This window comes from Sciurus carolinensis, chromosome 10, assembly GCF_902686445.1.
Source record: "Sciurus carolinensis chromosome 10, mSciCar1.2, whole genome shotgun sequence".
NCBI lineage: Eukaryota > Metazoa > Chordata > Mammalia > Rodentia > Sciuridae > Sciurus > Sciurus carolinensis.
The window spans coordinates 33,425,116-33,497,204 of NC_062222.1; the positions used below are offsets into that span (position 1 = coordinate 33,425,116).

Consider the following 72,089-nt stretch of genomic DNA (forward strand, 5'->3'; position numbering starts at 1 on the left):
TGACACAACCCCAACTCACTGTCAGATTTTAGGAAATTCTCAACAGTGGGAGTCTGTTTTTCAATATGAATCTGAAGCAATAATAAACTACAAGATCTTTCAAGTCTCTTCTGATCACAGAGTGAAAAAATTCTAAGTTGGATTTAGGCCCTATATTTGTGGAAACAAGTTTGTGTATGTGTTTATCTACAGGCATACCCCAGAGATATTGTGGTTTCAGTTCCAGACCATCAAGGCAAATATTGCAAGTAAGTGAGTCTCATGAACTTTTTTAGCTTCCCAGTGCAAATTAAATTTATGTTTACCCTCTACTGCAGCCATTTAAGTGCTCAATAGTATTATGTTTTAAAAAGTACATATCTAGCTTAATTAAAAATACTTTATTATTAAAAATGCTAATGATCCTCTGAACCTTCAGTGAGTAGAAATCTTCTTGCTAGTGGAGGGTCTTACCTCAATGCCAGGGGCTGCTGACTGATCAGGGTGGTGGTGCCGATGGTTGACGTGGCTGTGGGAATTTCTTAAGATGGCAGTGATGTTTTCCTCATTAACTGACTTTTCTTTTTATGAAAGATTTCTCTGTAGCATTTCTCCATGTGATAGCATTTTACCAGTTTTGAACTTCTTTCAAAATTGGAGTCATTCTTCTCAAAACTTGCCATTGCTTTATCAAACAGGTTTATATAATATTCTAAATTCTTTGTTGTCATTTCACCAATGTTCAAGGCATCGTCACCAGGAGTAGATTCCATCTCAAGAAACCACTTTCTTTGTTCACACAAAACCAGCGACTCCTCATCATTGTCTTGTTACATCCACCATATATGTAGTTACTTTCTCAACTAAAGTCTTGAACCCCTCAAAGTCATCCATGAAGGTTGGAATCAACTTCTTCTAATCTCCTATTGATGTTGATATTTCCACCTCCTGCCATGAATTGCAAATGTTCTTAATGGCATCTAGAATGGTGAATCCTTTCCAGAAGGTTTTCAATTTACTTTGTTCAAATACATTAGAGAAACTGTGATTTATAGTAGCTAAGCCTTATGAAATGTATTTCTTAAATAATAAAACTTGAAAGTTTAAATGACTCCTTATCCATGGGCTGCAGAATGGATGCTGTGTTAGTAGGCATGAAAACAATAATCTCATTACATATGTCCATCAGAGCTCTTGGGTAACCAGGTGCATTGTAAATGAATAGTAACATTTTGTAAAGATTTTTTTTTTCCTGAGCTATAGGTCCCAACTGTGAGCTTAAAATATTCAGTCAACTGTGTTTAAACAGACATGCTATTATCCAGACTCACTTTTCCATTTTAGAGCACAGGCAGAGCAAATGCAATACACTTTCTAACTGACTCAGGATTTTGGAATAATAAATGAGTTTTGGATTCAACTTGAAGTTAGCAGTTGCAAGAGTGCCAGCCTGTCATCTCTGAAGCTCTGAAACCAGGCATTGACTTCTCCTCTCTAGCTATGAAAGTCCTAGGTGGCATCTTCTTCCAACATAAGGATTCAACGTCACTGATTTTCTTAGCTAGGTCTTCTGGATAATTTGGTGCAGCTTCTGCATCAGCACTTCTGCTTCATCTTGCAAATTTTTTTTAAGTTTATGGAGATGACTTTTTAACCTCAGGAACTAACCTCTGCTAACTTCCAATGTTTCTTACGCAATTTTTCAACTCTCTAATAGACTTGAAGAGTTAGAGTTTTGCTCTGAATTGGACTTTGTCTTGTGGGAATATTGTGGCTGGTGTTGTAACTGGTTTGATCTTCTACCTAGACCATTAAAATTTTCTCCATATCAGCAACAAGACTATTTCACATTATCATTCTTTTGTTCACGATAGCACATTTTAATTAAAAAAAATTTGCTAATGCATACTAATTATACATTTGAACGGGATTCAGTTTGGTATTTCCTGCATGCAGAAAGCATGAACTGATCAAATTCTTATCCACCATCCCCTCTCCTTCACACTCTTTCCAATTCCTAGTATTCGCTAGTGTATTTTCAAGTTAATTTTGTTTTAGCTGCCACATATGAAAGAGAACATGCAGTACTTGTCTTTCTGTATCTGGGTTATTTCACTTAACATAATGTCTTCCAGGTCCATCTAATTTCCTGAAATGACATGATTTCATTCTTCCCTATGGCTGAATAATACTCCATTATGTACACAAACTGTATTTTCTTTATCCGTCTGTTGATGGGCACTAGGCTGAATCCCTATCTCAGCTATTGTAAATAGTATTGCAATAAATATGGACACACAGATATCTCTTTGGTATGCTGATTTCATTTCTTTTAGATACATATCTGGGAGTGGTATTGCTGGATCATATGTCAGTTCTATTTTCAGTTTTATGAGGAACCTCTATACTATTATCCCCAGTGGCTGCACTAATTTATATTACCACCAACTGTGTATAAGAATTATTTTTTTCTCTATATCCTTGGCAGCATTTTCTTTTTCTTATAAAGACCATTCTAACTGAGATGAGGTGAAATATCATTGTAGTTATTTTTTTTAATTTTGACTCATTGTACACAAATGGTATACATCTATCATTTCTCTGGTTGTACACAAAGTAGAGTCACACCATTTGTGTAATCAAACATGTACATAGGGTAATGACGTTTGTCTCTTTCTATTATTTTTCCTTTCCCCACGCCCTCCCCACCCTCATTTTCCTTTATACAATCCATCCTTCCTCCATTCTTGCCTTCCTCCCACCCCCTGTTATGTATCATCATCCGCTTATCAGAGAAATCATTCAGCCTTTGTTTTTTTGGGATTGGTTTATTTCACTTAGCATGGTATTCTCCCGTTTCATTCATTTACCTGCAAATGCCATAATTTTATTCTTCTTTATGGCTGAATAATATTCCATTGTGTGTGTGTAGTTTTGATTTGCATTTCTCTGTTGACTTAAAGATGTGGAGAACTTTTTTCATAAAATTCAACAGAGTAGATCAAAACTCTAAATGTAAAACTTGAAATTCTGAAACTACTATAAGAAAATGGGAAATATTTCAAGACAATAATTTTTCCTCCATGCAATGGTTTACTGGATATGACCCCAAAAGCACAAGAAACAGAAGCAAAACTTGACAAATGGGGTGGCATCCAACTGAAAATCTTCTACATAGCCAAGAACACGGCAGAATATGTAAACATCCTACAGAATGGGAGGAAATATTTTGCAACTATTCACCTGAAGGAGGAATCCAGAACATACAAAGAATTAATGAAACTTCATAATAAGAAAATCAGTAATTCAATTAAAAATTGGACAAAAGATCTGAAGAAATACTTCTCGAGGGAAGAAATGCAAATGGAGTAGCCCATCTAATTTTCTTCAACTGTTTTTCCTTTGCATTCACCTTTCTACCCTGGCACAATAGGACTCGCTTTCAGCCTACTGATCTTTCAACCAGCCTTCCCCAGTAAGCTTAATTATTTCTAGTATTTTTTTTTTTTAATTTAAAATGAGAGGCATGTAACTCATCTTTTTGCTTGAACACTTGGAGGCAATTACAGGGTTATGAAGTGCCTTAATTTCAATATCGTTGTGACTCAGGGAATAGGAAGATCCAAAGAGAGAAGCACTGCCAGACAGTGGAGCAGTCAAAATACACACATTTATCAATTAAACTCCCTGTGTTCGGTGGTTGCAGTTGATTGTACCCCAAGACATTTATAACACTAACATCAAAGATCACTGATCACAGACCCTCATAACAGATACAAAAATAATAATAATAAAAAAAATTTGAAGTCTCCTGGGCACACTGGTGCACGCCTGTAATCCCAGTGGCTCAGGAAGCTGAGGCAGGAGGATCCAAAGTTCAAAGACAGTCTCAGCAACTTAGCAAAGCCCTAAGCAACTTAGTGAGACCCTGTCTCTAAATTAAAAAAAAAAAAAAATTAAAAATGTTTTAAGAGGGCTGGGAATGTGGATCCGAGGTAAAGTGACCCTGGATTCAATCCCCAATACCAAAAAATAAAGGTTGAAATACTATAATTACCAAAATGTGACACAGAAACAAAAGAGCATATACTTGGAAAAATGGTAGACTTGCTTGGTGCAGGGTTGCCACAGACCTTCAATTTGTAGAAATATACAATATCTGCAAAGCACAATAAAGTCAAAAGCACAATAGAGATGTGCTATGTAAATTCGTCTGTGTGGCAAAGGGAACTTATTTTTTTCAAGATCTTTCTGAACTACTAAGTTAATCCTTTCCTTTAAGGGAGAAGGTTTAGCTTCTTTAAATGCCTTAAATGAAATAATACTTTGACTTCCCATCTGCTTATCTGACACTGTAGTCTATGATTATGCAATATCAAAAAGCAAATCCCAGGTTCATCTTTGAACCGTCCTGAATTTTTTTTTTTTTCTAGTTGTGAACTGCATAACCATTATCAACCCCTGGATGGTCTCAGTTAAATGTCACTTAATTTCAAAGATGCCTTCCTTAAACTCAGACTGAGCTAGAACTCAGTACTTCCCCTTTGTGAACTTGAAGTTCATGTCCGTGTCCTTTGTTGTACTGGAACCTACATGAAGTTAGGACTCTGTCTCAGTCACTGCTATATTCCCAGGGCTATCTAGAACAATGCTTTCCAGTAAATTTTGTACCGTGCTTGAATGTTCTATAATCTGTATATGTGGCTATTGGCAGTTGAAATGTCCAATGCAAGTGGACTACTGGATTTTTTTTTCTTATCTAATTTTTTCTAATTTAAATAATAACCACATGTTTCTAGTGGCTACTTACATATTGGACAGTAGAGAACTAAAGCAATGTTTCTTAAAAATCTAAATAAAGATGTCAACATGTCAATGCACTTACAGGCAATGAAATTTGACAAATGTAGACCTAGAATATAATCCTCAAGCCTGACTTCCCATTAATGTCACCTGAAGGAAGTCTTAAAAAGAAATGATTCTGGAACCACACCTCAGAGATTCTATTTTAGTTGGTCTGGTATGGGACTAGTATTTTAAAAAGAAGAAGCAGCAACACACACACAAACACACACACACGCACACACCGCATCCCTCCCTGGTCATTGCAATATGATGCCGCCAAGCTTAAGAAGACTAGAAAGTTGTATTTTCATCTGTCACTCTGTACACATCAGATAAATATACAAATCAAAGGTTTGAATGTATTTAGAAAGGATTAGTGATTACAAATGAAGTTTGTGTCACAGGAAGATGCCAGGGACCTCAATAGTTTAGATGAATTTTTTGATGTTCAATGGGGAAAAAAGTTAGCTTGGGGTACTATTTTACAATCTTGTGAAATTCCACAGTCTTTTGTTTTATTCATAAACAACACAAATAACGCTGGGAGCTTGGGGTGACATGCCCAGCCTTCTCCGAACAATCACGTCTTTATACACAAAACTTTTCTGGTTTGCTGGTTGATTGACAAAGGGCTGGACGATTCCTCAATTGTCACCTGACAGCTCCAGTCCAGCAGCGGAAAAAAGTTGGTCCCAACCTGCAGCCCGGTGACAGGCTCCGTTGGCAGGTGCTGGAAGTCTCGCCGGTCCAGCCGGGGGCGGGGAGGGAACCGACTCGGCAGGAAGTACCTCGGGCGAGTAGGCTGGGCGTGGGGAATGGGCCGGCAGTCCCAGCGCAGCCCGAACGCGGTGAGTAGAGACTCCAGGAGGACCGGGTGGCTTTGCGGGGAGCGGGAACCACTTTTCCAAAACGTGCTGATGTTTAAAAGAAAACTCCAGGCTCAGAATAAATACGTGCAAGCACTGTTAACCAAGAGACCAGCAGAGGTTTGCGGGAGATTCGAGGAAATTACCATGATACTAAAAATGAAATCTTCGAAGTAGAACAAGCAGTACAGATCAGAACCCACCAAGTACTAATTTAACAAAGATGGAAGGGGCTGATTAGAAGTTTAAATTAATGTGAAAAATATAGAGGAAAAATAATTACTAATAAGTGAAAGTAGTAAAATTAAAATACATGTATAGTTTAATAAATATAAGTGGACAGTTAAAAGTAAACTGTATAAAATGATGTTTGGTTTTGCTAAAAGCAGTTCAAAGGAAAGAAAGAATTTTGTTAGTTTTTATCATGGGAAAATGATAAATGTTTGAAGGAAGATATGTTTAATGTGATTTAAAGATTTACACAATGAATACATGGATGGAAACATCACCTTAACCCATTAATATGTACAATTGTTATATTTTTGTGCCAGTTAGAAAATAAAATAACAAAAATTTGAAAGAGGAAAAAAGCAAAAATAAAATTACAAAGAGAAATTCCATCCCAGCATCAAAATAAATATAATTTGAGATTAACATTAAAAGCAATTGGGAGCAATATGCTAGAAAAAGTGATGGTGCTTTTCTTTTCCACAAAACCTTCGTTGATTAGAAAGAGATAGACTCTGAAAGACAATAAGTTATTACCAATGCACATGGAAATTAGATCACATGCTTTTTGAAACATACCAGAGCTATATGCAATAAACTTCATATATCTGTAAGTTCTAACTGATGAATGGTCACACAACAGTCAAAATGCAGTTCATGTACCTTGATTAGCACTTCAAATTATTCTTTCAATCCAGGGTGAAATCTGAGAGGTGTAAGACTGTCTGTCAATAAAATAATTGGTCACTTTTTGAAGTTTAGTCATTCTCTTTTTATCAATGTACTTACAAAGATTTTGTTTTGCTTTGCTTCTTTTTGATTAAAATGGAAAAGAGTTCTTATCTAACACCTAATTCTGTCTTTCTAGTCCCATGATAGCTTTCCCAGATACATCTCTCTGACCCTTTTTAGCTCCCATATCATATCTTAGCAGCTCTATGTATTTGATCCTTGAGCAGTAGTGCATGTAAGTCACTTCAAGGGCTTAAACTTTTTTGGAGCCTGCCAGTAAAATTATTACATAGATTGTTAAATATTTATCATTTTTTTTAAAACAAAATAACAAGGAAAGGTGATTTCCGGTGTGCTTTTTTATTCAAAACATATCAATAAGTTGTTATCACTGTAACATTAAATTTGGAGGAAAAAAGAAAAATGGATTATCTTGAATTCTATTCTACAAGGATATTCCAAAGGGTCAATGTACAAAAACAAATATAAAATGGTATTGTGGAAAGACTGATAAAAATATTGTGTGTGTGTGTGTGTGTGTGTGTGTGTGTGTGTGTTTCATGTGGTTCATGCAACTAAGTAAGGTGAATATTTAGTGGTCTTTTCCAAATGTTTTCTTGTAAAAAATGTCTGACTCTTGGTTATTTGCAGTTTGGCCTCTTTTCTTCATTGAAGAGCCAAAACTTGTTAATAAATGTAGCACAACTGTCCCCTAGAACTTTCTTCAATGATGGAAGAATTCTATAACTTGCGCTGTCCAGTAGAGTAGCTAATGGTTACCTGTGGCTATTAAGCACTTGAAATGTAGTTGATGTGGCAGAGGAACTGAATTTTCTCTATTTTACTTGATTTAATTAATTTTAATGAAAATTTAGCTATCTGTATGTGCCTCGTGGTTCTTGGATTGCACAACACAGACAACTAACTAGCTGACTCACACACTTCTGTTGGCCCACAGTATTGCACAACACACCGTTGCTGATCTTTGACCTTACAAGATTCTTGAAGCATATCTTCTATCTATTCATTTTTTAAAAGATCATAATCATACAAAGATTCATGAACTATATTTATTTTGAGTGCCGGGTTAGAACCCATGACCTCTGACATGCTCAGCATAGACTACCTCTGAACTATACACCCACCCAGATTCATGAACTATTTAGACTAATACTTAAAATGGGCATACTAATGATAAAAAGAAAACTACTTTTCCCCCTAGGGAACTCTGAGTAGCAGAGTTGTAGCAACAATACAACCTCATGTGCCCTGAAGCTGATATCTGAAAGAAAACAGGAGCTTTTGCTTAGAAAGCACTTAGGAGTTTGGGGAGTCCCTGCATGATTGTCCACAACAACCAGTTGAAGTAAACCAAGTCCTAGCCTCCAAATCTTTTCCTTATACTAATCTATTACAGAGGAAAAATTTTTTATAATGTAATAAAAATTGACAGCAGATCTTGGAAGAAGTCAAATTGCAAGAAAAAGTTGGATTTTTAAACTTGTAAGTTAGGGATAAAACATATTCGTTGTAAGAATAAAAAAAATGAATGAATGATCATAGTATGTGAACATTATATAACTGTATAATGTCCTAATCATCTTCAAGAAGTTATTTTAGTGTCCATACTTTTGATTGATGATATTGTATATTAATTACAATTTGTTCAGAGATTCACCCCTTCTCGTTTCATTTTTTATTTCTTTTATTTCAGAAACTCTTGAAAAGCATATTGAGCCAAAAGTGAACCAGCCCTCTCTGGCACAACTGGAACCATGATCAATAATGGAACAAACCTAGCCATTGGCTACCTCTCCTCTTCTGTAGCGATACTTTTGTTTGGCTCAAATTTTGTGCCACTTAAAAAATATGATACTGGTGATGGTAATTATTTTCTCCACATTATTAACCTAAAATTATTTTTAACACTTTCTGGTCATTTTAAAAAATTATACCTATAAAAATAATGAAAAGAGCTTAACATACATCATTTGACAGTACCCATGCCTGTTTATCTGAGAGTTAGTATAGGATCACCCTTGAGATTATGTTTTATGGTAAAACTGGGCTAGGTACTGCCAGGAAAGCTTTTCAGACAATATCTGCTATGTTTACAAAAGAAGTAAGTTACAGTAAATTCTAATAACATTTGCTTTGAAAGCACAAATTTCCAACATGATTGATGTGTTAAAGAACAACGTTGAGTATAACAAACATTTTGTGCTAGTTTATATGCAGTTTTGTCTCTGAGAAAACTCAGAGGTAAACAAAGAAAACTGCACCAATGTGAATAAAAGATGTGTAGTAAGAGACAAAGTACATGCACATGCATATGTGCACACACACACACACACACCTTTCAAACATCTACAAGCTTCCTCAGTTCCCCCCATGTGTTACACATCACACCCACACACATCTGGGGGCACAACCCTTTATTCACCAACTTCACAGTAATTTTGTCTTCTGATGCTGCTCCTCTAGTTAACCTCTAGTCTTTTCAAATTAGAGTGCTATATTTATTGTAACATTCGTGTATTTAACCAGTTAGAACCAACTGTCATTTTTGTTAGATCACTACTCTTTTTTAATACATTGCTGATGAAGTTTTCCAAAGTTCTTTCCCCAAACCCCATTTTGTGATTCGTATTGCATGGTTTTTGCATAACTTTGAATAGTTTGCAGTGATTTTTAATAATGCACATTTCATCTTAACACTGATGTGTTATTTTAGAGAAGGAAACGTCAGAGTTATTTTTATCTAATGCCCTCCATATGGAAGCCAGAAGGAATTGAGGATATTGGGATGAAGACCTATTAGGAAGACACTTTCTGTTAGCATTTATCTCCCTAATTTCCTGTCTTCATACTGCTTTGAAAATAGGATTACAAATCTTTTTCCTCCAGAGTCTTTCTTCTCTTTTTCTTTGGACTTGAAACAGGAATAGAAACTACTTAAAAAAAAAAAAAAAAAAAAAAAAGATGGGGTAGCAGGAAGGGCAGGAAGGGTAGAGGACCTGGATTTTAGGTATTTGCAATTAACTTTGTGTTCCTAGGCAAGTCTTTTTTTTTTTTTTTTAATAAGTTAATTTAGTTATTTAGTTAGTTATTTTGGGTGCTGGAGATTGAACGCAGGGCCTCACACATGGAGCACACTTTCAGCCCTGGGTAAATCTCAGCTCTTTCATTATTAGTTTCTCACTTGTAAAGTGAGGAATTTGTACAATGAAGTTCCTTGTCATCTGAATGATATTACTTTGTTGTCTCAGAAATCAGAAGCCAGTTTTTTCCCTCTCATTCACTGTGAGAGCAAATAGAAATAGGCAAAAATCATCCCGACACGTTATCACTGCCTCCTCACTATTTCTTTCAATGTCAACTATTTTTCTCTGTCTTTTTTAATCCCTAAATCCTTGATGGTGCAGCAGTGTCAGAGATGTACAGATACATCTCTTATCACCAGGTGATCTTTCGATCACTAGCAAATAGCAGCTCACAGTGTGACAAAGAAGAATAGTCCTGATCTAGAAGGCTTATTCTCCAGATCTGTAATTTCTGGTTTATCATAGGCATTAGACTGTAGATGAGGCCAGTTTGTGGCCATAAGTGGCTTTATTTTTATCCCAGAGTTGGCACAAATCATTCCTGAAGTTTTAAGTCACTGTATGCTATTCTGAAGTCTTAATGCCATGTTTTGGGTGGATGGCACTTAGTGTCACACCTGAATGGAAATAAAGACTTGGTCTTACTAACATTCTATGATTGAGAATTCCTGATTTGTCTGATAGTTTAAAAAAGAAGAATATTAAGCAGTATTGTTCTGTGTATAGGCTTAGAATCATATAATCTGAGTTTAAATTTCAGATCTACAGACTAGCAGCTATTTGGACAAATTGCTTAATCTGGGATTTTCTCTTTGAGTTAGCGTAAATTATGATGCAGAATAGTTGTAAAAATCAAATCTGCAAAGTGCCTGTTGCATAGACATTTAATAAACCGTGGCCTTGCCTACAGGAGTGTCTCATCTTATGTTCCTAAGCAAAAATGGACTCAAATCATTTTGGAGCATTAACACTAAGTTCTTTTGTTTCTAGGAATGTTTCTTCAGTGGGTTCTTTGTGCTGCCATTTGGTTGGTTGCCTTGGTGGTCAACCTAATATTACATTGCCCTAAGTTCTGGCCTTTTGCAATGCTTGGGGGTTGCATCTGGGCAACAGGTAATGTATGATATAACCTATTGTATAATCATTTAATAATGATTGAAACAAGCCTCAAACTCATCAAAGAAATAGCACAAACAGCAATTCTGTATAATACTTACTCGTAGATAATATAAATTAACTATTTAGTTTCTTCCTTTCAGATATTCCATACATATTTGTGATCATTTCCTGATTTCTTCCTTTTGAAGACTTTTAAGTTCCTGATAGAAAATTATTGTTTAAAATATTTCAATCTTTTTAAGCATAACTCACCTATTACGTGCTCTAGCCTTTCTCTAGCCATTTATCACAAAATGTTTATTAAATAGTAATTTCTACTAAGGTCATTTTTAGGACTTATTTTTAAAAGTAGACAAATACAGAAAGATGATAATTTTAAGAGTATCAGTTAATAGAGAAATGAAACAAAAATCTTATTTGCCTTATCAGTACCTGAAATTATGTGACTAGAATTTATATCTTAGCTTCTGGGCCAAACAGGAATGGTTCCCTTCTCAAAATAAATTCATCCCAGTGAGCTCGTCCATTTTAACAAAAAGAATTGCAAAATCATAGATCTTTAGAGAAAGTTTTGTTAAACACAAATTTTAAAATGCTAAAACTAACTGAATACTCACTAAATTGGAATCTTCCAGGGATTCAATGATTTAAGTTCATAAGTTGAAGACCAAAAGCATTAACCTTTAAATTTCCACTGGAATTTATATTATTATACTTTACTTATACCTCTGTATGATTGTTTATCATGTTGAATGGGGAGAGAGGAACGGAGCAAGCATCCATTCAACCTGTAGATCTTTACAACTTCAGTAGTGTTTATATTCACTCAGCAGGTTCCACTGGAAGTCAGTGAGGAAGAGCTAAATTTGGGGAAATGTTACAGATTGGGATAGTATAGGTCATAGCAACTGATAGGATATGGAGCAGAGAGAAAAGGGAGAAATTGATGATGGAGGACTTTATTGTAGGTGATAAGAAAGATGTTATTATTGACACATGAGGAAAAGGGAAAGAACATATTGGAAGAGGAAATATTGGGGTTAGCTTGGGACCTTCTGAGTTTGAAGATTCTGATCTTCCCTCAGTAGAGCACAGCTGGTTGCAAACTTCTTATCAGCATAACACTTCACACTCAAGCAGGTCTAGGCTGGGGCTATTATACTGGGAGCATGTGTCTCTGGTTGATGACTGACATCATGAAATTAGGTGCAGTACCCAATGAAGAATATAGCAAGAGGAGCATGTTCACAGTGAAATCTTTAGGAGGCACTTAGTTCAGAAGGCATGATGAGAAAGAACAGATGGAGAAAGAACTAGAGGGATACAGGAGATGAAGGCATCTTGGATGTCCAAAGAGGAAACCTTCTAGAAGGAGCCTGGACTTCAGGCTGAGGCCTTGCTAATGATGGGTTAAGAACTAGAAAAAGCAATCGTGGATTTGACCTTTATTGACTCTTAAGAGCACAAGGTAATAAATGAGGAAATTTAGAAGAAAAGTCAAGAGGTAAATGTGGAAACCGGGAAGACAAGTCCATAAAGGTAGAAGAGTAGATTCTGGGGCTATATTGGAGTCAAAGACTTCTCTGGTGGTTGGCTCCAGATTGATTCTAAGAGAACTGTCACTACAGTTTTATCAGTTACATCCTCTGCAAATAGCCCTGGAATAGAAAACCATGTAAAGAATGAGGAACATCTGTACAGTTAGGCAAGAAGCTAGTTCAACATCTTCTTGGGATTTTTCCCTAAGTCTAGTTCTTTTAGCAATCATAATGGTAAGTTTAATGCTAAAAAGTAGTTATCTTATTTTAAAATGAGGAATTATGCTTTACTAAATTTATACAAATCCCATGCACTTCAGATGAAGTTGAAATAAGTACGAATTTAATTTATAAATGTATTTTTTCTGTATTGGAAATAACACATTTCTTCCGTGTATTCTACAGGGAACGTTGCTGTTGTCCCAATTATAAAAACCATTGGTTTAGGCCTTGGAATCCTAATCTGGGGATCATTTAATGCTTTAACTGGCTGGGTAAGCTCAAGGTAACACAAAGTCAAACTTTTTCAACTAAGATTCCCTGAACCCATATCCAGTGTAAGACAAATGCTAAGGATTGGGCTTGCTGAAGAGAATACCATACAATTCTTATTCTCACAGAAATGAATGTCACATTTAATTATTTGTTCTAAGTTCTTAATAAATGGTCTAGATACTTGGTCAAGATAGAGCAAAAAAGTCAAAACAAAAATATTGAAAGAATTAAATCTGGAAAAAAAGGAGGAGAGAGGAGAAACTGATGTTTATTTTCCCTTCATATTCCCTGACAATTTACTGGACACGTACTATGTATCATCCTCATTTTATTTTCATAGTTACGTAAGGTTAAGTGCTGTAAGATAGCTAATACTCAAAGAGGTTGAGTCGTGCAGGTCACAGACTTGTTAGCCAGGATTCAAACCCAGCCTTCTAATTCTAGAGCACATTTTCTTCCCTTACAGCAGGGTTAGCAATCTGTGGCCCAGTCTCCCCATATACCCATCCATTTAAATATTATCTGTGGTAGCTTTTTTTTTTTTTTTTTTAACTAGAACTAGGGATTGGACACAGGAAGTCTTCAACACTGAACCTCATCCCCAGCCCTTTTAATTTTTTTTTTATTTTGAGACAGAGTTGCACTAAGTTGCTTAGGGCCTCTCCAAGTTTCTGAGGTTGGCTTTGAACTTGTGATCCTCCTGCTTAGCCTCCCAAGCCACTGGGATTACAGGCATGTGTGCCACCGCTTTTGGCTCTGTGGCTGCTTTTACACTGCAGTGGCAAAGCTGAGTCGTTGCAAGAGAACATCAAGCCTGCAAAGCCTGAAACTCTCTCTGGCCCTTTAAGAAAAAGTTTTGAACCCTAGCTTAAGAATAGTGCTGTCCAATGGAGTAGTCACAATCCACAGACTACGTATATTGAACTTTAAGTTAGTTAAACATTGATACAAGTAGCCATTAAATTTCTTGGTTGTACTAGCCACATTTCAAATGGTCAGTAGCCACGTCTGGCTGGATAGGGAGGCTTCCTATCATACAGTGTGCATGGGCCAAACAGTGTCATTGGTCAACATAATGTGAACACTCAAGACAAATTTTTGGAAATGAGTAGAATGAAGAATGTTGCTCTCACCATACATTAGGGGGCTCTCCTCGCAGTCCAAAGCATTATTACCACCTCAAACCAGGAAAACAAACTAATTTACTAACTTCCACTAGGAGTATTCTTCCTTGTTCTTTTGCATTACCACCCGATTTTTACATGTACTACTTTCTGCTTCTTCTTGCCTCCCCATCCCTTGCCCCTTTGTGGTTCTCAGTGATTCTTCACAGTGATCAGCATAGTGTCAAGGCATAAAGGAAAAAAAAAGAAGAAGAAGAAGAAGAAGAAGAATTTAAAGTGATTGAAAAGAATAGTTCTTAACCAAGTTATTTAAAAAAATATGTTTCAAATACTACACAAGGGCTTGCTTAGTGGTAGAGCACTTGCCTAGCATGCACAAGGCCCTTGGTTCAATACCCAGCATCCAAAAAAAATGCTAAATATTATGTAAAATTGCAGCCAATTAATTAGTATTCAATTATCCACTCAAACTATTTTTTTCTCCCTCTTAAGTCTTAATAGAAAAGAGACACAGGTAATAGTAGTACTTTTAGGTGTGGTAATTCATTTAATGCTTATAACAAACCTATAAGTACAATAGTTTCCCCACTTTTAACATGGAAAATTGTCCAAAGTTAGAGTTAGTGATAAGTGGAGAATGATATATAATGGGGGTGGGGGGTGGGGAGTGAGAGAAGAATGGGGGAACTTCATATAGAAGGAAATGAGGGGGGGTATGAAAAATGGTGGAATGAGGCAGACATCATTACCCTATGTACATATGTGATTACACAAATGGTATGAATCTACATCGTGTACAACCATAGAAATGAAATGATGTACCCCATTTGTGTACAATGAATCAAAAAGCAGTCAGTAAAAAATTTTAAAAATAAATAATTTTTTAAAAATTGCAGCTGTATTGAACATGTTAAAAAAAAAAAAAAAAAGAATAAGAGCTAGAGTTTGAACCCAGGAATCTGGCCCCACATCTATGCTCTTAAACCATATGGTACGACATTTCAGCATTATCTAATTTGATGTGACTCTGAATTTCCAGGTTTGGCTGGTTTGGAATGGATGCAGAAGAAGTACCAAAACCACTGCTAAATTACATTGGAGCTGGGCTCTCAATAGTAAGGTACATAGCCATTTCTAATGTTTTAACTATTCTTCCAAACGTTTAAACCGCTTTTTAAGGATCCTGATGTGTTTATATTTTTTTAAACCTGCATTTCATAAAATCTGCAGGATTTTTTTCCCTCATATTCTTAATTTACAATGACAAACCAGTTTTAGAGGGCAACATACTTCTGCATTCTGGAACACCATCAGTAGCTTTCAAGAATGGAAACACTGGGAAAGTCATATAAGTTGTTTGAAGCCCAGTTCCACTATCTATAATTTGTTGAAAATCATAATATGTAGCTTATAAACTAGAATCAAGGTATATTAAAGTATTCTGCTAACTCAAACATGCTATACCAATAAATGCTGGCTTCCTGGTACCCTGAAATAGTCATTGATTCTCTCTTCTGTTTATTATATAGTCCTAATTCATCCAAGGGGAATGTGTTCCAAAAGTCCCAGTGGATGTCTAAAACTGCAGATAGTACCAAACCCTATAATTTAATGCCTTCTCCATCTTAACTATGCATTTATCGCACACTGTGACAATTTTTCCGCAATTTGAGGTGTGACAAAAATGCTGTCATAAATTTCTCTTTCCTTCTTCACAATTTCTTACCATAGATCTTAGCAATACCAGCTCACAATTATTTTTCTTTCCTTTCAAAGTTGAGAATTTTTGCCTTTTTACTTAAAGGAAACAACTTACGAACAGCTTCTCTTCAGCATATCTGATTTGTCCACGCCACTACTAAGTTAAAAAAAAGGGGGGGGGGGCTACTTGATTAAAGTACTGCAATACCATGATAGTCAATTTGATAACCAAGACAACTACTAAGTGACTAATTGGTGGGTAGCATATACAGCATGGATACATTGACAAAGAGATGGTTTATGCCCCATGGTTTTTGACATGATGGGACAGCAGGTGATTTTATCTTGCTGCTCAGAACAATGCACAATTTAAAGCTTGTGAATTGTTTGTTCCTGGAAGTTTCCATTTAATATTTTCAGACCAGTAAGTGAAACTTTGGAAAGCAAAACCTCTTATAAAGAGGACTACAATACTCACTCTGCTACCCGTGTCTACTTCTGACTTCTCACTTATTCTTCTTAACCTAGTTAGTTACTCACTCTCTCTCTCCTGTGAAAACACATGCTCTTTTGGCTACCTGTTTCTGGATATAGCTGTGCCTAGTTGTACGCACTATATGAATCAGGATAAAAATGAATTTGAATGTCTACCTGGTGGTGTTTGTTCAATAAAATTCTAACAGGAATTAGGTCACCTTAAATTCAGTCCCAGTCCTCTCCAGGCTCCGTTTATATTCCCTGTCAGTCTTCACAAAATGAATAGCACAGCCTAGAAAGATTTTACTACTTTTTTAGTCTTCAGGGAAAGAATAGTATATTTCCCTTCCACCAGCAATGATGGCTTTTCCCCAGCCACATTCAGGAACAATCTCTTTGTCATTGAAATGTTGCCTTGGAGAGTAGTCTGAGGGCAACTGGAGGAGAAATAATGTAGATTATTATAAAATAGTAGATTCTGGACACTTTTTGGTTAGAGGCAATTTTATGTATTTTATACAACTCATACAGTATTCTGGATTTGAATAGCTCTCTCAAAAGCAATTTCTTTACACCCCTAAATTGTAATATAGCATGCTTTAGTTTTAACTGAATGGTAATTTAAACCTAGTTTACCCAATTCACTAAACATTGTTTTCTCAATGTTTCTTCCATTAGAAAGAGTGCATTTTCTAAAGTTACAAATTAATTATTTATGTTCTACCACTTCTTCCTGTGTGACCTTGGAAAAATCATTTCATTTCTCTAAGCCTTGGTTTCTTCATCAATAAAGAGGGAATAATAATAAAACCAATTTCATGAGACATTTTGAGGACTCAATGAAACAAAAGAGGATAAATGCTTCGAATATATTAGGTACATAGTTAATGCTCTTTTATGTTAGCCAGTTTTCATTTTAATCACTGTTTTTGTGAATGATTCTGTTAGCTTTCTGTTACTTTAACAAATAATACTTGAGATGATCGACTTGGAAAGAGAACGTTGATTTTGGCTCATGGATTTGGAGGGTTCAGTCCATGTTCAAGTCGCCCTGTTGCTTTTGGGTTTGTGGTCAGGCAAAGTAACGAGGTGGAAAGCAAAGTTGCTCCCTCAGGGTGGAGAGAGAAAAGGAACCAGTTCCCAAAGTCTCCTTCCAGAGAAGTCTCCAATGAGCTAACTTCCTCCAACGAGGCTCCACCTGTTAACACTTCCACCACCTCCCCTACCACAGGCCCCTAGACCAAACCTTTAACACATGGGCTTCTGGAAAACATTTAAAATCCTAATGACAGCCTGGCACAATGGTGCACACCTATAATCACAGCAACTCAGGAGGCTGAGTCAGGAAAACACAAGTTCAAGACCCTTCTCAGCAACTTAGCAAGACCCTATCTCAAAATTTTAAGAGAGAAAAACAAAAAGTTCAGTGGTAAAGCACCCCAGGTTTAATCCCCTGTACTGCAGGAAAAAAAAAAAAAAGCCTAACTGTAGCATTGATATGATCAACTAATTTTTTTAAATCTGTTGTTTTGTTACTTTAATTATTTTAAATCAGTTTGTTCTGAAGAGCATTCATTGAATAAACTCAGAGCTTCATGATTAGTGTAAAGAAACTTGGAATATGGTTGCACTGGTTTAGGTTGTTGCTTTTCTATTTAAAATTAAAACAATTATTTGGATCCTCTGTGCAGTCCAATCTTTAAAGGATAGGATAAATAATTTCTGGCTTTACATTTTCTCTCTGTGACAACCTATATAACCAAATACCACACTAGTTATTTTATTTATTTATTTATTTTGGTACAAGGGATTAAACCCAGGGTCATTTAACCACTGAGCCACTTCCCCAGTCCTTTTTTTTATTTTATTGAGATGGAGTCTCGCTGAGTTGCTTAGAACCTTGCTAAGTTGCTGAGGCTGGTTTTGAACTCACAATCCTCCTGCCTCAGCCTCTGGTGCCACTGGGATTACAGGCGTGTGCCACTGCATCCAGCCACACTAAGTATTTTAAATAGCAGAGGACTTAATAGAAGGCATTGCTGACCCCATGGAGCAAAAGAGGGAAGGAAACATCATCTATAACCCTGGAGAACACAACCCAGCTGGTATTGCAGGATCCATTGCCTCTGCTCTGAGCTAGCACTGCTGGAAACCACTGAAGCAGCCACCAAAGAGAAATGGCCTCTCACATCTTTTGATTCTAGGCACATGCCTCCCATCAGCATGTTGAACTGTGAGATCTTGAAGGCAAGATCCATGATTTCTATGTACAGCAACGCTCTCACCATCATCAACTTTTCCAAACCACGTTTGAAATGTAAGAGATGGTTAATAAATGCTTGTTAAATACAGTTGTTGATGTAAAAACACACACACGTACATATATGAGTTTACTCCAAGGGTAATATATTAGATTGCAATCTAGGGAATCCACAGAATGGAGAAATGCACCCCTGAGTAAAACACTGTCTTCATCTTTTTAAGTTCCACATGTTTGTGACAGCATTCACAGGCTCATGGGATTTTTGTTTGATGCACTGCGCCAATTTCTTCATGTCTGCAACCCAAATGTTCATGTGATTGATTTGATAAGGTGTTCATACACATAGAGTAAATCTCAACACTTTCTCTTAATTAACTGTCACCCTCTTGACCTTATTGAGCTGGAATTATCTTTTAGCTCATCTCTTCTTGTGCCTAGGATTAGTCACAAAGGCTCAAAGTCATTGGTCATCTTGATTTCTTTATCATGCTCATTTCCCATCCATTTGGTAGTTAAGGCTCTCTCTTTACTAACATGTTTTGAGATATTACCATGAGCCAAAAAATATGCTCATAATTGTGTAAAATTTTCATCACAGCTCTGTGAAGAAAGCACATCCATTTTTTTTTTTTTTTTTTGATGAAAAATGTTGAGGCACAGAGAGGTTGAGTAATTTGTTGGAGAGTCATCCATTGTTTAGGTAAAAACTTAAGGACTTATCTATAGTCTTCAAGTATTTCTAACATGTCATTTTATACTATTCATTAGAAAAACAGGTCTATAAAAAGTAGAGGATTTCATTGTATAATTTTCAGAGGAAAATTCATTTGCAATGTCTAATATTAGTCTTGCAAATTCATTGTTCATGTTCACATATACACAATACACACATATACTTAACTCATTTACATATAACATATAGTCGGGATTTAAGCATTCAGTTTGACTGAGTGCTAAGTACTTTGAGGACCCTGAAGGAGATATAAGATGTGGTTCCTACCTTCTATTGAATGCAAAAATCTTTAGGAAAAAAGTTTACATGGAATTGTGGTAAATGGTTTTGATTTTAAGGTAACTACTGTCTGTATTGTGGGAATTCAAGGAAAAGGAAGATTCAGTGTGCCCTGGCCTGCTGGGGAGGGAGTCCTCTTCTAGAATTTGCACCCCAGCTCTTCCTCAGTTTGGATAGAAAGAGGAGAGTGTATAATATGACTAACTGGAAAGATTTTAAAGGCAAGAGCAAGTGTTTGTGAAAGATTGGGGTGAGGGAGATAGCATGGAGCCAGGAGTGGTCAGAGGTCAAAGTTCATATGGGGCATTACATTGAGATAGGTAGGATGGAGCATAATACAGAGAACAATAGAAATCAAAAAGGAAAGTTAAGTTTCATTTGGAAGGGGATATGGAATCATTCAGGCATTATAAGTAAAAGATTGAACTAAGGAATTACTAAATTTTGATACAAAAGTTAGCATGTAATGTTCACTATTCTGTACCCAGTTGCCTATCCTATTTCAACCTCACATCTGTTTTGAAAGGTTCCTTCTTTATTTGAATTTTTGAACCATGCCAGTTTATCTTAGAAACATTTATAGGAATATCCAAAGCATATCGAAGTTGTTTTTTTAATTTAATATTTTAGTACATTTTAACATATTTGCATAATTCAAAAGTCAATACTAAATAAGGCATTTACTATAAAGATATTGGATGTGGGTAGAGAGTACATTATGATAGGGTGTGAAGGTGGAAAACATCATTAAGTTTAGCTGTGTGTTTATCTCTTAAAATACATCCTAGAAATAGTTCTATATTAGACCATGGATAACCTCCCATTTTTTTTTACAGCTGCATAGTACTCCATTGTTTGATCATGTAGGTTACCTCACCTGAGCGTGGGTGTATCTGTGTTAGAAGGCCTGGAGCAGAATTGGTAAGGCAGGAGTGTGGCAGCTATGGCATCAGATTCTCCTCTATAGGACTTGTATGAGTTTTGCACTCACATCACAGGTGTAAAAGCACCTGTTCCTTATAGTTTGTCAACTGAGCATGCTGTTGCACTTTTGGGGTATGTTAATAGAGGAGAAGAATTATTTCAATATTGTTTTAATATATTTCTTATAAATACATTTCTAAAGTTAGCAGGAATAAAAATAAAAGGTGGGTCATTGACTAAAACTAGCAAATCAGGAGAAAGATCTGATTTGGGCAAGTGCTGATGAGTTTAGCTATTAATCTATTGTAATCCAAAAAAAATGAGAGACAGTAAAGAGAAAGGCAGCTCTCTGTTTCTTTAGAAACAGCAGGACCACTGCAGAGGCAATTTGGAAGTAATGTTCATATCGTAGGCACTTGAGGATTTAAGGTGTTTTTGCTAGAGGCAGCTCCCTGAGGATACATTATGATAAATATTGCAAAATGTGTTTTATTTACAGTGCCTTCATATTCTTGTTCATCAAAAGTGAAATACCCAGTGGCACATGTTCCATGGATACCACCCCACTAATGACAGAGCCGGTGAGTGTCAGAAGAGACATCTGTTTGAAACATAAAATTAAGATGGAAGGAAAACAATAAATCTGAAACACATGTCAGGAGGTGGAGTTTTCTTGTCACTCACGTTTGTGTAGAATTGCTGATCTTACTTGCTGTGACTAGGTCTGTGTAGCAGTCAATTGGTATCTGCACAGTAAAACTCCTCAGTCTATACAGAGGTTTATTTATTTTTATGTACAGTAGATGCCTACTAGGAGATGTATAAATGCATCTCCATATTTTAGAACAATTTATGAACCTGTACAATAAGAAAGCCCTAAAATCTGAAAAAGAATGTAAATATAACTGTAAAAGCATAGGATAGATTTAATGCAATTCCTATTAAAATTCCAATGATGTTCTTCATAGAAATAGAAAAAGCAGTCATGAAATTCATTTGGAAAAATAAGAGACCCAGAATAGCCAAAGCAATGCTTAGCAAGAAAAGTGACATAGGAGATCCCACAACCAGATCTTAAATTATACTACAGGGCTATAGTAACAAAAACATCATGGTGTTGGCCCCAAAACAGACTTGAAGACCAGTTGTACAGAATAGATGATGCAGAGACAAACCTACATAAATACAATTATCTCATACTAAACAAAGGCACCATAAACATACATTGGAAAAAAGAGAACCTCTTCAACAAATGGTGCTGGGAAAACTGGAAATCCGTATGTAGCAGAATGAAATTGAACACCTATCTCTCACCCTGCACAAAACTCAATCCAAGGACCTAGGAATTAGACCAGAGACCCTCAGCCTACTAGAAGAAAAAGTAGGCCCACATCTCTATCATGTTGGCTTAGGAACCAAATTCCTCAACAAGACTCCTAAAGTGCAAGAAGTAAAATCAATAATCAGTAAATGGGATAAATTCAAACTAAAAAGCTTCTTCTCAGCAAAGGAAACAAACAAGAACATGAAGAGGGAGCCTATGTTAATTAATGTAGCATTAATCTCCAGGATATATACAGAACTCAAAAAAACACCAAACAAACAAATGACCAAATTAATAAGTGGGCAAAGGAACTGAACAGACACTTCACAGAAGAAACAATACAATCAATCAACAAATATATGAAAAAATATTCAACATCTCTAGCAATTAGAGACATGCAAATTAAAACTACATTGAGATTTCATCTCAGTCCAGTCAGAATGGCAGTAATCAAGAATATCGGTAACAATAAATGTTAGCAAGGATATCAGGAAAAGGGTACACTCATACATTGCTGGTGAGATTACTAATTGGTGCAACCACTATGGAAAGTATGGAAATTCCTCAGAAAACTTGAAATGGAACCACCATTGACCCAGTTATTGTGTTCCTCAGTATATTCCCAAAAGACTTAAAAATAGCATACTACAATGATGTGGCTAAATTAATATTTAGAGCAGCTCAATTCATAGTAGCCAAGCTATGGAACTAACCTACGTACCCTGCAACTGATGAATGAATAAAGAAAATGTGATAAATATACACAATAGAATATTACTCAGCCATAAATAAGAATGAAATTATGGCATTTTCCAATAAATGGATGGAACTGGAGACTCTCATGCTAAGTAAAATAAGCCAATCCCCAAACATTGAAGGCCAATGTTCTCTCTGATATGTAGATGCTAACACACAATGGGATGGGGGAGTGGGAGGAAAGAACATAAGTTCAATAGAATAAACAAAGGGAAATGAAGAGAAGGGAAGGGGTGGGAATAGGAAAGACAATAGAATGAATTGGGCATAACTTTCCCATGTTTATTCATGAATACATGACCAGTGTAACTCCACATCAAGTACAACCACAAGAATGGGAATTTATACCCCATGTGTGTATAATATGTCAAAAATACACTCTACTGTCATGTATATCTAAAAAGAATAAAGAAAAAAGAAAAAGAAAAGCAATAGAGTAGTGTGGAGGTCTTGAAGTAGGAGTAGAGCAGAGGAAACCAATGAATGGGTCAACCACATCATGTAAAAGTAGAGTTACCCTTGATTATTCTTCCCATTTCTCTTTTCTTCTGTTATCCTGTTCTACATAAAGGCAAAGACAAAATATATAAGTAACCACTCTTCTGAACTTGAAAAATCTAAATTAATCTGGAATAGCAAACCTGAATCAAACAGGGACACTGTTTTTAAAAGACCTGATGCCTACAAGTGTCACTGGCTACATATAAAAAGGTTATTTCAGGGCCAAGCCCTGTTGCCGTGAACCTGGAAACTAATCCCCGTGTCTCAAGGATTTCCTGCCATTGGCCCAAAGCTGCCCTCTGAGTTCAGAGCCCCCATACTCCACTGATATATTGCTTTCCTGCAAGGTGCTGACTCTATTCCATACTTCAAAATCAATCTGTTCTTCTTCTTTCCTTAATCCCCTGTTAAACTTTTATCATCTAAGATGGCTGGTGTGACACTACCACTGAATAATAATTTGCTTAAGCATAAGAGAGAAGAGGTTCATTAATTCGTAGGCATCTCTAATCAGGGATGGGTTTCAGGGAGAGTGGAGGACTTGGTATGGGAGGTGTCTGGAGTTCGTTGCCCAGTTTAAGGATCCTGATAACAAACCAACCACCCTTTGAACAACCATCCTTCAAGAGAGGAATGAAGTAATACAGTAACAGAAATACAAGTTGGTAGAGATACATAGTAGGCTAAGTAGGTTTTCCTAGGTACGGTGGAAGGATACAAACAAGCTAAGTCGGAAGATACCTGCTGAGCAGGGTGGGTCAGTATGCAGCCATGCATCATAAGAAAGCGAAACTCATTAACACATGACAAAGAATTCAAATCTAGTTTCTTATCTCTTACAAAAGTGTAGACATAGCATCAAGGTCACTTCAGCTGAGGACAAAAGATCACACTCATGGTAGAAATAGTATGAATGTACTCATAATTTTTCCTGTCTTAGAATATTAGACTAATTTTGAAATATGACTTGAAATATTTTATTAATTGTTTCTAAAAATTGATATAAACAAACTGACTGAATTTAGGCATTTCCATATTAGGAGTCTAAGTTCTTCTTGGCTCCTATTTTTTTACAGATTGTTAAAATATACAAATGAGCCACAAGAGTTAGCGACCTTTGTTAGTTAGTTTCGATAGCTATAACAAAATAGCCACATGTTATTCTGTGAAAAATGTAAATGGAGAACTTGCCAACTACCAAACCATTCTGAAGGAAAGAGGGAGCAAAATCAGAAAGAACTGATCAAGCTATCAAAATGTGTGGGTAACATGTTCATATTTTAAGGTATATTTGAGAGAGGAAAGGAAACCACTGGAAATCTTTTTGTCACCAGAGTGATTATGACTTGAATGTTCTTTTTGTTTTGGTTTCTGCCAATGTTTCCAATAGGCGATCAACACAACTCAAGATCCCTGTCCTGATTATTCCTGGGTGGATAAACTCCCTACAGTATACCACCGCATAGTGTAAGGAGAGGTTCTTTCTTTGTTATTCTGTCTCATATTTGGTTAATGCAGGGTAGCCAGAGTAAAGTGATATTCATCTGAGTTCAAGAAGGAAATAACACAAGCTGAGACTTCTAGCTCCTTGGAGCAAGGTTTTTCTGTCCCCTGCTGGGTTTTAGATACAGAGGTCCATGAACTTGGCTACTTCAGTGAGTACTGCCATTGCAGTGTCTCTAATCAATAAGCAGGTGACAAAAGGTCACCTCATTTTGCAGGACTTTGCACCTGAAGTTAAAGTGGTAGAGTATGATGACCAACATGTTCTCAGTAATCATGATCAAGTTAGGGCAATACACTTCTCTAGCACTACTGTGCCCAGGATGCCCACCCCACACTCACATGTTAGACAGGTTTAAAATACTAACATATTGTTATCAAATATAATGGAATATTTTGTGTCTATGTGAGTCCTACCTCCACTGTCTTGATCATGAGGACTCAGAGAGTTAGGTTCAACATAAACCTGTTTATTTTATGGTGGTGGGATTTTTAAGTTCTGTGTTTATTTGACTTTTTATTTTTGGACTGACAAAAACATATGAAAATATATAACAATATTCAGCTTGCATTTGACAATTCATGGCTGCTTTGAAATTTGTGTGGTGACACCTCTTTTTGTACTCAAATGATATAGCCCAGTTTGGTGGTTCATGCCTGTAATCCCTGCAGCTTGGGAGACTGAGGCAGGAGGATCACAAGTTCACTGAGGCAGGAGGATCACAAGTTCAGAGCCAGCCTCAGCAACTTGGTGAGGCCCTAAGCAACTTAGCAAGACCCTGTTTCTAAATAAAATATAAATAGGACTGGAGATGTGGTTCAGTGGTTAAGTTCCCTGGAGTCTATCCCTACTACCAAAATAAATAAATAAAAAAAATCTCTCTCTCTCTCTGTGTGTGTGTGTGTGTGTGTGTGTGTGTGTGTGTGAGAGAGAGAGAGAGAGAGAGAGAGAGAGAGAGAGAGAGAGAGAGAGGAGGGTCAGGGGATCAAACTCAGGGACCTTGTTTTTGCTAGGCAAGCTTCTACCACTGAGCTATATCTCCACATTGAGCTGTATTCCCAGCCTAAATCTTTTCTTTTGATAGTATATACAATATCTTCATAGTGGGAAATAGGCAGAGAAATAAATATTTGGACAAATAAAATGAATGAAAGAATGAACAAATAAGCAAGCTGTAGAAGAAATAAATATGTTGCTATTTTTCCACAAAATGAAATCTTTCAAATAAAAGGATTTTTTTCAAATATTTCCAAACTCATTTTCTTTCTTTTTTTTTTCATGAATCATCTCCTACAATTTAAGGGGATATTTGTTAAGAAAAAAAGATTTTTAGTTACCTTATAATTAGGCCAGCCTGGTTTATGTCTTCTTTGTTTTGGGGACACTCCGTGAAACCAGTTCTCACATGACTCAGGGATTTCAATGTGAGAAAAAAAATCTTTAATGATTTTTTTGGTTTTTTTTTTTTCCTATTCCTTAATGAAATTGATTACATTGATTCCTTAATTGAGGAGTATTAAAATTGAATAAGACCTTGATTTTAGACTTAGGAGAAAATAATTTTTACCTAAATTTCCTTAGGAGGAAATAATTTTTACTGTTTGTATTAAGTTAAGGGGATTATTACAACATATTAATGACCTCTCCCCCAAAATCACTGGCAATGCCTTTTTTGTGGAAACAGGGCCCAAGTCTGAGGAATCAGCATGCTTAATATGAAACATTTTCTTCTTATAAAAAGGGAATGTTTTACCTGAAATATCTGGATTATTGGATTAAGTGGGCATTTCCCCTTGACCATGCCATATTCAAAGAATGTATAAACAAGTCTGTGGGTCTCAAGAGTTGTTTTCAACAAAAATGAACTTAGTACTTCATCTGTCATATTTCTATGCTGGATATTATAGTGTGTTTCAAAAAGAGGCATAAGGCATAGTGTCTGTCTACAAACGCCTCATAATTTAATTGAAGAGTCAAGTTTATTTATGTAGACTGTACAATACAACAGAAGCAATGCTCTCATAGTGTGGAATGACAGTTTATAGCAATAATCCACTCTGACTTCTGCCATTCATGTACTTCCAAAATTAGACAGCAGTCTGTGCCTCCACTCCTGGTTGCTCATGCCACTTAACACTGCAGGGTATTCCTTTGACTTCTGCCAATCACAGAGCTTAAGATAGATGGGTGATTTCTGCTGAAGTGCGTGTGATCTGCATTTTGAATCATGCTTTACTTATAATTCCATTTGTATGTTTGACAGCAATATTGCTTTGGGCGGAGATTCATGGTGAATTATCTTTGTTTCTGAAGGGGCTGCAGTCTTGCAGTGATATCTGGAATACTCTATGGGTCTACATTTGTGCCAATCATTTATATTAAGGACCACAGCAAAAGAAATGACAGCATATATGCAGGGGCGAGCCAGTATGGTGAGAGTAAAATGTTATTTTACTTTATAAGCAAGCTCATTAATACTACTTGTCTTAAGAATATAAAAAGCATTTCAATATAATAGATGTTAGTATATAGATTTGATCTTACTTTTTCATTTGTGAATGGTGATTTTAAAAAGTACTAAAGACTAAAAGTAATAAAGGACTGTGAGTATTTTCATGTGATCTTTCACATACAAATAGAATCAGCTGTAGTCAGGGTTCATTTCAACTCCTGGGATTTTAGCACATTGTTTTTGGCTTTCCAGTAAGATTTGGAGATATTTTCCATTCGCTGGGAAAATATGTATTCTTTTGCTTTTTTTAGAAAAGGCTAAAGTGTGGTACATAATACTTTTAAATCAAGTAAAGGTCAAAGTACAGTCTATTGAGTCAGAAGATATTGTTTTTCAAGCACAGGGTGGTGCGTTGAAAAGCTCAACATAATGCTTCCTGATAATATCTCACTATTTAATGGTAAAACTAATTTCCCAGGGGTAAACTCAACACTGCATGCAATAGCTCAGGCTCAGAAGGAGAGGAAAGAGGATACTATGCGGTTCTGTAATCATGCCGAAATATGCCTTACACCTATGAAATGATAAGGGAATTAAAACACAAATGAAATAAAATTCTAGATTATACGGTGCAGAAAATTAACATGACCTGTGTTCAGATAGGGGAAAAGTTTGGAGAGCACAAGTCAGGAAGGAAAGATTGATGAAGCAGCAGAGAATTGAACTTGACTAGAACAGAGCACTTTAGGAAGATGCCTCAGTTTTCTTCCTTTTTATATTTAGCCTCATATACAGTGCTCAGCCATTTATTGACTTCTGTCTTTCTTTTGCTAAGGTATTATACAAATACTTTTTCATATTTTACCCTTTTCATTTTTAGAGGATAAAAACTAATCAAAACAGGATAACAGAGGAGAAACTAGAAGAAAAGGGAAAAAAGCAAGAGAGAGGGAATAAATGGAACCAGGAATGAGTCTAAAAATTTTCTACTACACTTACCCTTTGCAATAAATGAGCCATAAATGTGACTCTCAGATTTCTTATAGCCGTAAGGGAAATTAGATCAGTCCCAGGATTCAGTGAACACAAGATAAAAAGAACGGATTGTTCAGGAGTAAAAGTTGTTCTTGGTACTGGGACATAATAAACAATGCCTTGACAATCTCTTTACATAAATAGAACAGTGGGTCCTTAGAGATCTTCCTTACAACAGTTTTGCATGTAGTCTGATGGGAACGCACTTTATTGCACTTGATTAAAAATAATTCTAGGGGGCATTATTTTTATTTTATTTATTTAACAAACACATATGTATCATCCATTGTAAGGCCTTTGCAAATACTCTGTTAGCCCTCAGAGCAATTGATACCATTGTTATCCTCATTTTACAACAATAAAAATTAAGTCAGAGAGGCATTAAGTAATTTTGCCCAAGTCTCACTTTAAATGTAGAAGGAGGATTTGCACCAAGTGGTCAGTGCTTTTCATTGCTATTTTATGTTGTCTTTTGTGGAAGTCTATATACGGATGTATTATTCTTGTATGACCCAGCAGTATAATTTAAGATTAAGAAAAATTAGACAAACTCTTGTCCTTCAAGCATTCGTCCACAAACACAGCCCACTCATCTATGTCAAAATTTTAGGTGACAGAAACATTGAATCCAAAGTGACTTTGTCAGCCAAAAACATGTAGTGCACCCATCTGTGTGGCCAGAGTGCCATCTGTTTAACCTGTCAGTGGAATTAGGGTTTCTCAGAGATAAGCACCATCAGGTGTTATCACTCCTTCCCTTTGTGTGGCTCCACTTATAGTAAGCAAAAAATAAAACTCTCTTTGGAACAACTTCTAGCTTATCTTTCTGTGTAACTGTCATTCACCACAGAGATGCTGGTCTCTGGATTGATCAATAGACCATATCAACTTTGCCCCTCCCAGATGTTTTTAACCACACCCCCACTGCCATCTAGGTGAAGATTTGCTACAGTTGACAATCACTAGTAAAATGAGGTCCAAATACTTGTTCTTAAAAGGGAAGTCTTAACATCATGGTTACATAATGTTCGTTGTTTCTGATTTAACTTTCCAAGATAATCATAAGAAAAAAACTTGCTATTTAGATTTGATTATAGTAACTAATTTGCTACTTAATATTTCTAAGTTTTGAATATGTTCATTAAAGTTCCATACAAACACACGTAAAACCCTGAGGGTGATTAAATATAGTTAATACTTGTAAGGTCAATTTGGGGAGTTTGTTTTATTTTCAGGCTAACTATACCTGGAGTGATTAAAATGATGTGTAAGAGTTTTATGATCTGTATTTTCAGATTTAGACTATGTTTTTGCACACTTCAGTGGCATCTTTCTTACGAGTACAGTCTACTTTCTGGCCTACTGTGTAGCCATGAAAAATAGTCCCAAACTATATCCTGAGGCAGTCTTGCCAGGTAAGAATATCAACTATGGAAAATCTTATTACTCTGTGAAAATATCATCCTTTGTTCAATTTAGCTTGAATAATTGTTACACAGTTCAAACCAATGTGTATTTAAAATACACATACTTTTGTTCTTAACCTGTTGTGCACTGATTGTTAAAATAATAATAATTTCTCACTTAACAGAGTTTGCTATAATTCTGTTGGGGATATATTTTTAATAAAATATTTTTTAATAAAATTAAAGGTTTATTTAGAAGGCCCAATTGATTTTTGCTAAAGTGTACTACCCTCTAGAAAATGGTAGAATATTTAATAACTACCCAAAGTATTGTGAAAATTGCAGCTAGTATTTTCACTTAACTGCTATGATATTTTTCCCCTTAGTTCTAGCTTTATTCTGAATTTCACCTCTTCTTTATGTTTATGGTTCAGAGTAAATGGTTTTTTCAGGAAATGTTAAGATCCAATACTTCCCTAGGCCTCTCTCTACTACCCAATCTCTACCTGAACTACTACTTTGGGTACTTTATTTAATGTCAATAAAGGGAAAGGATTGATCATTATACCCACAGCAGTCAAGAGCAGAGAAATAATTTGGTTTCTAAATTGACCCATAAAACATGGCTCAAAAACCCATATTGACCAACAGTGTTGATAGGAATGCATTTATCTGTGCACTTTGATGCTCCTGTTGTGTCGGAAGAGTGAATTTTTCAGGAGCAGAGTATGACTTGCAAATAAGTGTTGTCTGTGTGTGTTTCAGGGTTCCTTTCGGGAGTGCTTTGGGCCATAGCTACCTGCTGCTGGTTCATTGCTAATCACTCTCTAAGTGCTGTGGTCAGTTTTCCAATAATCACTGCCGTAAGTACACAAACTGTTCAAATTTCTGTTTTTCAAATCAAATCTAATTTTTCTGAGCACTCTTAGTGAATCATTAAAGCCTGTCATAGAGTTTGATCTCTTTTGGAATAAAATGTCCAGATTCAGGTAGATAGATTTCCTCTCTCTAATCTCTCTAATCTTCATGTCCTTGATTGTTAAGGAACATTTATAATCTCATTTTAACAGGTTTGCTAATGCTTAATCTTTAATATCCTTGCAGTTTTTGTTTGATCACTTTACCTGTCATCTTAGATAAATCATAATTTGCTATTTATAATATCAATCTCTTTGTATAATAGGTTTATAACTAATGGTTTTATGTATATCATTCCACTTAAATCTTCTGATAACCTTGAAACTGAAAGCACTTCAGACACTACTTGGTGCTTCACTATTATTAGGGACAAATTTCAGAAAATACTAAGATAAGGTATTATCTCTGGATGATGACATTCATCATGGCATACTTAAAACAATTTGCTTCATCTGATTTCCTAGGTGCCATTAATGTAAAACATAATTAGATCATAGAAAAAAAATGTTTTCTTAGACATAGGATAAGTTTTGATAGGATGATCCCCATCTTGAAGATGAGAAAACTGAGGCAATAACTAAGAGCATTACCTAAGTCATATGGCTACTGGAAATCTGAACACATCTAAGTACAGAGTTTCCGGTACACAGTGCCACTTTCTGCCAGGAGTATGGAATCCAATCCAGAGTTTGCTTCAGGTCCATTATGGCAGTAGGACTGATAGATCACAGGAATGCCTTAAAGTTGGCTGTTATGTCCTCTAGACATCTTAGATTGCTCAACAGTTATGCGACTGCCTTCCTGCTTCCGTCATCACAAACAATTTGCATAAAAATGTAGTAGTAGCACACTTGGGAAAACCTAGGAAACTGAATATTTTTTAAACATATTGAAACAGGATGTAGACCGAGGAAACTAGATCTCCATTCTATTTTGCTGCTAGGTTCCTGCTTGTTCTACCTTTCCCACTCTGTTCAAGGATAGCCTTATTTGCTTGTAGCAAAGGCTCAGTTCCTACCCTTAGGGAGTCTATATTCTTTGGTTTTCTTGTTTGTTTGATTTTAGTTTTTGTTTTGGTTTCATTTGTTTGTTTTGATAAAGCTGGATTTTTTAAAAACTTTTGAAAAATAGTATTTCAAATACACCCAACACACAACTTCAACAATAATGGATACAGTCAGTATTACTTAGTCAAGAATATACTTTTAAAATCCCAACATCTCAGGTATAGGTATTTCCACTTTTCTGTATCCATGCTTCCAGGAGTGACTAGATTGTAAGTTCCTTGACAGTGGCACCTTTTTTGTTTTTAAGCAATTAATATTCAATTAAGAAGCAAAAAGGAAGGAAGGGAGGGAGGGAAAACACCTAGCATGGATGAAGACCTGTTATCTGTGCCCTAAGTCTTGTGTGATAAAAGCCACATCAATTTATTCACAGGGTTCAACTTCTTAAAATAGAATCAAGTCCACCTTGTTGTCAAAGGCTGATTGAGCCTTATTTACTTGCAGAATTGACATGTAATTTGTATTAATTTACAAAAGGAAAAGATATACTGCCAACTTTCAAAATAGTCATATGTTCAATTAAGATGCTCTTAGGTAGAAAATACAACTGACTGCTGTTTTCCAGAAGCAAGAGTCTGTACTGACTTTGATCTGTGCTTGTACGCTTTTAACAAAGCACGTTACTCCTTACAGGAACTCTCAGGCCATGTCTGAACTTATATTTAGAAAATTATCAGACAGAAAGCTTCGAAGGACAGTGACACATGTGGTATTGTCTTCCACTGTGTTCTCTGAAGGGAAATGAATTTAGGGAAAAAAGAGGATACAAATTATTGAGTGACTGGCATAGCAGTAATATTACATCTCTTCTACTGTTTCCTCCATCCTGTCTCAAGACAGTGTGAAGGTGCCTGAAAGACCCATATGCTTCTCATTTGCTTTGGATTTTAAGGCTCAGGATTTTGCATCACTGACAAAAGGCAGTTCCTTTGACCTATTTCTCTAGCCCTTTTGATGTTGACTTTGCAGATACTGATAAACACAGAGTAAAATATTTCACTCCTATGCCAGAATGGAATCAAACTTTGTTGACACAGTCATTTAGACAGGTGGAGGAATGACGACGGAGAACTTTTTGGAATCGTTTATTTTGAAACTATTCCAGAGCTTCTGCTGGGTTCCAAGAGGACCATAAGCATGCTGATGCAACACATCTTCTCCACAAAGACCATGGTTAACCCAAATGCCTCTTCTTTTTCCTTTTCCTTGTTGACTGAAAGCAAATTAAACCAAACCTGAATAGCTTCAAGTTTTCATTTTGCAGAATCATTCTTTTTCTTCATCTCATTTCTTCTCATTCCCTTTTTCCTATATTATTTCACTTTTGTCTTTGTCTCCTGGTCAATGTTCCCTTCTTCTTTTGCATTCTCTTTTCATTACATTTTTAAAAAAATCTTTCCTTGTAACTATATACAGCACTTATTTGTGTTTAATATTAGGCATTCGTGAGACTTTAAAGGAGTAACTTTTTTTTTTTTTTTAATTTGAGTACAAACTACTTTCATATGCACATTGCTTGCCAGGTCCAAAGAACATGTTAAATTTTTTTGAGTTATGAGAATTTTATGGCAAAGAAAGAAGTCTGTTGGTGCACTTTATCTTGTTATCCCATTTCTAGTATCTATTTTTCAATAGAAAAAATAAGAATAAGCTGTTTCCATGTTAAAATAACTTATATCACATTAAGAGGAAGTATGCTATGATAAAAAATATAGCATCATCAAAATAATTTTTTAAAACACGATGAAGAAAAAGATTTCTTTTTTTTTTTTTTTTACTTCATGTTACTTGATGTTTAGTTTAATATAAAGTTAGGATTGAGATTATAGATAGTTTTCCATGAAAATATTTTCATATTATCTCTAACTTATTATATTACATAGAGTACATGTGTAACAAAAATATCCAATTTAATTAAAGTTCTTATTTTTATTTAAGGGTCCAGGATTTATAGCCGCATTGTGGGGTGTTTTCATTTTTAAGGAAATACAGGTATGTATAAGAAAGGACTTATTTAGATACTATGATTACGACCAGGTAAGAAGGGTATGTAATATTATGTTTGGGTTATCTTCTGAAAACTGTATGTGACGCCAAGGCCTAAGGTAGACAACCTACAGAATGACAGACCATTTGACAGACCATTTGTTTAAAATATTCTAATATCTAAACAGTAAAGAAAATACTAGGTGTATGATAATTATTATGCATAATTATGATAATAATCATACGCATAATTATGATAATAATTATCATACACCTTTCTACTTCCACTCCGAGTAGAAAAATTCTTTAGTTGGCTTTCATTTCCCTGAAGGAAATTAGAGTTAAATAACCTAATAAAATATGAGAGAGAGAAATTTGTTTAGTGTAAAATAATGTAGATAAACAAGATGAAAGTTTTCTTATACCAAAGGTTAAAATGTCCCTTGAGGAAAATGGAATTTGGTCATGCCTCTTTAAGTTGTTCTCCAGGCCTCTCCAAAAAGGCCTCCGTGTTCAAATCAGCCACTTTTTAGGAAAGCAGCTTGGTAACAGGTGGCTGCTAGTCTCATTTCAAATGTGATAGTCAGAACTATCACATTTATCAAATATTTCTAGTAAATGTGTGTGTGATTCATCACAAAATAATTTAGAACTTTTCTCAGCTACCTTTATTAGTGGAAAGAATCTTCAGTTGAGGATTATATGTTAATAAATTTGTATAATCATTTTTAACTAAAGACAATATAAAACCAAAGACTCTCTGCCAAGGCATCATAAACCATATTTTCTGTTTAATATATAGTATCCTGTTACTAAGATTTGATCTTGCTAATCTCTGGGAACCATAAAATAAATGAATTCTTAGTCCATCTTTTAAATGATTTTTCAATTTTATATTTAAAACACTTTGATCATTCTAAAATGAAATGTTTTAAAGTCACATTGTGTATGGCCTCTTGTATAAATAAAAATTGTTTGCGTTTGAGTCAATGGGGTTTTTTTATTATTGATTTTGTTTTGTTTTAATAACTGTAATGCTAACTGGAGTGGGATGGAATCTCATTTCAACTTTGATTCACATTTCCCTGATGGCTGAAGTTATTGAGTGTTTTTTCATATATTTATTGGTCATTTGTATTTCTTCTTTTAAAAAGTATCCAGATCATGTATCCATTTTTATTATATTACTTGTTTTTTATCTTGTTTTTGAGTTCTTTATATATCCTGAGTATTAATCCTCTGTCAGATTAACAGCTTTCATGTATTTTGCCCCCATTCTGTAGGTTGTTTCTTCTCTCTGTCAATTGTTTCCTTTGCTGTACAGAAGCTTTTTAATTTGATGTAATCCCATTTGTCAATTCTTGCTTTTGTTTCCTATGCCTTTAGCATCTTATTCAGGAATTCATTGCCTATAACAATACTAAAAACATCTTCAAAACTATGCCTCAGACTAAATAGAGAAGTAATTTTTAAGACCATTGTACCATGACTAGTGTTCACGTTAGGAATGCAAGGAGAATTCAAAATATGCAAATCAATTAATGTTTTTTGCTACAATACCAGATAGGCGGAGAAAAAGATATGACAATATGTACTATATTAACTTCCTAATAACCGAGAGAGAGACAGAAGCTTTAGTTAGTATAGAATGTCTATCAAAAAGCCACAACATGGCTGGGAATGTAACTCAGTGGTATAGCACTTACTTGCATTCACAAGGCCTGGGGTTTGATACTCAGCACCACAAACAACAGAAAATACATGTCTAACGCATGAATCAAGAGTTCTTTATAAGTCGGAAGTCAAAGATTTCTCCACTACCAGTATTATTCAGCATTTGCTAGCCAATTTGTTAAGACAAGAATTGGAAATAAAAGAGTAGATACAGGAAAGGAAAGGAAAATTTTATCTCTGACAGATTATATGAACTTTTTTAAAAATTAATGAGCTAAAATCTAAAGATCCAATGAGATCACTTGGTAAGGTTTATGATAGAAAAAAATCAATAGTTTTCTAATATACTACCACTTACCAATTAAAAAGAAGAAAATCAATGTCATTAGTAACTATTTAAAAAACACAAAATCTAAGAAAAATAGCAAGAAATGTGCCAGATTTATAAAGGATTTTACTTTACTGCAGAAATTTACAATAGGACATAGATAATCAAAGCAGATGGGAGACTTGCCATATTCCTGATGGGAAAATTCACTGCTATAATTAGGTAGTTCTCTTCAATTCTATTCAGTGTGATCTTATAAAGTCCCAATAGAGCCCTACCTTGCATTTCCAGAGCAGGTTTTAAAGTTTGGCCTAGTATGTATATAAAAATAGGCAAAAAATAAAGATTTTAAAAATGACAGTGCACAGTCCGTATTTTGAAAAACATGCAATTTAGATTAGTAAGGACAATTTTCTTATAAAATAAGGATTTTTAAATATAGAAATGACTATCTGCTTTTTTCTGTCTATAAAAAAAATGACTAAGATAAAATTACAGGTATTAAAGGGGAGAGAGAACCAAGCTGAAAGCAAAGAGAACATTATTGATATTTCTTGGGTTAAAAAAAAATCTTATAAGACTCCCTAAAAGTAGTATTTTTTAAGGAATGTCCAATGGTACTTATCATTAATGCAGATGTCTAATTACCTCTTGACAGATATTTAAAGTTTTAAATACTCTACATGCAATTTAAGAAAAACTCATCAACTAAACACTAGACCCAAAATCCTTCAAGTATTTTTTTAAAGTATTTTTGTTAGAAACAAGACAAAACTGTTTAAACTGTAAAAGAAACCAAAACCAAAACCTTTATCTTCATGGTTTTTAGATCCTGCCAGCTGTGTATCTTGAAGCAGTCCTTAGGAAATATTTGAAATTCCACCTACACCTGCCAGGACTTTAGGCTGAGGTCAGAGCACCTTCTATGTGAAAGAGTTTTAATGATTTGCTTTAGCTTAAGGCCATCAGTTGGACATTTCTGCACTTCTGATGCCCTTTTGTATTTGATTTCTGTTATTCTTGGGAAGTTTATTTCAGAAAATTACATTATTAGGAAAGATATAGATCACATTTTTTGCCAAAACATTTCAGTTAATATGATTACAGTAGTACCAATGCAAAGAATTATTTCCACAATTTATACATCAGTAGCTACTCTCAGATAAAGAAAGAGACAATCTAGTATGTAACAACTGCTTTAGAAATTAAAGTTAAAAACTTTTTCTTGGTTCTTAGTGTACACTTTCCAGTAATTCATATTCACTTCAATAAAGGAAAACTTGGTATTGCCCAAATATAATTGGTCTTTTTCTGTAGGAGACTAGGCAGTTTGGGTAGATTCTGATTCTTAATCTTTAAGTGGATTTTTTTTTCTTCCTGAGAATATTATTCTTCTGACTCTGTAGATAATAAAATAGAGTTTAGCAAAATGTTCACATAATTAGGTTGTAGAGTGCTTAAGATTGAAGCTCCATTTTTAAGTTAAATAATTGTATCAATTTCTAATTCACAAAGTACGTTTGCAAATCACCTGAATATATTAATTCTTTGAACAAATGTTTATTGAGTGCCTATTCTGCTCTTGTATTAGTATCTAGGAGAAGTCAAACTCTTGGAAGCTAAGAAAAAGATATTGGGAAACATCTTGCCTCAGTGCAATATTTGTGTGTGTGTGGTTCCTTGGTTTGGTTTTGGTTTTTGTTACTGAGACTTGAACCCAGGGGCAATTTATCACTGAGCTACATCCCAAACCCTTTAATTTTGTATGTTGAGATAGGGTCTCACTAAGATGTTGAGACTGGCCTCAAACCTGCAATCCTCCTGCCTCAGTCTCCTGAGGGATTACAAATGCAAGTCACTGTGCCTGGCCAGTGTATATGTGTGTTTAAGTTAGCAGCTCTGTACTTAGCAAGGCTTTAGTGTGTTGTCTCTCTCTTGTATAAGTTGTGATTAAACTGACTTCAGGGAGTGATGACACTCATGGAGAATCCGATGGTTCAACCAGCTTGCAAAGATCTCTCTCTGACCATGAAACAGAGGGAAATTAAATCTTTCTGACCCAATTCTTTATTAAGTTGAAAAAAGAGGTACATATAATTTTGGTTTTCTGGGTTATATATCACTCAATATTAGGTTTAATAAGAGCTAGTAATAGTAAAGAACAGCTTCCTTGGCAGTCCACATCCTATCCGTCCTGGATATCATTTCTGCTTTGTCTGTGTCTGTACACAAATTTGCCTCTGATCTCCCCATTTTGTCAGTAAACCGAAGACCTCTAAGGAAGCATAAGAGAAGGAGGCAGAATGAGACTAAACAAAAGCCACCCTCTGCAGTGAGAGTTTCCCAGTGCAGCCAGAATTCCAAGTGATGTGCACATAGTGTCAGCCTGGCCTATCCCACCCTGACACTATTTCCTGGATATCCCAGTTAGAGCTGCCATTTCTGGGTCTCCCTTGAAGCAGATCTGACTGACGAAGAGTAAAGACAGAAAATCTCCGTACCCCTTGGGATCTTTGCAAGGGCACACAGTCTCCCTAGGCCTTTGTGTGGTATGGCCTGGCTGTTGACAGGAACTCAAGTAGTGCATGCTCCTCACTGATTCCTTGGATGAGCACTGGGGGGCATTCTTAGAAGTCCAGCTTAGGCCTGAGGATCAACCCCGACAGACCCCAGGTACTGCTTTTATGAACCTACTCCCTGCAACAAGGCAGTCAACAGAGCATTCCATTCACCCAGGCTTCCCTGAAGTTTTGCCCCAAAGTTGGGTACCTTGAGGCTATTAGCCTGGCAGACCCCAGTGGCCAGAGTTATCACAAGAGGGAGGTCATCAGCCCAGTTTTCTGCAAACTCCAAGCAGGCAGGATGCACACAGCTGCTTAGAGTTGCCTCTTCTCCCTTTTCTGTTTTCCTTCCAGAATCCTTGTGTGTCCTCCACATGATATTATTAAATGATTGTTATTTTTTTTTTCTTTAAAGAGGAGCTAATAATAGCATTATGTGATTTCACTTTTAGAAGATTTGAAAATAATCTAAGACCACGTGTCTAAGATGAGAGGTTATTATCCCCATCTTATTTTGGGGATGTTCAAACCTGGCCTTAGAGTACTGGGGTTCATCTCTACAGAATGATATAGACCAACTAGCAATCATTCAGAGGGGAATGGCCAGGACAGTGAGGAAGCTTGAAGTCATTCCATGTGAAAAATGCTCAAAGGAGCAAAAATATTGACCAGGAAAGAGATGCCTCTGGGGATATAAAACAGTTATTTTTCAAGGTTTGAGGGTTTATCTTGTGAGAGAGATATTAAAATCGATCCTTCTGTACCCCAAGAGATAGATCTTGCAGGAAATAAAACATTTCTGCTTATCACGGGAAGATATTTCTTTATGAATCCAAAAATGGACTCTGGGATGAGCTGCACTGGGATGTGGTGCTCCAAGTTTCCCATCTTTAACACCCATGGCCCTGTGCATGGTGGGGAAAGTCAGCCTTCATCAGAATTCACACCTCTCTGCGTGTCTTCCTCCTGCTTTCATTCCATTTCCATCTCTCCATCTACTCTTCATTTTTCCCTGGAGGACTGAAGGAATCTCCTTACTGGTTCCCTTGCATCCATTCTGGCCCCCTCTCATCTGTTTCCCATATTTCAGAAAGTATAAGCTTTACAAGCTTGATCTTTCCAGCACACAGTTGTCCATTCCTTTAATGTCTTCTCATTGCATAATAAGCCCAAAGCATAAGAAGTTCAGAATGCTCAAGCAGACTCAGAGCCCTCCACTTATCAGCTCCACTTACTTCTCCTTGCTTCAGTCACACTCTCCTTTCTTTCAGTCTGTGGGAGATATCCTGCTTTCTCTTAAACAACAGCACATAAAATCCTTCTACCTGGAGTCTTTACTTGCAACCCTATTTTCCTGCATAATCCATTGATACTTGTAATTGTAAGTCAAACTTCCTACCTTCCAAACCAACGTTTCTAAGAGTCCTATAACATACTCCCAAACAACCACAATGGTTTCCTTTATGAATACCCCTCTTGTGTTATAAGCATTCTTTTGAGTAATTGCTTGATTAATCCCTGTCACTCTTTGGATGTGATTAACTGCACCTGGGCATGCATAGTTGGTAGGTGAATTAATAAGACTTTTGCAAATTTTCAAAAGAATTTGGATTATTATTACGAGAGGGCAGGAAAAAAAACATACTAAGTGTGTAGAGTAGATAGTAAGATACTTAACAATCTTGAAAGAATCTGGCATTTGTGTGTGCATTTGATTGTTTTCTTCATTGCTGTTACTCTTTTTTCTTGTTCAGGGTCTGCGAAACTATCTCTTAATGATACTTGCATTTTGCATCATCTTGAGTGGAACTTTATGCACGGCTTTTTCTAAAACCTAAACATAACAAGACCAGCAGATGGCAGCAGTGGTTAGGCGAACTTCCCTACTGGACAAGAGTGATTATGCGGAGAACAGAGCTTCACTTTCCTACAAATGAATCTCAACCACTCTTGATTTTTTCCCCCTCACAAATGTGAAAATGAAGGAAAACTGGGTTTCAGTCTAGTATAAAAATGAAAAATTCTTCTGATGAACTGTTAATGAAGGTAGGACTTTACTCAGTGATTGAAATGTGTATATTCAAGTAGCCTTACATCTAAGAGTGCTGATTTTTTATTGTTCTGTTTCTTTTAACACAAGTATGCCTAGTGTTGCATAATCTAGAAAACAGCATGGAGTTCATATACAAAGAAGTTATCATTCAAATTTCTAACTTACTAATGAAGAGAAACAGAAAAAAAATGCCTTGTGGGGAAGTGGGAGGGAGAAGACTCACCTTATGGAATTAAATTGCAAGGATATTTGGATCTTTTGCTAGCAAAGGTAAATGTCAGGGTAACTATTATTATTTTTAACCAAAACTTATTTTTAGTTCAAATTAATACTGTTCACCTCTACATCATCTGCCCATCTCAGCTTAAAATACCTTGATTATCTCCAAATAAAATCCATCTTCAGAGTTTAAGTTTTCCACCATGAAGGACATGTACAAAATTTAATGCATACATACACAAGTATACACACAGGTGCACTCTTAACTGCACACCTATTGGATATGTGCACAGTTCTGAATTTGGGGGAGATTCTAGAGCTGGTAAAGTAAGGTTCTAACTTATGAGGGAATTTAAAGGGACCAACACTCATTTAAATGTATAATTTTTTTCCTAAAATATATTAATCTGAAATCATTTAAATGGAGGTTTTACTGTTTTATTCCTATTTAAACTAGTGGTTTCCAGTAGACAAAAGAAAATGACATGGCAATGGTCTTATTTACTTAGGAAAATGGAAATAGAACTGCTAATACAATGTTCATCAACATGATTTTTCAAACCCTTAACACAATAGAACTCCTGTTCGGATGTAAATGTCACCTCCTCCCACCTGCTCTCACACTACTTTTTTGTGCTAAAGAAACAGAATAACTTTCTGTATGAGTGCATAAACTCTGAAGACAACCTGTACCAGTTTAAGTCCCATCTCTGATTCATTTCAGTCATTTGATTTTGGACAAGTTCCCGAGTTCATGTTACCACATTCCTTATTTGCAAAGTGGGTTTAAGGCTAGTCCTGTCTATTGTACAGTTACAATCTGTAATGTGTTTGTGAGTTCCTGGTATTTGGCAAGCACTATAAAATTGTTAGCTATTATTATTAAATGTTGTTTGAAGGGAAAATGTCTACAGATTAGAAAATACCTTGTAAAAGCTACTACCCTTTTTACCCCTCATCGAATTACCTTTTGTTCTTCCATGTGAAAAAAGACACTAGAGTCCCTGTATAATTATTGAATTGCTAATACGAATAAATATTTGATTGTTAACTTCTTAAACCCATTTTAATTTTAACCTGAAATGTCATTAAATTATACTGATAATTTTTAAATAAATTGACAGAATACAAAGCTATTTTTCATCTTTAAATATATTTTAGAACTTTATGTTGGATGGTTTTAATTTTTTTTAGTTAAGATTGTGAATTTGTATGCTAAATTTTAAGCATGAAATAATTGCAGAAGAAAATGGGGAAAAAAGAAAGCAACTTATTATCAACTACAGTACATTCTGTTGCCAGACAATACCTGTATTGTTATTAAGAATTGTATAGGAGGGCTGGAGTTGTGACTCAGTGGTAGAGTGCTTGTCTAGCACGCATGAGGCACTGGGTTCAGTTCTCGGCACCACAAGTAAATAAATAAAAAATAAAGGTCCATTGACAACTAAATAAAATAAAATAATTTTAAAAAAAGAGTTGTATAGGGAAAAAAAACCCTTTTAAAAATGATTGCCAAATGACTTACCCTTTAGAATTGATCTAAATGGACAATTGCAAAATCCCCACTGTTTGTTCACCTAAGGAAGTAAATAACTCTCTTGAGGTTTTGAGGTTTTATTTTGCATTGCCTAATATAGCCAGATTCTTGTGTTGCACTTTTTCTAGCGTGGTTTTCTTACTTTATCTCAAATGGCAGCCTTATATGTATGATACACCCCCTGCCATGTTGTGTATACAGACGGTACTACAATAAGTGGAAGTAGCAGCCCAATAAGGTTTTCAGTAGCAATTTCTAACTCTAGAAACAAAATCCTAATAAGTTTTAGGATTAATGGTACAGCACTTCCCTGAGCTACCAACCTTCTTTTATTCCTACGGTACTGATACATTTGTACCTAGAGTTACTAACTACTAAGCCTATCTATGTCAATATTGAAAAACAGGTTGAGTAAAGAAGTCAAGTTGCAGAACTTGAATAGCATGATGCCATTTAGGTAAATTCTCAGTAATCAAAATAATATATACTTTATATAAGTACATACTAATGCAAAAAATAAAATATACATATATTACTCTTATTGTGCCTAATTAATATATTAAAATTTGTCACTGGTATATATGTGCAGGAAAAAAACATACTGTATGTAGTATTGGGTACTGTCCATGGTTTCAGGCATCCACTAGAAATCTTAGAACATATCCTTTTTTGAAAAGGGGGAACATTGTATTTTAAAATTAGAAAATATTCTATCTTCTATTCTTAGAGAAAAAAAGAAAAGAAAAGAATGAATATCCATTGAATTTTATGATTTTTTAGGGTGGTCAAAGAAAATGCTTTAAACTAATCTATTTAAGTGGATTTCTTTTGGCAAAAAATAGTAAGAACTAGGCTTTCTCCCTTTTATTGACTCAGAGCACTTAACTTGTCAATGCTAAATCACATCCAGAAGGTTGGTGACTAGATCTGTTTTCACAGAGTTTCAGATACATTATTTGTTACTCCAGTTATAAGATCTCTAACACAGTTCATATTGACAAGATTTCATGAAAGCAAACAAAAATTCCAATTTCTAAATGGAGATTTTCCAACAAGACCTAAAGAAATGAATCACTAGAAAGGAAGGTGAGACTGTTCCCAGGTGGAGAAGATGGGCAGGACAGTCTAACTGATTGCAACAGCCACATGGGTGTTCAAGACCCTCAGGTCCTCCTAAGACTCAGACCATGTTTTTGTCTTTCTCTTACCAGCAAGGTACTTGTAAACACTCAGTCCTATTTACATAACTAAAGAATGTATAAATCTTTCTTTCTCTCATAAAATGTTGATTTTATGAAACTGATTTCAAATATTTTTTCCAGCAAAGAAGTCTTTATCATCTCCCTATTCTCCAAAAATATGTGCACATCATATCAATTCCATATGCACATGAGAGTTAAAATTACTTGAGAATTCCTTGAGAGAAGTTGTTTTATTCATCTTTATATCTCAAGAACCTAGCACAGTGCATGACACAAGAGAAAAACGTTTTGTTGTTTATATTTTTCCATTGAGGAACATCTAAAAGTTCATATAAAAGTTATTATATGCTATAGTTTGTTTTTGGTTTAATTGTGTCCTGTCTAAAGGTTCATGTACTGGAAAGTTGGTCCCCAGGGAGGAGCCGATGAGGGGTGAGGGAAACTTTAAGAAATGGGGCCTAATGGGAGGTTCTTGGTTCATGGAGGATGTGAAGTAGTTTTGGAGGGCTCCTTTGATAGTTCTCATGAGAGGCCTATTAGAAAAGTATAAGACTGCCTCTGCCCTCTTCTCTGTTTACAACTCAAGATCTGACTGCCTGCTTGAACACATTGCCTTCTGCCACCTGCCATCAGGTGACACAGCCAAAGGGTATCCCTCATCCAGAGCCTGTGCTATGCTGTTTAGACTTGAATCCCCAAACTGTGAACTATCTGAATCTCTTTTCTTCATAAATAGCCTATGTCAGGTATTTTGGTATAGCATCAAAAAACTAATACACTGTGCAAAACTTACTTGACAATGTTTTTTGTTGTTGTTGCTGTTATTCTTTTCCAGTGCTGGGGATGGAACCCAGGGCCTCAGACATGCTACGCATGCATTCTGTCACTGAGTTCCCACCAGTGATTTTTGTGAATCAGATGCTTAGTAATAGACTGAATCATACTCTAGATATTTATTGAATTTAGGAGGTGTTTTGTTTGTTTGTTTTTGTTTCTGAAGCTATGCAGAAGACTAGGCATGATGTACCTCAACAAAGCACTTATGAAACTTAATCAGAAAATCCTAAAGAAATCATATTAGCATAGTGAAGAACTATAAAGAGAAATTACAGAATGCCATGAGGCACTCTGTGAGGGGAACTGGTCTATAAAATAAGGCTTTAGTCAAATTAGTTACTTATAGTGCAACCAAAGAAGCATAGAAAAGTTTTCTATTTCAAGAGAAACAAAGCACAGATTATATCTTGCAACTTTGCTAAACTCAGCTATTAGTTCTAATAGTTTTTTTAAATATATTTATAGTAAGCAATTATGATGTACTTCACTTCTTAGTTTCCAAATCCTGAGGTCTTTCATTTTTCTTGCTTTATTCCCCTGGTAATGCACTTCACTGCTATTTAAATAAAAATGATAAAAGGGGACACCATTTTTTCATTCCTGATATTAGGAGAAAAGCATATACTTCTTCACCATTAAATAAAATGTTAGCTATAGATTGATTTCATAGGTACTCTATCAGATGAAGGATATTGTCTTCTGTTTATAGTTTACTGAGAGTTTTTAATGAAGAATGAGTGTTATATGTTGTGAATTTTCATCATTCATTGAGATGCTATGTTAGTCGGTTTTCCATTACTATAAACAAATACCTGATATAATTAACTTACAAGAGAAAAAGGTACTTTGGCTCACAATGTAGAGGTTCCAGCCCATGATTAGGTGGACCAATTGCTTTTGACCTCTGTTTGGGGATACAAGATGGCAATTGCAGGGTACTTATGGCAGAGGTAAACTGTTCATCTCATGATGCGGAAGCAAAAAGGAGGATGGGGCCAGAGTCTCACTATCCTCTTCAAGGACATATCCCACCAATAACCTAAAGACCTCCCACTAATTCCTGCTTCTTAAAGTTCTACCACCTCCCAATAGCATCAAGCTAAGGACCAAACCTTTACTATATGGGCCTTTATAGGACATTCCAGATCCAAACTGTAACAGATACTCATATCTTAATATCATCAATTATATTGATTGATTTTCAAATGTTAAATCAACCTTGTATTTCTATTGAAAATATCACTTGGCTAGGCTCAGTAGCAGGTACCTATAATCCCAATAACTCAAAGTCTGAGGCAGGAGAATCACAAGTTCCAGGCCAGACTCAGCAATTTAGCATGGCCCTAAGCAACTTAGCAAGACCCCATTTCAAAATAAAAAATAAAAAGGGCTAGAGATGTGACTCAGTGGTTAAGTGCCCTTGGGTTAAATCCCTACTACAAAAAAAAATTATTTTTGAATATAATATGTTAAAATCCTTACTATCCTTAGTACATATCATTGAATTTAATTTGCTACATTTACTTAAAACTTGTCACCTGTGTATTCACAAGGATTATTTGTCTATAATATCAGAGTAGTACTGGCTTCAAAGAATTTAAGAACTGATATAATTTCTTCCTTACGTGTTTGGTAGAATTCACCTGTGAGGACACACAGGCCTCAATTTCCTTAATAAACATAGGGTGGTTAAAGTTATCTATTTCTTCTTTAGTGAGCTTTCCTAGTTTCTACCTTTCAAGAAATTTATTTCATGTACATCGTAAAAATTATTGGCATAATGTTCATAATATTTTACTGTTATCCTTTTCCTGTCTAGTGATGTCCACTTTCTCATTCCTGATATTGGTAATTTGTTTCTCTTTTTACTGAATATGTTAGTTAGAAGTCTGTGATATATTTAATGAATTAGGTTCCTTGAGTTTTATCTATTGTATTTTTCTCTTCTATTTCATTGATTTGTGCTCTTCTCTTTTAATTCTTCTGCTTCCTTTAATACCTTAATTCTTCTGCTTCCTTTAATACTTGCTCTATTTTTCTCCCTCTACCCCATCTACCAGAACTCCAAGTACACATAGACTGGGCCATTCCAAGCTTTTCACAACTCTGATTCTGTTTATGTTTTCATTTAGTCATTTTCTCTCTGCTTCATCTTGAACAGTATCTATTGCTCTGTCTTTAGTGTACAACATGTCATTAATCCCATTCGTGTTTTTTATTTTAGACACTGTCTACTCACTCCTAGAAATTTACTTAGGTCTTTTTTATATCTTCAGTGTTTCTTCCTAATGTTTATGCTTTCTGCTCTTTTCTTGAAAATATGGAGTATATTTACAATGCTTCTTTAATGTCATTTATTCACTTTACCATTTATGCCATTTCTGGGTCAGTTTCTACAAGCTGATTTTTCTCCTCATAATGGGTGTATTTTCCTGCTTTTTTGTATACCAAATAACTATTGTTTGTGCAAGATATTTTGAATTTTGTTGTTGGAATGCTAATTTTTTTTCGTATGTGTATTTTTGAGCTTTGTTCTTGGACCCAATATAGTTAACATAAAAATAGTTTGATCCTTTCAGGGTTTGCTCTTGAACTTTATCATGTGCAATCTGGGTAGCAATCAGTAAAGGGCTAATTGGTACCACTATGGTTTACCCTGCTATATACCCAGGAACTCAGATGCCTTATGTAATATGAGTGATTTTGTTTAGTTCAGTGTTTGGTTTTTTTGTTTTGTTTTGTTTGGGGGGCTTTTTTTTTTTGCTTTGCTTTCGTTTTACTTTTGCTATAGTAAGTCTGAATTCTTCTAAGCTCGAGGTCATTGAGGGGACCATTTCCACCTGTTCCTTTCCCAGGGAGTTGTTTATACCGTTTCCAGCATTTCCCTCCCAAACATGGCTGATAATTAGTCAGCTGAAGATTCGAGAAGCCCCCTGCAAATCTCTGGAGCTCTCTCTCTCCACCCTCCTTGCTCTTCTTCTCTCTCCCCACCCTCACTCTAGAACTGCTAGGGGACAGATAGATGAGGAAGGTGGGACCACAAAGTTAAGAGAATAATTCTATAAAATAGGCTGACCGTACTGACCCTCCACATGCTTTCTTTGCCAAAAAGCAATCTGCCTGCAGCCACACCTGGCCTAGGCAGGTACAAAGGTCAGGCAGTCAGTAGGTAATGAATGATGGGAGTCTAGAGAGGAGGAGGACAGGTTATCAAAGAGAAAACAATGGGTTGTTAACCTCCATGATTGTGTCCCCGGGCACTCTGGGTTACTAACAATTAACTCCTTGTCCCTGCCCTGGGTAATATAGATGTGAAAGAGAAGGCAATAATTAAAAGAGGGGTTCTGGGGTCTATAAAAAAGCAAGATGCACCCCCTTCCACAGACACCAAGCTCTGAGTCCCCTTTTCTTCAGAGAAGTCTGTTCCTTGTCCTTTTCTTAATAAAACTTGCTTTCTACACTTGCCTCAGCATTTCTCAGGTGTTTTATCTTCAACACTAGGGAACAAGAACCCAGTCCTGATCTCCAAGACCGTTCTCGGTACTTAGGTTTTCTACCTGCTTTGGCCTTCCCAAATTCTCAACTCATGCAGTTCTGTTTGTGTTCTTTCTTGTTGTGCTTATATAAGAGGTTTTAATATAAAATCTTGCTTATTTTACTCATTCTTAAAATTTCTTCAAAGTAGTAGAAGAAGTTTGGTTTGTATTAAACTCCTTCTTGAACAAAGGCAGAAGTCCTGCAATTAGCGTTCTGCTATATTTTCATTCCGGCATCTCTTTGGTCACATTTTCATCAACAACATCAAAAAATAATTAGGCATTATAGCAAGTTGAATAATATCCCTTCCCCAAATATATCCTGGTCTAACTCCTGGTGCCTGTGAGTGTGACTTTATTTGGAAATAGGATCACTGCCGATGTGATTAAGGATCTTGAGATTAGAACCCCTGAATTTACAGTAGGCTCTAAATGCAGTAGCTGATGTCTCTATCAGAGAAAGAAGGAGACTGGAAACACTCAGAGACAGAGAAGAAGGAAACATAAAGATGGGGGCAGAAATTGGAGGTACACGGCAACAAGCCAAGGAATGCCGAGGATGGCTACAGCTACCAGAATCAAGGAGAGAAGCACCAAATAGATTCTGCCTCGGAGCCTCCAGAAGGAACTGACCTTTCCAACACATTGACTTTTGTCTCTTGGACTCCAGAACTATGTGAGAATAAATGTGTGGAGACTGGTGGTGACATCTCTAAGAAACTATCAGGCGCACAGATGCAGCCCCTGCTAAGATAAAGAGGTTGACTACACTGCAGGGTAAACAATAAGTAGAAAAAGCTACATGTTAAAATGATTTCAAATAAATGACTTTTTTGTCTCAACATAACTGGGCATTTTATTTTTAAATAGGACAGGATGGGGCATAATCTTTTCCTCTATGCAATGAAATAGGATGTCAATTTTTTTTTAATTTAAATATTTATTTATTTATTTTTGGTACCAGGAATTGAACTCAGGGGCACTTGACCACTGAGCCACATCTGCAGCCCTGTTTTTGTATTTTATTTAAAGACAGAGTCTCAATGAGTTGCTCAGCACCTTGCTTTTGCTGAGGCTGACTTTGAACTCAAAATCCTCCTGCTTCAGCTTCCCGAGCCACTGGAATTACAGGTGTGTGCCACAGTGCCTGGTTCATATTAATTTTTTAGGAAAGAAAGAATCTAGATGACCTGGAGTGTTGTGTAAAACATGTTTGGCAGATATCTGAGTAGAAAACTTTGTGACTGAAATTAGATAAGAAAAATATTGTGGGTCTTTTTGGTTTTTGTTTAAGTTTCCTAATATTGACAATCAGATTTTTCTAGCAAATAAGACATACAGGTGGACTTGGTGTTTTTGTTTTTTCTACCATTAGAGTCTGTGTATGGGAACTCATGTCATGTTTTTCCTTATTGAAGACAAGCTATCTTTTTGAAAGGCAATTACATTCCTATCTTTTAAGGATCCCAAGAATAGTGAAAAATTGTTTAAAATAGTATTATATTATGTGTGCTATGACTTGCCCTTCTTTCACTTACATTGATTCTGGGGTAAACTTAGCCTCCCTAGAGCTGCTAAAGATAACTCCATGTAAAATAAGAAAATACTGATCTTCACCTGTAACTGCTCTTAGCAGATATTGCTCTATCCCAAGAATCTTCTTTATCTGTTTCTCTATTGTGTTACACATGTTTGAGGGAACCTGGTGGTGAACATTCACATAATAAGCCATTTTACAGTCTTCACTTCTTGAGCCATAAAAATATTTTGAGCTTAAACACATAAATACATTGTTTTTTAATATAATTCTGTGGGAATTTTTTTTTTTTTTTTGTCTAAGCCTATAGTAAAAATGAAATCTTTTTTATAAACAAAGGAACATTCAGTTCTTTGAAAGTTTTTCCCTGGATCACACCTGACCTGAGATAAATTAGAAATTTGCTCACTTATCTCAAAAGCAGTTTAAGACGTGGAGAAGTATGGGTGGAAAGGTGCCTGGTAAATAAAATGTGTGGGTGTGACTCTGTGGTAGAATGTGCTTAGCGTGTGCAGAGCCCTGGGTTCTATCCCAGCACGCACACACAAGAAAACATGGTTAGACTTTTTAAGAAACTTGTGTCCAGTCTGAAAAAAAAATTTTATTCTCTCCATATACAATAATGTGTTTCTTAACTGAAACATAATATGTAGTTCCTGAAAGATGAAAAAGTCAGGTCAGTTGGCATTTACTTGACTGAGCACAGTGTTATGAGATTACTGGTCAATTTATCCATGATAAATTTTAAATATATATAATGTTTTGCTATAATATAAATTAGATTTTCATAAATTTTGAGACAAACACCATAGTAAGACATGTTGAAAAAGAATGTTTATGTTTGGTGCAAAAATTTCTATCATAAGAGAGACTTTGGGAAAAACTTTGAAGATTATGCTTATTGAGGCTTTTTGTGAAATTTACATGTTGATAGAACATGGATTAGAGAAGCACTGTTTTATGTAAGTTGAAGTGAAACCTCTTCAACAACTACTAGAAATTTCTGTTGATGTAGAAAAGGAAGGCAGGCAAAGAACACATGGAATGTTGACCTTGTCTAATCATGCAAACTGCTCTTAATTAGTTTTGAATTCCTTTTCGGCATATAGACAGCCACAGGAAAGTTTCTTCATCTCCATATTGGAGCCAATGAACAGAGTGGAAATCTGTCAATGACTCCAGTAATGTGCCAGGGAAAAGGCAGGCAGGAAAATATTTTACTATCTTTTTCTTTCTACAGATTTATTGGGCAAGTCCTCTCTTAGCCTTGCCTTTGCTCATCTATAAAATGTAGAATATAATGTTACCCTTCTTCATAGAGTTGTTATGAGAACTAAATGGGATGATAGCAATAATAACCATATTTTATTTTGTATGTGGTGGATTCCTGGTGTGTTAAGAACATTGCTTTCATTATCTTACTGAATTCTCATAGCAACTTTGAGACATGCTCCATTACTGGTCCTATTTTATATAAGAGTTCTAGGATAATATATTAACATTCACAAAAGGCTCACCAAATGCCAGGCAGTGTGTTTAACATGTTACGTGTGCAAGTGAATATCTTCACTGAGACGGTTTCATCTGCCATCAAACAGGAATAATTCTGAGAGTCCCTAAAGGCACTGGTCAAATACCTGTGTACTCACTCACCCCAAGGGACAAACATCTGAGAAGACCAAGAGCAAGCTGCAATAGGACGTTCTAACGTAAATCAGGTTCAAAGAATATTTTTATGAGTAATGGCTAATTTACCATAGTCAGTAAACAATAGGAAAATCACTGGGTTAAGACACCTACACTCACCATCAGTGAAACCTGGGACAAATAATTTAATACCTCTTTATTTTAAAGTTTCAAGTTAGAAAATTTTAGAACTGCTGTTCAAAGAAGCTCATCTAAGATGACTGTAATATATTGATATAAATCCTTCCAGAATTTTTCTACTCAGATATATAAAAACACTTTGGTGGCAAAACCTGCATTGTACTACCTATATTATTTTGGTATATCATTTTGTTATTGAATATATTGTGGACATATTTTTATGTCCATCAATATTCTTCCACAGTATCACCCTCAATCAAAGTAGCATAGACATTTAGTCCCTTCTTCACTTCTCCCCCTTTGGGTTTGGCCATTCCTTTTGGTTACATAAGGCTGTCTTTCCTGTTTACAACCCATTTTACATGTTGTACTGGGATCTCTTCATTCTCCACCTTCCTTCTCACAGGGCTGGTCACTGGTACCAATCAGAGCTCTCCTTTTTCCAGATCTTAGATGCTAGAGTCAGTCCTGTTTCCCTTAGAAGCAATTGGGACAATAATACATTCACATCTGGGAAAGTCAAGAGTTGTAAAACCACTTTGATTAGACCTCCCACTTCAAATGATTGAAATAGAGAAGACAGAGTTTTTATTATTAGTGCAGGTCTGGAGTTATAGGTGTGTGCAGTTCTTGCCTCACCCAAGAACAGACACCAGGGAGACAATGACAATTTTCCAACAAAGAGAAATGTTTTAGTTGAATATTGCATTTTCTGTAAAAGACACAATTTATATAGAATAAATAGACACCTTGATAGATTTCTACAGATTTGTGTTTATGTTACCAAAACACAAGCAAGTTATAAGATGTGGCTTCACTCACCCAAGAAACTTCCCTCATAAACTTCTGCAGTCAAATTATCACCCCCGACCTCCCATCCTACCCCTGGCACACACATACACACACACACACACACACATACACACACACACACCTCCAGGAAAACACTGTTCTTATTTCCATCATCATACATTTTGCCTATCCTGATTGTTCATATGAGGTAAATCCTGATTGTTCATATGAGGTAAATACTATATGTCTGGTGTTTGACATTTTCTCTTCAAGTTATAATGTTTTTGAGGTTCAAATATTTTGTTGCATGTTTTAATTCTTTGTTCCTTGTCATTAATTAGTAGTATTCAGTTGTATTTTATGAATATATCATAATTTTATCTCTTCTGCTATTCACGGACATAAGGTTACTTCCAGTTTTCTGCTTCTATTAATATTCCTTTATAGGACTTTTTGTGGTTATGTGCCTTCATTCCTCTTAGACACATACTAAAGAGTTCAACAAGTGGGCTGTGTAAGTGAATGTTGGAAGAGAAAAGCCAGCCAGGTACTGCAAACTAGGCCTTGCGGAAAACAGGAACATGTTGAAGAACACCACAGGAATAAAGTTCACAAAATATTGATTGAGGGAACTCACAAGGCACATGCTGACCCAGGTGTGTGTGCATGTGTATCTGTATACACCTATATAATATATGGTAGATATTTAGAGATGCATATGTGTATATATATACATATATATCTGCACATGGATGTATGTGCAAAGTGAAGACTGATCTTAACATGCAAAAGGGACTTGAGCATGTTATCAAGGATTTGGGGATGGGGATTATCCAGGTGGTCACAATGTAATCTCAAGTGTCTCAAGTAGAAGAGAACTGAGATTTCACGAAGGAGATATAATGATGGAAACAGGCCAGAGACATGCAGTGCAACAAGGACTGAAGCCACCTGTGGACTTTGAGAAGATGGAGGAAGCAACCACATGGCCAAGGGACATGGTCATCTCTAGGAGCAAGAAAAGGCAAGGAAACTTCCTCCCTAGAGCATCCAGTAAGGAACACAGCCATGACAATGCCCTGATTTTAGCTGTGTCAGACTCTGCCCTACATTTTAAGATGATACATTTGTGCTGTTTAAAATCCTTTAAATTTGAGATCATTTGTTATACAGCAATGGAAATATAGGGTTAAATGACTTTTTAAAATTTTAAATATAAATTAAAAATTCTGAAGTCTTGCAGAATCTTAGAAAGTTTTAAACCCAGTTTCAACCCCTATCACTTCTTTACCACATTGCTAACCCTCTTCTACAGGACATTTTAAAAGAAATATAACTTTGTGACATATTCACAAAAACACACAAATGTGCAATTTTCTTAAATTGCTATATCATTCCTATTACTGTATCTTAGAAGATTTTAAATTGCCAGAGAAGCATCATATATGGTAATAACACTACTGACTTAAATGCCAAAACAATTTGATGATCCTGGTTTTGCCTCTGAGAAGCGTAATCACTTTGCAAGGCATTTTAATCTCCCTATATCTTCAATTTCCTCCTTTGTAAAATGGAACTTTCTAGCTAAAGGAATTCTAAACTTACACAAAAATAAAGTTTAGATCTATACACAGGGTCTGGTGGCACAATTTCATACTATCCCAGGTTCCTCCCAGCCTCATTTTATGTACTTACATATGCCTAAAGCCAATGACAGGGTAGAATTTGAGAACTCAGTAACTAGGTTCTCTGGCACTTTTTTTTTTTTTTTTAATGTCGTAAAGTCTGAGAGGCACTCACAACCTTCTGAGGTCCTAACACTGATAAAAATAGGAAAAATCTCATTTTGTAACATGCTACACTGAAAATAGATCCACACTTTTCCTGTGTCCATCACTATGCTCATGATGACTTCCTAATGCTAGACTGAATTCACATTCCACACAGTCCCTGCATTCAGTACCGCTTACCTTAATTTAACTCATCTCACCTGTTTATAGAGAAAGTATTGTGCATGCAGACACACGTTTGATGTCCATATTTAAATCTGCCTTAACAGATCAAGGCTCTGAGCCTCAGGAAATTGGAGTTCCTATCCCTTGGCTATGCTGCAAGCACATGGTGAAGTCATGACTTTGAGTAGAACTTTTCCACTCAATCATTTAATATTCACTAGATTCCAACCATATGTGAGGTTCAGGAATAGAAGAGGGACCTGGAGAGACAATGAACTTACCCTCAAAAGGACAGTTTGCATTTCAGTCCACATAGCCAGCTCCACGTTATTTCTTGTTGAAGCTCCTCCTTCTCCTGTATAAGCCTCTCCTACAACACAGTGGTTTCTTCACCTTCTTCTTCACAACCTCATCATGGCTAAGCCTTCTTGCCCTTCCCCAAAGTCACTAGCATCTTTCTTGTTTACATTTGCATCTTCCTCAAACGAATTTAAGGAATGTCTTAGTCAGCTTTTTCTCACTACTGTGACTAAAAGACCTAAAAAGAGTAATTAGGGAAGAAAAAATTTATTTGGGGGTCTCATTTCAGAGTCTTAGTCCATAGACTCCATTCCTCTGGCCCATGGTGAAGCTGAGCATCATGGCAGAATGTGTGGCAGCTGGGAACATGGCACCAGGAAGCAGAGAGAGAGAATCCACTCACCAGGGACAAAATATAAACCCCATAGTTACACCCCCAATGACCCACCGTCTCCAGTCACACCCTTCCTGCCTATAGTTACTGTTAGTTAGATGTAAAGGGGGCAGTTTTGGTTCGTCGATAACTCCCAGAAAAGACACTCCGCAGATACAGGTCTCACACGAGGAACTTTTATTCAAGCGGACAAAACGTGTCTCCTCGGGGGAAAGGGGAAAGGGAAAGAGAGAGAAGAAGATGGCGCACGGTTCTTTGTATTGGAATTTCGCGGGCTGGGAGGAACCAATCACGGAGGAGAATTATTACAGACTGACTGATGGACCAATGACATATTGGAACGTAACGTGGGAGGCAGGAAGGTTACGGCGACGTAAGCCGGAAATTCCTGTAACGGGAAAGGCGGGCTTAACGGCAGATTGACAGGTGTGTTGGGAGGGAAAAAGGTGGCTTTATACCTAACAGTTACCACCCAGTTAATCCCTATCAGGGTTAAGACCCTCATAACACAATCATTTCACTTCTAAACCTTCTTTCATTTTCTCACACATGAGCTTTTTGGGGGACACGCCATATCTAAACCACAACAAGTAGCCAATACCATGCTTTTGTAAAATAGGTGCACAGTAAATATTTACTGAACAAATTCAAATAATCTAAATCCTAACAGCCTCATTGATGCTAAATTGTCTGGTATTCTGATTTAGGTTTCACTTCAAAAGATACAATTTGGGAAAAAAATTAAGACAAAAATTTAAGAAAATTTAGTTTCACAGTGTAGCTGTCTTTTCCAATTAATACCCAGCATGAAACTTACGAATAATGAAAACTACTTTATCTTCATTAGTTAGCACCTATCTTCCTCAGTTAAAAAAATGTTTTATGATCAGAAGAGTAACCAAATAAGATTAGACAGTTTTCTTTATTTTCTCTTTGAGGCTCAAGGAGCACATTAGTAAGCATAAATTCTGTTGGCTCCCATGTAAAATTATTTGAGATGATGTTTAAAACTATCAGTCAAGAAAAACATACCCAAATATAGGTTTTAATTTTCTCCAGAGAAAAAAAGTGAAAGGCCCCAGCTCTTTGTCTTAAACCCATGACCTAGGACACTCTACCAAACGCCCCCCCTGGGAAGGTTGCACGGCCTACCTGGAGGTCGTTAAACTGATAACTAGGTTAAGAAAGAATAGGGCGGTTGGGAAAGCATAGATCATCGGTTCCCAGGGAGTGCCTGAACAATCAGGAACTGATAAGCGGGAACCAGGAACCATAAAAATACCAAGAATACCAAGTAATAATTGTGGATTTTTTTGGGATATAATAACCTTACCCTTCAAGTAACCTATGTGCTGTGTACGTGCTGGATTCAAAATAACCAATAGGAAACCTGTTGCTTACCGCGCGCGCGAAACCTGCCCCTTTACCCTATAAAAAACCTGTACCCCAAAGCCCGGTGTGCCACATAACCGAAGCTCCGGCTGAGGTTTTGCTGTGCACCCGCAGGCGCCTGTGTAACCAATAAACTGCCTCTTGCTTTTGCAGCCAGTGATTACGTGAGTTCTTCCTTGGACAGGGGGGCTTAGGGTCTTTCATTTGGAGGTCCCACCGAGATTTCCCCTCGACACCCCAAACCCCTGCCCGAGGAACGGCCAAATACTCTGGGAGGTGAGTTAAGCTGGCCAGCAGGGGGTTATTGTCTGTCTTTGTCTGTCTTGTGTAGTTGCTTTGTCTTGTTCGTTCTGAAGCGCAGCGATTGTACTTTGTAGGGGCACGCGTGTTCCATTTGTAGTTTGGGCAGTCTGAGAAGGAGTTGACGAACTCTGACTTCTCTCCTGCTACCCTGGGAGACGTCCTAGGGGTTTTGGTGCCCGATCCGTCGGGACTTGTTTGGTGCCCGATCCGTCGGGACTTGTTTGGTGCCCGATCCGTCGGGACTTGTTTGGTGCTCGATTCGTCGGGACTTGTTTTTGGCCGGAGGGGCTTGCACTCTCCGACCAAGACGCGCAGCGCTTGTAATCTGTTGTCTGGTCTATGTTTTCTTGTGTGCCTGTTTCTTAAATTCCTTTTTTTACCAGCAAGACTGAAATGGGGCAATCCATGGTGATCCCTCTGAGTCTCACCCTCGATCCTACAGACCTAGGTTAATGATTTTTGATCAGTTCTTTTTATCCAACTCGAGTTATTTTTAAACATCTGCTACATTGCAATGGAGATGAATATTACAAGGCCTTTAGTTTTGTGTTAAATATAAGCGCGCATAAAAATTAAATTTTTTAAAATGGATCCAAATACTTTTAATTCACGTGATTTAAAGGTTCAATTCAAATTGGGTAAACTAATGAAAGTAAAATGTCTTTGAAAATAACTCACAAGTCTCTAGGTGGTCAAGCAAATAAAATATTGATGTTAATAAAATGTCTAATATCATTGTTTCTAAGACTTTTCCTCAACAGGAAAGAGACAGCAAATACTGTTCAGGACACTTGTCTGATTTCTTGGTTTTTATAGAATAAGTGAATTAGAGTTAACATGTATGGGATTATTCAAATGTGTTTGTAGAGACATCTGATTAATTTTCAAAGTTAAAATGCTAATTGTTAAATAACATCAAGTACTCTTAACTCCTTAAATTCCATGGGGTATCATACTCAAACATTATTGGTGTTTTCATAGGTTAGTAAATAAAAGGGTTTAAACTTGCTTTGTGTCATCACTAAACTAAAAACAAGGTTACTAAGAGTTATGTCCTAACAAGTGCAATTCTATGTACAAAGGGTCCCAAAAGTTTCAACTGTGTTTCAATTAGAGTACTATAAACAACAAAATATTTAATCTTATTAAAATAGAGTAATTTATCTAAATTCAGAAATTTCATAAGAGTTGTTTCAGAATGTGAACAAAAAGGGGTCAACGAATAGGAAAGAGAAAAAAGGTTCTGGGTATGGAAATATATTTAGTAAAAGGAAAAAGGAAATGTTTCTGGGTAAGAAAGTGCTTGTGTGATGAAATACATGAGGGTCTAAGTAAGTGCTAAGAAAGTCTGTGTATGTAAAGGGCAAGTTTCAACAAGTTTGTGTGAAACTAAGTTGGTTGTATGCATGTGAAACAGCTAAAGCTATTTAAGGTTTTTCCTAAGGTGAAATACTAATGTTCTGATATAAACCAAAGTTTAATCTATATGGTAAAATAACAAGGATTTCTTAGAAACACTAATTTACTCTTAACTTTGTGTCTATTAAGTTTTATTCTTTAGAACAATTAGTCTTAAAAATTGGGGTGTATACAATTATGGTTAAACAACTGTTAAAGTATTGTACTGTGTTACAGAGTCTAAATTTTTCTTTAAAAAAACTAAATTTGGTAAGAAAAAAGTGTCAAGGTAATTGTAAAATGGTTTTCAGTTGTATATTAAATGTGTTCATATTTTTCAGATATACAAGTTTTTAAAGCAGGAAATTTATCGAGCTGCTATTCTCCAGATAAACTTGTCTGTAATGGTAATTTTAAGCTTATAAAGAGTAAATTTTATTGGGGATCAATTTCTATCATTTAATGTTCTATTATAGGACCTGCTATCAATGGGGCACGTGTAAAATTTGTTACTTTTTACACTGAGATAAAGAACTTCAAATTTAAATGTAAATGTATATCTAAGAGTTACTGACAGCCTGATTTGTTTAAAGGTTCATATTATAGAAGGTAAAAGCATTTTGCTACACAAAAGAAAAGTTAAAAGCTCTCTCAGCCTTTCTTTGATTGATTCCTGTTTTGGATATAATGTTAGACTGTGTTAACTAATGTTCATATGGACTCAGAAATCAATATATATAAACTTCTTAAATGACAATTTAAGAAAGAGTATAATGCATTATAGCAAAAATGGGACAACAATGACTGAGATTGGGGTCCCTGACTTCATGACTGTAGCATGCCTGGTGCCTGGAAGTGTTCCTGTGTAGGAGCACAAGATGCCTAACTGCTGTGGCAGTAACCTCCCTGGGGAGGCTCTGTACAGGAGTCCTATCAGCTCTTACATTGATATCAGGCACACAGCTCTTGGGCAGAAAGAAATTGTTTTGCTAGATAACCAGTGTTTCATCAGTTCCCTTCTCTAGTTCCTGCCCACCTTACAGTAACTTTGGACAGTGGACTTATTTGAGAGCTACACAGAGTTCCTAACATTGCACTTTGCAGTTGTGGGAAAAAGTTGCATAGATGGTCTAGTCTCTGTAACTCTCCTAAAAACAAAGAATAATGCTTACATAGTCTTTAACTTAATAATAAGACATGTATAAAGATTGCTAACATAACTCTTTAGATCTACATTTCCTTCAGAGAATAGAGCTCCATCTGATCTCAGCTTAATCTTCAAAATCTGTGTTTATAAACCTTTATTTTCTAATACTCCTTTGACCCTCACTGAACTTGAAAATTTGGTCATGCTGGTCATGGCAAAAGGGGCAAAAATTAGTTGTAGGATTAGAACACTTAAGGTCTGTAAAGAGCCATGCCTTACCTGAGATAAGGCTCTGCCTCCCACCTTACTGCATGTTAGAGTGACTCCAGCTTATTTATTTGTAAGTCAGACTTCAGCTTATTTAAAGTTATAATCAAAAGATTGTTTTTTTTTGTAAAATTACCATTATCTCAAATAGGAAATATAATGTGGTTCTCAGTCAAAATTCAAGATAGCTATTATACAAGCAGAATATAGTTTTACTCTTGCTAATTTCATTTTGTAAAACTGTTACCTGTTAATGTTTTGCAGAAGTAGCTGCTTCAAGAACACGCAACCTAGGTAACTTGTGATAATAAGCCATCACCTAACAGATAGTGGTAACAGATACCAGAACAGATAGTGGTAACTTCCAGTACTAATGCAGACTCCAGTTAGATAAAAGGGTAAATAATTGTAAAGTTATGGACATTAAAGTTAAGGCCCAGTACTCTTACTTTATGACTGGTGAGACTGGCTTGCTGGATGATTAAGATCAAACTTAGAGATTGGAATTAAATACAGAAGGCAAGATGGAACAGTATTTAGATCTTTTGCCCTCAGTCAGCCTGAACCCAGGGAATAAGAGGACTTCTCTAAGGAGTGCTGCAACTCTGGGTCACACAACCTCCTGATCAAGGAGATTGTTGAGACTAGAGGATGAAAAATCACTCAGTGCATCTGCTGCAAAGGAGGGTCATGGAAAAAGGGAGACATCCCTTTATGCTTCCAAAGGAAGTCACCTCATCAAGGAGACCCTGCCTAACCAATGGTACTGGAGGAACTAAGAAGCTGCTCTTCAGTTCTCTACGAGTGGCCCCTGTGGGAAATCAGCTGACTCCTTAACAAGACAGGAACCAGGTCAATTTGACCAGCTTGATCTTAGACACCCAGCAAAACAGTTAAAACCAAAATATAACCATTCTTGGGCATTTAAGAAATAATAGTTAAATGTAACTTAAGATGTACACTTGTGTTAGTCCACTAGAATAAAAACTGGAAGCTACAAATGAAAGAAAGATTCTTCAGCAAATGTGCCTGATAACTATCAAGAGAAACTGCCAGAGTCAGAAGTTTTTAGTCAGTTTAAGGCCTGCAGACCTTCCTAAGCTACACAGGTAGACTTAATCTATGTTTGCTCTTATGATTACCTAGCCCTAAGTAACAGAAGTATAGAGCTCTCTACTAAACACAGGTTATACCAATAAAGGGATATTTTACAAAATCAGATGACTTAAGTAGCTTAACTATATTTCCTGGGATATCTATGACATTAAGAGTTAAATGTTGTGTTTACATTCCTGATAACCTGGACAATGTTAAAGTTTCCAAATAAAGGCCTTGTCCTTTCCAGCCTTTGCTATGTCTAGTTATGGGAACAATTTCTCAATTCTTCCACCCGCCTGGTGAGAGATTGACTTCTGTCATTTTCATGATACTCAGTGGCATGCTCCAGATGCTGCAACATTTACTTTGTACTAATTGCATTTCAGTACTCATGTCTTTTTGTTCTTCTATCATAGAAGCACCCACCCCCAGATGACTTTACAACCTGCTCTTCCCCAATCAGACTTCTACCTTGGACCCCTCAATTGACCCGATTTTTAAAAAAGGAACTCCAAACTGCTTGCCCCTCACTGCCCCCTTTCAGCTTCGAAGCAGCCAGAACGACCGACGCCCCCTTTTCCTTAAAGCAGTTGGGAGTTGCTATAGCTAAAGGGGGGAATGAAGCCAGAATTAAGGACAGGTAGTTAGTGTAGAAATAGGGAATCGGGTCAATTTGAGGAAATGAAGCCATGAAGCCATCTGCCTTTGAAAATGTCAAGGATCTCCGGAGCCCATTGATTACCAAATTTACCTGCCTTTATCAAGGACTGCAAGCAAGGAGATGCTAATTAATGCCCCCTGGGCCCTCACCTGCCTGAATCACCTTGGCCCTCCCCCTGCCCTTGGCTTCTCACTTATGCAAAACCGGGCCTAGTCACGAAGGCAGGAAGGAGAGAGAGGTAAGGGGGGAGAGAACTGGAGAACAAAAGAGACTTTAACCTATAAAAGATGTAGGGTGCGCTCACTTCTTGGGACTTTTAGAACATCATAACCGAGGCAGGATGGACAAATGGATATAAGATTCTATCCATGATAAAGAAAAAGGGGGGAAATGAAAGGCCCCAGCTCTTTGTCTTAAACCCATGACCTAGGACACTCTACCAAACGCCCCCCCTGGGAAGGTTGCACGGCCTACCTGGAGGTCGTTAAACTGATAACTAGGTTAAGAAAGAATAGGGCGGTTGGGAAAGCATAGATCATCGGTTCCCAGGGAGTGCCTGAACAATCAGGAACTGATAAGCGGGAACCAGGAACCATAAAAATACCAAGAATACCAAGTAATAATTGTGGATTTTTTTGGGATATAATAACCTTACCCTTCAAGTAACCTATGTGCTGTGTACGTGCTGGATTCAAAATAACCAATAGGAAACCTGTTGCTTACCGCGCGCGCGAAACCTGCCCCTTTACCCTATAAAAAACCTGTACCCCAAAGCCCGGTGTGCCACATAACCGAAGCTCCGGCTGAGGTTTTGCTGTGCACCCGCAGGCGCCTGTGTAACCAATAAACTGCCTCTTGCTTTTGCAGCCAGTGATTACGTGAGTTCTTCCTTGGACAGGGGGGCTTAGGGTCTTTCAAAAGTAATATTCCAAGCTGAGGCTATAAGGAATTATATACTGTAGACATAAAGAAAAAAAGGATAAGTACATCGAAATGTGTTTAATATTTATACACAGTAACCACCCCAAAACACTAGCCTGCTGGGCTTGATGACACATGCCTATAATGCCAGCAATGCAGAGGCCAAGGCAGGAGGATTGCAAGTTCAAGATCAGCCTCAGCGACTTAGTGAGGCCCAAAGCAAATTAAAGAGAACTTGTCTCAAAAAATAAAAAGGGCTAGGGAAGTACCTCAGTGATTAAGTACCCACTTGGCACTTAACTTAGTACTGGGATCAAGAAAGAAAGAGAGAGAGAGAGAGAGGAGGGAGGGAGGGAGAGAAAGAGAGAGAGAGAAAAAAAAAGAAAAAACACTGTCCTTGGTTTCTGGGTTAAACTTCTAAATCTTGACATTCTGATAATAAAGTAAGTCACTGTGCTCTGAAAATTTTCCATTTTAATATACATGACAAAAGATGGCATCAAATAACTCATAGTCTACTTTATTTAAACTTAAGTACTCAAGACATCCAGAAAAATATTCTTTCCTATTCATTTTTCATAAATTGTAACTTAGATGAATACCCAAATCCCAAGTGTATAAACAGTATCTCCCAATCCAAATTGTGGCATAAAGACCCTGCCATAGGTTGGAATGTTCATGAGAATTGACACCTCTCCCAGGAGGAATCCTTCAACTTGAATATTGAGGGGAAACGTAGTCGGATAAGTTGGCTAAAATTTTCACACAATATGAGGTATCTGGTTGCCTGACCTTTAGTTACTGATGTTTATCAAATAGTCATGCCATTAATTCATCTCTGCAAATACGTTTTCAAATTTGACCACTAGAGGGAAGTATAGGTTTAACTGTGATAGTCTTAACAATTTGCTCTTAAATTCTCCCTCTTTCTCCCTCTCTTTCTCTTTCTCCTCCTTTTCTCCCTCTCCTATATCTGTCCACTGAATGACCATATCATTTGTAAATTTTTTTAAATCTGACCTAGAAAAGAAAGCTATTACCTATCTTATAAAACTATTGTATATCTCATTATTTCAAATTCTAGCAATCTAATTCTCAACGTGACAGCTGCCTTTCAGTCACTGAGTTTTTACTTTATTATTTGGACTTTATTGTTTTATTTCATAAAAGTTAAAAATGTCATAAAATAAGATCATTTTTAGAGTTATTTAATCAGAAGAGTATGTTCTTGCCCTAGAATAGTCAGGACATAAAAGAATTCTCACAGTGCCACCAATGTTAATGATGTTGCCAAATAAAAAGTTAGAAGCCACATTATTCTCTGACCCAGTGACAAGGACATCACCACTAAATCAGTGAGCTGAGTGGCCTCAGGTTTCTCTAAGATGCACTAATAATTCTTCTTAGACTCTTCAGGTCATGGAGACCTGGGACTATTTGCCCTGTTATTTTGGAAGACCTTTTGGAATCAAAAGGCCGAAATGTTTTCCCAATAGACTCATTAAGCCAATCATTTGCTGTAATTGGATGTTCAGTCCTGTGAGATTTACCATCACTAGTAGACTGAATTGAAAACAGCACATCTTCCATTCCTTTTCCCTGCATACAGAATAGTATTTGATGATGGTAAAAGTTTGACATAAACTTGGTAGTAAAAGAGTCTGATGTTTATTTCAGGGCTGAAATGCCTAGTGGAAAATCATCATGATACAAATTTCATTGGAAAAGGAAAGTTGGATGTGTCTATAAATGCTCAAATAATAAGCTGAAAATGTTTTCCAGAATCTTCTTCATTTATACACTAAAAATCATTTCAAAGTCTAACTCCTCACTTATGCTACCTTAGTCTTGGTGCTTCTTTTTGAAGCTCTCATATCTGAAACTCAAATTGTATTACATTTATACTGCCCTGTCAATCAAATCACAAACTTTAATATGGGAAAGTGACATATTTCTTAAAAATGAGGTAAGAAAAACAAATCTAAATTTCACAATATATTTCAATAGATTTGTGTGCATTTTATGGAGTTGGTGAGGGAATGGAAGGTAATTTAGTATTGGACATTTTCAAACAAAGGGGATCTTCTGCAGTTACCAGACAAAACGAGCTGCACTATTTCATGTAAATGTGCATCTCTTTTCTTTCCATGGCTGCTGCAAAAATTCTAAATGCCTAATCATTGTTAACATCTATGCTTTATGAGATTAATTTATCTGTCTGAAAAGATGTTTTAAGATCATAAATCAAAGAAGAAAAATGTAATCTTTCTCAGCTTTTGTGTGATTTTCCTGGGTTCTGCAACTGCAAACTTTTCATTCAAGCTAACTTTTCAGAAAAGGCTATAAGGAATCTATCAGAGCCAAAATGGCCCATTCTTAGGCAATTCCCATGAGAGAGAAAAGCACAGCAATAAAAATTGTTATTCATATTGGTTGGAGTATAAACTTCAATAAAAGAAAAATTCCTTATAGAACAGGATTCTGACTCTCTTAATGTTTCTTAAGTCTGCATCTAAATTCTCTCTGGAATGGACATAGTTTTTTTATAATATTAGATCTGTTTATTGTTTATTGAGAAAATGAGTTTGTCTTTAAAATGATGGAAAAAAAGAATTAACTGAAAGTTAAACAACACTCCTATTCTCTATCCAATTTCTATTTTACACATGCATACATACACAAAAACTTGAGACGTCTCCAATATTTTGTTACTAAAATACAAAAAGATACCATTAAGCCAGGTGCAGTGGCACACACCTATAATTTCAGTGATTCGGGAGACTGAGGTAGGAGGATCACAAGTTCAAAGTCAACCTCAGCAACTTAGCAAGGCCCTAAGCAACTCAGTGAGACTCTGTCTCTAAATAAAATACAAAAAGAAAGGGCTAGGGATGTGGCTTAATGAGTAGGTGCCCTTAGATTCAATCCTCAGTACTAAAAAAAAAAAAAAAAAAAAAAAAAAAAAAGTTTCCATTAAAATATTTGCTTATCATTTTATGTTCTTATGCAGCTGTGTTTATGAGGCGTATTCTAAAAAATACAGTTGTATCATGAGAAAGATACTGTTAAATTTTAGAGTTGGATATAACCATAATGCTCTACCAAAATAAACTAATAAATAAACCTTACCACAACAGATTCTCCACATACTTGTCAAAATTATCTTTTTTAAATCTTTCCCAATGTGATGTGAATAAAATGACATCTAAGAGTTGATGTATGTCTGTGTGTTGATTTGTAAGCAGAATTGAAGGATTCAGAATTGATTCTTTCTTTGTGTATCAGTTCCTTGATCTTCCCTTTTTGTAACATTTCTTCCTGTTTGTAGTTCTCAGCAATTTTTTTCCTAGGAAGTTTTGGGATTTCAACATAATTTTGAAGATCCCTATGCATATTAAGGAGAATAACCCCTCTCCCTGCAGTGTAATTTTTGGTAAATATGTTTCCTAGCTCATTTTTAATTTTTGTGAATGGTTACCATACATTTAATCTTATGTGGCAAAATGTATTAAATGCTCCCTTTTAACAGAGATGTTTGGTCACACTTTCAAGATAAGTATTTTTTAATCTCTATTACTTTTCCAGTGTTTTTATTTTTGTTTCACATTTAAATGTTTAATCCACATAGAGTTAATTTTACACTAAAAAACAAAGATTAATTTTTATTATCTTTTTAAGCTTTTTACCCTTCCCCATTTCAGTTTTGGATATTTTTCATTTAACTCAAGGACATCTCACAATGGAGAATGAGTCATCCTTCCACAGTTCTCAAATCTGCCATAGCTTTGCAACTCAACCGCGAGAATACTGAATATATAATAGAAGACTATTACATCTGAAAATAAAGACTTTTGCAACCTCTTACCCACACCACCAATTCCTATCCTAACTTTAACCCATCACTTGTGCAGGGAATATTTGACAACCTACTTCATTGGAAACCAAGATCCACAAGATGGAAACTAAATCTTTACCCCCATATGAAAACCAAATACAATTTGTAACTTGAGGTTTATGGCATAGGGTTTAGGTAAACACACATACAAAGAGAAAGGGGAGGAGGAGATGGAGGTGTGGGAAGCAAAGTTGATAGAACATTCAGTCGGGCGGCTGTTTATTCCAAGAGGGTAACGGAAGGAATGCAGGAAAAGGGCTATATAGATTCATGTGCACTACACACATCTGAAGGCACCGGATCCTCCACAGCAGATCCAAGAGAAGGGAGCTAAGACAGGAGAACACTGCCATCCTTCCAAATTTAAAAGTCTCCCATGGAAGACAAGAGCAACATGTGGTGGAATGATGCCCAGTGCCTGGGGGCACTGTTGGCTCAGTCTGGAAATATAGTCACTTTGGCCCTCTCAGCCTCACCATCTGGATTACCCGTTCTGCCCAGCCTCAGATCACCTCCTGCTTGCCTAGCACAATATTAAAAGGCTTGTTACTGTCCTGGGAGGAATTGAACTTCTTTCCATCTGTAAGCATCCCAGGGTGGTGCACCATGCAGGTCCACTTCAGGAAGGACCAGGTCTCCTGGGTATCTGGTCTCCACTCGCACTCCCAAGACTGAGAGGGAAGATAGACAGAAGGTGCCAGCCAGCAGCATGGACCTGGCAGCAGGTGGTTCTGTGGTTCTTGAAATCCTCATTTTGTTTTGTTTTGTTGCAAAGCTGGGGATTGGTGGAATCCAGGTCATGGAGCATGCTAGGCTGTGGGGGTTTCCGGGACCCCCAGCCTTAGGCATGGTCAAGATGGCGCCTGACGCTGAGCCAAAAGCGGCCAGCTATACAGTAAACAACCAGCGAATTCCAATGATTGGCTAGTTAACGATGTGACTAGAGCATGCCCCCCTCGTGTACCCATCCTATGCCTGCAGCTGTCCGCGTTTATCTCGTGTACTCTCCCCTGATTGGTTGAAGTGTATATAAGCCTGGTGGGTGGGAGAGCGAGGGGGAACGACGGAAGAAGCAGAAGCGGCGAAGGTGGAGGCGGAGGTTGAAGCCAAGCTGGAAGCAGGGAGTACGCGGGAGCTGGAAGAAGCTGGGAGAAGGGAAGCTGGGAGTGCGCAGAAGCTAGGGGTAAGAGAAGCGTAGGAGAGGAACTGTGCACAATAAACTTCCAAAGCTTCAGACATTTGTCGTGTCTCTCTCTGCGGCCAGAGGGGACGCGATAACTGGTGCCGAAACCCGGGAAGATGAAGGCCTTATAAAAGAAAACAAGGTAAGATATTTGAAAGATTTTTTTTGTATACAAGTTAAACCGGTTATAAAAAAGTTAAAGGGTGTCAGGATGCGCCATTGGCGGTCCTGGGGACACGCGGAGTGCGGTCCGGTTGAAAGGTATCGGGGTCCTGACGCGTGGAACGCGGGTATCGGGACGCGCCATCAGCGGTCCTGACGCGTAGAACGCGGGTTGAAGGGTACCGGGATCCTAACGCGTAGAACGCGGGTCGGGGGGGGTATCGGGACACGCCATTAGCGGTCCTGGCGTGTGGAACGCGGTCTAATTAAAGTGAAAGTAGAAACACGCTTGGAGCGGTCCAATTAGGTAGTACGTGAAAAGCCGCTATAAAAATTTAATGCGCACTTGATAGTTTTCCTTTCAGCAATCTCGTTGCTCCTGGCAGCTAGGCCACTGTTTGTTATTGTAATTGCCATAACTAAAGCTATTCAAATTAGTGACAATGGGGTCTGAATGCAGCAACCCCTCAGGGAACCATTAAAAAACAATGGGACGCCATTAAAGGAAAAAAAAAAAAAAAAAAAAAAAAAGCTGCTCAGTGTGCCACAAGGGGGATCTTCATGAACAGGATTTAATAGTAACAGAAAAGAACGCTTAAAGAGAATAAAGTGAGGAAAGATTGAGTGGTGGTGACCTAGAAAATAATTGCTCAAAAAATCTAAGAACAAGGGAAAAAGGGAACTAAGTCTTACACAAAGAACCCCCAAAAGGAATAACCAAGTGGTAGTGAAAACTTAAGAACAAGGGAAAAAGGTAGGAGAAACCTAAGCCTAATAAAAAGAGCTTCAAAATTTGTAGAACCTGCCCGTATTTGAGAAGCAAATGGAGATACCATCAACCATTAGAAAAACTTTAAAGAGGCAGTTAAGACTATTTGGAAACAGGTATGCAGAGCAGTGTTATCTGGAGAACAATGTCTAATTGGAGAAGCTCAGTGGCAAGAAATAGCTGTTGAAACTGCTTGCAGAAACATAGTGGCAAGGTTTCCCGATAGAAATGTTAATAGGAGAAGGCCAATACGCTTCAATAGATGCACAAAATCAGCAGCAAGGAGATAATGCCCTAACAAAAGATAAGAGATAACTATAGTAAAATCTGTTACACCTTATGCCCCAGGGCTATGTCCAAGATGCAGAAGAGGAAGTCATTGGAATAGTGCATGTCAGCCTATTAGAGATAGGGAGGATAATTTCCTAGGGTCGAATCCTGAACTTCAAAAAAACGGGAGACAGGGCCCTCCCCGGGGCCCGCAACAAATATACGGGGTAATTCAACAAGTTCCCCGACGGTGGTATCCTCCCACAGAGAAGGGGAGCGCAGAGCCACCTCAGGAAGTGCCGGATTGGACATCTGTGCCACCTCCAGACTCATACTAACCCCAGATATGGGGGTGCAGATGATTGATACTGATTGGCATGAAAAAATCCCACAGAACAGTGTAGGACTATTACTAGGTAGAGGTTCCTCAACACTAAAAGGACTTATAGTACACCCAGGGGTTATTGATCCTGATTTCACTGGACAAATAAAAGCCTTGGTCTCTTCACCAAAAGGAATTACGGTCATCTCTCCAGGGGATCGCATTGCACAAATGCTTATATTGCCCAGTCGACATTCTTTGTGGCCCAGTAAAAATACAAATAAAAGACAAGGAGGTTTTGGATCAACAGGAACCACTTTAATAAACCTTGCTATGGATATGGGACAGAGGCCCCTCCTAAAATTAAAAGTGGGAAATATGGAATTTACAGGTTTATTAGATATGGGAGCAGACAGAAGTATTATTAGCGCAATGGTCTGGCCAAAGCACTGGCCACTGATCACAGCAGCTCAGAGCTTGAGAGGCTTAGGAGTAGCAGAGAGCCCCAATCAAAGTGCTTCCTCATTATCGTGGAAAGATACAGAGGGACACACAGGAATATTTCAGCCATATGTCTGTAATGTTCCTATTAGCCTATGGGGATGAGACGTCCTGCAGCAAATGGATATGAAACTCACCACTGATCAGATTTACCAAGGGACTCCTGTAAGAAATATGTTACAAAATATGAACTATGATGATAAAAAAGGATTAGGAAGACATAGTCAAGGATCTACCCAACCACTGCCTTTACTTCCACCAAAAAATGATTCTCATGGATTGGGTTTTTCCTAGGGGCCACTGATAAACCATCAATCCCTATAATATGGAAAGATGATAAGCCTCGCTGGATTCCACAGTGGCCCCTAACAAAAGAAAAGCTAGAGGCAGCTCATAAGTTAGTACAAGAGCAGGTACAAGCAGGTCATTTACAACATTCTACCTCTCCTTGGAATACTCCAATATTCTTAACAAAGAAAAAATCAGGAAAATGGAGGTTATTACAGGATTTAAGAGCCATAAACGAACAAATGTACCCTATGGGACCCATCCAATGTGGACTCCCTCTTGTCACTGCACTACCAAAAAATTGGCCTACTATTATTCTGGATTTAAAAGATTGCTTTTTCTCTATACCCTTACACAAAAATGATTGTTGGAGATTTGCTTTTACTTTGCCCTCTCTTAATCACATTAAGCCTGACCAGAGATTCGAATGGACTGTGTTGCCTCAAGGTATGGCTAACAGTCCTACTATATGTCAAATATACGTAGATAAAGCGTTAACAACTACTAGACAAAAGTTTAAGAGATTGTTGATTTATCATTATATGGATGACATACTTATTTGCCATCCAGAAAAAGAAGTTTTGTTAGAAACATTACAATTTATAACTCAAGCATTAGAAAAGAGAGGACTAACGATAGCCCCTGAAAAATTACAATTAGAGGAGATCCAAGAATATCTGGGTACAAGGCTCACTGCTACTACAGTCAGACCAACAAGGTTGACCATCAGGACAGATCAATTGAATACCTTGAACGATTTTCAGAAACTCTTAGGTGACATTAACTGGATCAGATCCTATTTAAAATTATCCACAGGGGAATTAAAACCTTTATTCGATATATTAAAAGGTAATCCTGACTTGAATTCCCCTAGGAAACTTACTCCCGAAGCACGGATATCCTTACAGCTAGTAGAAGAATAGACTTCAGCAGTGTTACGTTGATTGTTGTGATCCTACTCAACCATTAAGTTTAATCATAATCTCAGAGAAACATACCCCTTTTGGCATAGTTTGGCAAGGAGGACCTCTGCAAAGTATAAATCTCCCTAGCTCTCCGGCTAAAACATTGCAATCATATCCCCAAGCTATTGCTCAGGTAATATTCAAGGGAATAGAATCTTGCATTACTGTTTTTGGAATCCATCCGTCTATTATTATAACTCCTTATTCCACTCAGCAAATTAAATGGCTAATTAATAATGATGATGATTGGTCAGTATTATATTGTTCCACTTCAGCTCAGTTCGATAACCATTATCTCCAACATCCCTGGATTCAATTCTGTAAAAATACTCCCATAGTTTTTCCAAAAGTGACTAGGGTCCAGCCTCTTAAAGACTGTGTAACCATTTTTACTGATGGCTCCAAAAATGGAGTAGGTGCAGTACTTATCAGTAAACAACTTCACACCATAATAGTTCCACCCAACTCCGCACAGGTTACTGAACTTGCAGCTGTAATATTAGCCTTTAAATTAGCAGATAATCAGCCATTCAATCTTCTATCTGATAGCTTATATATCGTTAACGCTTTACAGGTTCTTGAAACGGTACCCCATATTTCTTCCATGTCCACGGTAGCTTCTTATTTTACAACGCTACAAAACCTTATCCTACAGCGTAAACATCTATTCTATGTAGGACATATTAGAGCTCATTCTAATTTACCAGGACCTTTGGCCAATGCTAATGACTTGGTAGATATGGCCACCAAATCAATTTTTGTTTTTTCCATAGAGGAACAAGCAAAACTCTTTCATGAAAAATTTCATGTAAATTCCACTACTTTGAGCAGAAAATTTCCTATATCTAAATGTATGGCTCGACAAATAGTAAAAAATTGTCAACATTGTGCTCCTTTAATTCCAGTACAATCCTTTGGAGTTAACCCCAGGGGACTGCTGCCTGGTCATATTTGGCAGATGGATGTAACCCATATTTCTGAATTTGGTACTGTTAAGTATGTACATGTGTCAGTAGACACTGCTTCAGGGGTCATTATGGCTTCTGCTCATTCTGGAGAAAAGGTAAAAGATGTCATTCAACACTGCCTACAAGCATTTGCTGGCTGGGGCATACCTAAAGTTATTAAAACAGATAATGGTCCTGCTTATACTTCCAAAAGCTTCCAGTTGTTTTTACAAACATTTAACATCCAATTAGTCACTGGCATCCCCTATAATCCTCAGGGACAGGGCATTGTGGAAAGAGCACATCTTACTTTAAAAAATTGTCTAAATAAACAAAAAGGGGGAATAGGAGCCTCCTACAAGTCTCCTAAAGATAAACTTAATTTAGTTCTTTTCATTCTAAATTTCTTAACTCTGGATAAGGACGGCCATTCTGCAGCTGATCGACATTATAATCCCCATAATACTCCTCAAGTATGGGCAAAATGGAAAGATATCCTGACAGGTTGTTGGAAAGGACCGGATCCAGTCCTTCGTTGGGTCCGAGGGTCTGTTTGTATTTTCCCACAGGATCAACAGACTCCAGTCTGGATTCCAGAAAGGCTAATCAGAGTTTTACAGCATGCAAGTGATGCTGCTCCTCCTCACAATGGCGAGTCTGAGCCTTCCTCCAATAACAAAAACTCAGACGGAAAGGCAAACCCGGAACCTATGGGCCATTGTTAGCCTGGCCATATTTTTCGTTTCTAACTAACATATTTTTTATCCTTCCTTTTCTTGTTTTTCACCAATTCCTCTACAAGCCTGTCAATTCTACTGATGATTTTTCAGGTCGTGCTGCTTTTGGAGATAAGGATATTTCTAGCCTTTCTTTGCTTTAACAGGAGGAATTTCTGCACTTTGCCATTGGAATCATACTACAAATCAGACCCAGAGTAGAGCAACTCGTTCTGCTGACCCTAGCTATGATGTTGCTTTTCCTCCCACGTCAGCTTGTGTATTTCCTCTTTTTTATGTTTCTACCAACTAACATTTCTAATAACACCTCTTAACTGTTCACTAACCGTGTGCTATCTCTCACAATACTGGAATGGTTCTTTTGCCACCTGTGCAATTTGCACATTTCTATCTTCCTACCAGTCCTAGTTTCTGTTGCAGATGTAGAATTGCCAGTGCAATTGTCGAGAAGCAGAAGAGGCTTTGACATTGCAGCAGCCGTGATCATTGCCACCACAGTCCTTGTAGTAGCAGCATTGACACAACCATAACAACGATCATTTGGCCGAGAATGCAGCTGCAGCCTTACAGACCATAGAGACTCTATCAGAGAATGGACTCATTATAAGAACAAGTGGATACCCTGCAAGAACTTTTGGGACTGGGATGCGTTTATTCCCTGAGAGCTGTTTTGTGTTGCCCATATTGTAACTCCATTGGGATGTATATTGTTTCTGTATTTAATATGGCTATATGGTTTTCCTTCTGTTTAT

General features: G+C 36.7%; 1 protein-coding gene and 1 pseudogene across 1 annotated transcript; one reads left to right on the top strand and one right to left on the bottom strand.

The window, feature by feature from the left end:
* The first annotated feature begins 5,462 nt into the window (after positions 1 to 5,462).
* Tmem144 (transmembrane protein 144) lies at positions 5,463 to 42,320 on the top strand. Its single transcript, XM_047566689.1, has 12 exons — positions 5,463 to 5,672; positions 8,365 to 8,534; positions 10,745 to 10,867; positions 12,817 to 12,916; positions 15,070 to 15,150; positions 20,907 to 20,988; positions 24,379 to 24,455; positions 26,806 to 26,924; positions 29,275 to 29,394; positions 30,151 to 30,248; positions 33,309 to 33,362; positions 39,674 to 42,320. Exons 2-12 carry the CDS (start codon positions 8,426 to 8,428, stop codon positions 39,755 to 39,757), a joined length of 1,047 nt encoding a protein of 348 aa, XP_047422645.1. The 5' UTR covers positions 5,463 to 5,672; positions 8,365 to 8,425; the 3' UTR covers positions 39,758 to 42,320.
* Positions 42,321 to 65,470: 23,150 nt separating this feature from the next.
* Positions 65,471 to 65,994, bottom strand: LOC124994164 (peptidyl-prolyl cis-trans isomerase FKBP1A-like; annotated as a pseudogene).
* Between the last annotated feature and the right edge of the window lie 6,095 nt (positions 65,995 to 72,089).

Coding starts and splice junctions, on each gene's coding strand:
- Tmem144 (XM_047566689.1), top strand. CDS start 8,426: ATGATCAATAATGGAACAAACCTAGCCATTGGCTACCTCTCCTCTTCT. Junction 12,917..15,069: donor ACTGGCTGGGTAAGCTCAAG/GTAACACAAAGT, acceptor CTGAATTTCCAG/GTTTGGCTGGTTTGGAATGG. Junction 30,249..33,308: donor GTTTTCCAATAATCACTGCC/GTAAGTACACAA, acceptor TTTTTATTTAAG/GGTCCAGGATTTATAGCCGC.